This window comes from Lactuca serriola, chromosome 6 (genome assembly GCF_051521515.1).
Source record: "Lactuca serriola cultivar US96UC23 chromosome 6, Lser_US96UC23_V15, whole genome shotgun sequence".
Taxonomy (NCBI): domain Eukaryota; kingdom Viridiplantae; phylum Streptophyta; class Magnoliopsida; order Asterales; family Asteraceae; genus Lactuca; species Lactuca serriola.
This window is the reverse complement of record NC_136413.1, coordinates 46,458,382-46,530,470: the sequence shown is the minus strand read 5'-3', so window position 1 is coordinate 46,530,470 and position 72,089 is coordinate 46,458,382. Positions and strand designations below refer to the sequence as shown.

Genomic DNA, 72,089 nt, shown 5'->3' with positions numbered 1-72,089 from the left:
TTTTAAAAGTTTTAAAATACAACCCTATACTAATATGATATTACTAGAATAATATATATGTATAACTAAATGCTAGTCTTACCGTTAGTAGGCCTCATTCACGAAGCCGATCTATAAGGTGGGTATAAGGTTGCGGCCTATAAAATGGCGCTTAATGGGTGTACACTCACACCCACCGCTTGCTTGATTGGTGGAGGGTTGTTAGCCGAACGGGTAGGATAGGGCAACCTCATCCTCTCATTAAAAGTATAATTAGAAATACAAAGTAACTACACATATTTTTAAAATTTCCCAATCCTAGTTACTTTAGGAAAAATGAATTGATGCAATCCCATGAAATTACACTTTTCACCTTGCTAAGATGTTAGTGGAGCGTGTGTGGTTTACCGGCACACTAATTGGTTCTAAGCGAAGGTGGCAAAGGGTGATTCATTGTTTATAATAGTTCGATGGAGCGTGTGTGGTTTACCGGCACATCGAATAGGTGATCGTTACAATGAAGGCACCATGTGAATTTGCATGGTAATTCACACCCGCTTTGTGATCCTCGGCATCCCAGTCACAAACAAGAGGGGCATATCGAGATTTAAACATGCCATTGAATAGTTTCAATGAATCTCATCCGAACCTAGGAATTCTCAAAAACACTTAGGACTAATAGTTTATGTTTTGTGATGGAGAATTAGTGAATTGTCATTCACTTACCTTCAATTTATTTGCATGTTAGATTACGGCATCCCTTTTCTAGTATGTAAATGTTATTGTTGGATCCTAGCCCTAATTTTTCTTATTGGGTGATAATTAGGGATTCTTATTCTAATCTATCTTTGTCCTTTTCTAATTGTCGATGTCGAACGCAAACAACGTTGCTGCTAGTTCTTTCACGTTGATGAGCCTTTGCCAAAAGGTCACCTTCGATGGAACGAACTTTAGCGAATGGATAAGATACATTCGCACGATTGCTCGCTATGAGGATAAGGAGTATGTCCTCGATGAGAAGCTCGAGAAAATCAACCCCGAAGTTGCTACTCCTGCCGAAATCACCACCTTTGAAACTCATGAGCGAGATGCAACGAAGGTACATTGCATCATGATCGCCACCATGAACTCCGAATTCCAAAAGTCCTACGAGGACATGTACCCGTACGAAATGCACCAAGACTTATTGGAGAGATACCACCAAAACGCGAGACAAGAGCGTTATGAGATTTTCACCAACATGATTTCCGCTAAGATGGGTCATGGAGAATCTCTTACCGTGCACCTGCAAAAGATGCAAAGGTATGTCGACCGCATTCGCAAGTTAAATGTTGACTTCGGTGAAGACTTGGCGATCGATATGGTGCTTCACTCTTTGCCTCTGATGTACAATCAATTTAGGATGACCTACCATATGAACAAAGAAGAGGTCACCCCAAGCAAGCTCCAAGGTCTCTTGAGGGTTGCTGAGAGCAACTTCAAGGACAAGTCTGTTGCACCTACTCCCAATCCGTCCGCTGCTCCTGTCTTGGCTATTGGTCAAGGAAAGGCAAAGAAGAGGAAAGCTTCATCGAAGAACTATCGCAAGGTGAAAGCCCGAAATGGTGCCTCTTCTAGTGGGACCAAAGTTGATCCCGCTAAGCCCTGCCCTAACCCAAAGGAGGCAGAGTGCCACCACTGCCACAAGATAGGACATTGGAAGAGAAGCTGCCCAGATTACCTGCAAGCAATCAAAGAGGGAAAGATCAAGCCATCTTTCGCAGGTATATACGTAATCAAATCTAACGATTCTAATCATGCTATTTCTTGGGTTCTTGATACTGGTTGTGGTTATCACATTTGTTCTAATGTGCAGGGACTAAGAAGAAGTAGGGATGTGGAGCAAGGAAGGATCAATCTAATCATGGGGAACAGAAGATCGTCGCCTGTGACCAAGATTGGAGTGTATTCTTTAGTGCTTAGAAATAGTTTGGCTTTAGATTTGAACAATTGTTGCTATTCGCCAGAAATGGCTAGAAACATCATTTCATTTCATGGTTTATATAGACAAGGATTTAGATTTTCTTTTAATAATGAGAATGGTTCTATTTTGGCTTATCTAAATGGTGTCTTTTACTTTGAAGCTATACCATGTAATGGAATATATGAAACCGTTATGATTGTTGATAACTTAGGAAATGATGTTTTGAATATTGATTCTTCCAGTATGGATAAAGCATCCTTGTGGCATTGTCGTCTTGGACATGTCAACAAGAAACGCATAGCCCAACTCCAAAAGGATGGAGTGTTGGAGTCATTCGACCTTAGGGAAGATGACACATGCGAGTCTTGTTTGCTTGGAAAGATGACTAAGTCACCCTTCACGAGTACATGTGAAAGGGGCGAGGGTCTATTGGACCTAATACGTACCGATGTATGTGGACCGTTTAGATCAACCACGAAGGATGGGAACCGCTTCTATGTGACTTTTACCGATGACTATAGTAGATATGGGTATATCTACTTAATCAAGCAAAACTCAGACACCTTTGAAAAGTTCAAAGAGTTCAAGAATGAAGTGGAGAATCAATTGGGCAGGAAAATCAAGATGCTTCGATCCGATCGAGGAGGAGAGTACCTAAGTCTTGAATTCCACGATTATCTCAAGGAGTGTGGAATAGTTTCACAATTGACGCCTCCTAGGACACCGCAGTTGAATGGTGTGGCAGAAAGGCGTAATCGAACCTTATTAGATATGGTTCGCTCTATGATGAGTCGTGCTTCACTACCAATCTCTTTTTTGGGGGTATGCCTTGGAGACTGCCGCCCATATCCTTAACCGAGTCCCTACTAAGAAGGTTGCCAAAACACCTCATGAGATGTGGACAGGGAAAGCTCCCTCGTTGGCACATATCAAGGTTTGGGGTTGCGAGGCTTTCGTAAGACGAGATACACGAGTCACAAGAGTTTGAGGTACCTTATGGATCAGCCGAGTCTGAACATGAGGCAGAGGAGGTGGTTGGATGTGCTGAAGGATTATGATTGTGAGATCCTTTACCATCCAGGGAAGGCCAACGTGGTGGCCGACGCCCTAAGCCGTAAGGTGTCGGCAGCCCCTATCAGAGATTTGTGTTTGAGGATGACAGTGATTACTCCGTTGTTGGAACGGATCAGGGAGGCTCAGGTTGAGGGCCTCAAGGAGGAGAGGCAAAAGTGTGAGAGGATAGTGGACCGAGTAGCTTCGTTTGATTATGACAGTCAGGGATTGCTGACGCTTCATGGGAGAGTGTGGGTACCGTACTGGGGTGGGGTACGGCAGGTGTTGATGGACGAGGCTCATAAGTCTCGATTTTCTATCCACCCAGGGGCGACGAAGATGTATAGAGATCTTCGACCCGATTATTGGTGGCCCTGCATGAAGCGAGATGTCGCCTAGTATGTTGAGAGGTGCCTGACCTGCAGGAAGGTCAAGGCGGAGCACCAGAGGCCTCATGGCAAGATGCAGCTGTTAGATATTCCCGTGTGGAAATGGGAGGACATCACCATGGATTTTATCACCAAGCTTCCCAGGACCGCACGAGGGGTAGATTCGATTTGGGTGGTAGTGGATCGGTTGACGAAGAGTGCTCATTTTATCCCGATCCAGGAGAGTATATTGGCAGAAAAGTTAGCCGATATCTATGTGCGTGAGATCGTGGCACGTCATGGAGTGCCGGTATCGGTGGTGTCAGACCGAGATGTCCGTTTTACATCCAGATTCTGGAAGCGGTTTCACGACGAGATGGGTACTCGTCTCCATTTCAGCACCGTTTTCCACCCTCAGACGGACGGGCAGAGCGAGAGGACGATTAAGACTCTCGAAGACATGCTCAGGGCATGTGTTCTAGACTTTGGTGGTAGTTGGGATACGTATCTTCCGTTAGCGGAATTTTCGTATAACAACAGTTATCATGCGAGCATTGATCGACCTCCCTTTTGAGATGCTTTATGGGAGGAAGTGTAGGACCCCGATTTGTTGGGGCGAGGTCGGTCAGCGGGTCATTGGGAGCACAGAGGTGGTGCTCAAGACGACCGAGTTGATTCAGCAGGTCCGTAGTAGACTACAGACTGCGCAGAGTCGGCAGAAGAGCTACGCCGACAGGAGGCGTTCAGACTTGGAGTTCCGGGTGGGCGATATGGTCCTTCTGAAGGTCTCACCCTGGAAGGGTGTCATCAGGTTTCGGAAGAGGGGCAAGCTGGGCCCCAGGTTCATTGGTCCTTTCAGGGTTTTGGCCCGAGTGGGTCGGGTTGCTTATCGGATGGATCTTCCAGTAGAGATTAGCCAGATCCACAACACTTTCCATGTGTCTCAGTTGAGGAAGTGTTTGGTGGATGAGTCAGCAGTTGTCCCCTTAGAAGATATTCAGGTTGATAGCAGCCTGAATTATATTGAGAGGCCGGTCGCGATTCTGGACCAGAAGACAAAGACCTTGAGGAACAAGGCAATTCAGTTAGTGAAGGTGCAGTGGCAGCACCGGAAGCGGTCTGAGTGGACGTGGGAGGCTGAGGAAGAAATGAGAGAGCACTACCCGGAGTTATTTGCAGATTCAGCCGTAGCAGACTTCGAGGACGAAGTCTGAGACAAGTGGGAGAGAATTTTAACGCCCCATTTCTGGTATGTTGCTTTCGTGGCATTTATTTAGAAGTTTTCGAGAGGGACTTGGCGAGTCTATGGCTCGACTCGTCGAGTAGGGACGAGATTTCGAGCACGTGATAGTCGGCGACTCGGCGAGTCCATATTCGGGACTCAGCGAGTCTGCCTGCCAGGTAGAAACCCTAAATCCCCAGGTTTGCACCCTATTTAAACCACCTTATGAGCCCCAAACGCGTCCCCTTCACCCTCAGAGCATCATTTAGCAAACCCTAATTGTTTTCTTGAGTAATTGAGTATTTCTTGTGTGAATCTTGAAGTTTTGAAGAGAAGAAGGAGGCTAGATCCAAAGGAGAAGAAGAAGATCCAAGGTCTTGCACCCATTTCAGAGTTTATTGAGGTATCAGCTGATTTCCTTCTGTTTCTATGATTTATCTATCTTTCACAAGCATATTTAGCCTCTTTTAGCCATTCCTTAGCTTGTTCTTAGTAGAGAGATCATATTAGATTGATTAGCCTTCGGATCTAGCCATGTTTCAGTTCCAAAATCGTAGATCTATTACCTTTATAGAGCCATTTTGCATGATAGCCCTAGATCTACTCTCCTAAGTACCTTTTTAGCCTTTATATCCCTTTTCATGCGTATGTGCACGTAAAGTTGGAAACTTTACGTGGTAAATCAGCCTTAGAAACTCAGATCTATAAATTGTATGCGGTGGTTTCGAGCAGAATCGAGTTTTTAGTATCTGCATGCATGTGACTCGGCGAGTCGTTCTTCGGACTCGGCGAGTCAGGCCGCAAGTCCCCGATCTTTACCCTTTGAGTGATTCCGAGTGGAGGCCAGTGAGCAATAGGATGGACTCAGTGAGTCAGAGGTTAGACTCAGTAATGGAGGGACTCGACCAGTTGTTCATACAACTCGGCGAGTCCAAGACAATCTTCTTAGATCGAAGAACAACTCGTCGAGTTGTTCATATGACTCGACGAGTCGGATGCAGATTGCCTGAGCTTTTGAATCAAGAGGGTACTCGTTGAGTCGATGCCATGCTCGACGAGTAGCCACGAGTAGGGTTGAGAAGTGAGACTAGGGACTCGGCGAGTTGGAGGCCCAACTCGGCGAGTCAGGTCAACTGTATGTTGACTTTGACCGGGAGAGTTGACTTTGACCAGGGATAAAAGAGTCATTTTACCCAAGGCAGTGATTAGCATCTGATTGAGTGTGTTTATGGATTTGTAGCCGGAGAGATACCGGAGCTGCAGCAGTTAGCTTCCAGAGCCATACATACAGCACCCTGTTCGCGAGGTGAGTTTCCTTCCAGTAGGAACGGGTCTAAGGCCACAATGCCGGCCCGTTCAGTTAGCAGTAGTTTCTGGACTTCGGTCCAATGCAGTAGTTAGTATGTTTGACGCCTCCGTGGCTCAGACAGGATTTATGTGCTTATGCTAGATGATATGTTATGCTATGCCGTGTTCAGTTAGTCCGGACTTCGGTCCGATGCAGGGGACAGGGTCCCAGTCAGTTTCGGACTTCGGTCCGATGTAGGGGACGGGGTCCCAGTCAGTTTTCGGACTTCGGTCCGATACAGGGGACGGGGTCCCACATAGTTAATCCGGACTTCGGTCCGATGCAGGGGACGGGGTCCCAGTCAGTGGGCAAGGCCTAGTATGTGCTTTTTATGTATTGTATGGTATGTGGTAGTTTGGGGGAGCTCACTAAGCTTCGTGCTTACAGTTTCAGTTTTGGTTTCAGGTACTTCCGCAAGCAAAGGGAAGAACTCGGGATGATGGCATCGCACACACCACAACTTCAGTTTTTGTCCTGGGAGTTGATTCAGTTTCTTGATATGTTTGGATATAGTTGTGTTACAGTTTCTCTCACATTATTTTATTATGGTTTTTGAAACACGCAACGTATGGTTTTAATATGTGATACTCAGTTTCATGGTTTTTGTTATAATAAAAATTGAAATTTTTGGGTCGTATTTTTGGGTTGTTTCACATGAACAATTTAAAAGCTACTTATTAGCACAAGTTGTCGGTATTTTAAAATCTCATGAACACAAGGTCATGGTAAAATGCAAAATTAAGTATATATGTGGGTCCTTTAGCTCTTGTTGCGAAGGGAGAAATTTCAAAAGAAAAGAAGTCCAAGGAAAAAGTAGTTGTTGATGATTCTGATTCAAATGCGACATATGACGAATTTACCAGTGAAGAAAAGGCTCTCGTGATCAGTAATCTAAAGAAATTATTTGAGAAGAATTATTCTAAGTTCAGAGGCAATGGTAACGCGAGGACTGATGGTGGAGGTATTGGCTACAAATGAGGAAATTCGTATGCTGAACAGAACAAATGTGATGGAGTAAAAAATTATCAACAAGAATAAGAGAAGAAAGAAAAGAAATTACTTAGTGATTCAGGCTATGACTGTAATTACTGCAATGGGAAGAACCATTTTGCAAGAGAATGTATGTTGTGAAACATGAATGAGAATAAAGAGAAAGAGAAAGATGAAGCCTATTAAATGCAAAAGATTGAGGATCTGAAAAAGTCAAAAGTTCATGGAAAAGCTTTGGTAGTGGAAGAGGATAATAACGATGATGGAAATATTGAAGTTTAGGTAACTAGACACAAAAGATAAGGAGGTTTGTAGACCAGCTAACGGTTATATAAAGAAGTTTGTAAGCCTTTTCACCACCACGGTTATACACCCATTGAGAGTTTACTTTTTACTCTTATGTGAGACACATTCTCACACCCATTTGTTTTGCCAAATTTTATTCCAACTATTCAATTTTGAGTATCGATATCTCATTCACTCATATTTTTGTTTTGGAGACATCATATATTGTTTTGAAGTTCTTACGGAGAACAGCATAATCTACTACAGAATGTGTCCAAAGTTTAATAAAAATAAATATTTTTATTAAATTTTCCAACAACTTCCAGGTAGCTACAACACAACTTAAGATATTTGTCATCAAATTATTTCAATTTTTTTGGAAACAATAAATCAAAATTATTTTCGTACTCTTCGAATTCTTCAAATATTGTTTCAAGAGAAGTCATCACTTGATCAACAATATATAAAAAATATTTAACTTTAAATTATTCTCAACTAAAAGTACGGTATCTTAATTACTTGAATCATCATCAAATTGTTTTTTTTCTATGAATGGGATGCTTTCAAGGAAATATCAAGCCAATTTTCATTCCAATGGAAAGTTATTTAGCATCATCAATTGTCTTAGAGAACTATGTTTCTCTAAACTCCTCAAAAAAACTCAATTAACATATTCACTCCTTTTATAGCGCGACATCGAAAAATATATCATTCGATTGTAAATTTTTGCTAACCAAATTCATCATGTGTAGTATTTTAGCGTGAGTTTTTGGAATTAGAACAAAACATGTGATTTTGTCATTGGATTACCGGATTGTCACTGAACTGTATGTAAAATTACCTCTCTTTATGACATGTGTCATGTACGATCACCCAACTCCCACACTCTAAAAACACCCATGCTAAAAAGTAAAATATTACTTCATATTTTAATATTTTGCAGAAAATAAAAAAATTCGTCTCCTTTATGACATGTGGTATGTAGGATCACTCACCTTGCACACTCTAAAAAAGACCATACTAGAAAAAGACCATACTAGAAAGTAAAATATTACACTTCATATTTTCGAACATAAATATTTAAATTTAAGAACATGCTCATTTCATACATTTATTTCTTCCCCTCATTCCATACTACCAAGTAACAACTTTTGGTGGAAAAAACAAAAAAATAGAAAATATACGAATATAAAAATAAAATAAATAAATAAAAGGTAGTCATCCGTGTAATTGATACCTACCTTCCTTGAGATGCAAAGTTCTTTGCTTAATTGAAGTAATTTGTAATGATAAAACTTTGAACTTTAAAGTAGATTTTTTTTTTCTTTTTACATAATGTTATGTTATTTTATAAATAATATCAAAACACTTGATAACATTTTTATAATATATATATATATATATATATATATATATATATATATATATATATATATATATATATATATATATATATATATATGATTAAAGCGTAATAAATTTAATAAATGTCGTATATATGAGTTTTTAAAAAGATGTAAAACTGTTTTGCTGTTTTTTTATTACCTTTGATGAGAGTAGAATATAATGTTTTGATAAACGTAAATAGTTTAGCGATTATGCATAAATTATGAACTTAATTTTTTCTTTTTTGGATTGCAAGTTTTATTTTCAAACAAAAGAAATGTGTTAGTATCGACGTTAAATGAGATGGATATCTTTAACAAACACAATTCGTATGTCTTCTTTTGATTTTTGTATTTTTGTAAAGGAAAAACTTTGTTATACAAATTATTGGCCAAAGGAAAAATTGTATATTTCATATTTGGATGTGTATCTTACGTTTTTTATCAGAAAAAAAAAATCTAATATATCTAACTTCATGAATTTTTAATTTTTTTTTGTCTTTTTTAATTAGAAATCTATATTGATTTAAAAAATTACAAAAAAATTTGTTGTATTTTTCTTAATTTTTAATAGTTAGGATTTATTTTTATCAAAATAATAAAAATAAATATATAAACATTCTTAATTTTTAGTACTCTTTAAGACCTTCATATTGATATATAAAAAATATTTTTTTTTAAGTTGTGTTCAAATTTACATGTGAATCTTAACAATATCAATTTTTTATAAAACAAATCAAATATGTATACTTATTGTGTCAGGTTTTTTTTAATAAATTTTGATCTTTTACATGCGAATTTTAGATATTCACCTACAAATACCATTAAATTTATTTGTATATGATCAAAATGTTAAAATCGTTACAAAAATCAAGTAAATTTATATTTAATTTAGTTAGATTCAAATATGAATGTAATTTTTTTTTTTCTGACAAATCTGTTTCAAGCGGGGCCCGATTTCGGGCAAGGTCCGTTATATGTTTGTTATGTATGATATGTGGTGTTTTGGGGAACTCATTAAGCTTCGTACTTACGGTTTTCAGTTTATGTTTCAGGTACTTCCGGATTCAAAAGGAAAAGTTCGGGGTGATCGCATCGCACACACCACATTGTTTTGCATTTTACTTTACTCTGATGTATTTGGATGTTTTGGTCGTACTTGATTCTATTATGGTTTTATGAACATGTTTTGAAAGATGGTTTTATTACTACAATTTTCAGTTTATGTTTCAGGTACTTTCGGATCCAAGGGAAAGAGCTTGGGGTGATCGCATCGCACAGCACATACCACGGTGTTCCGCATTTTACTTTACTCTGATGTATTCGGATGTTTTGGTCATACTTGATTCTATTATGGTTGTATGAACATGTTTTGAAAGATGGTTTTATTATTCTAAATTGAAATTTTTGGTCTTAATTTTTGGGACGTTACACAAACACTAGAGTTGGAAGATGGCCATTTGATGGGGTGCCGATTGATCCATAAAAATATTTGGTGGAGTTAGACATATTATTGGCAGAAGAATCGAATAAAGAACAATAGCAAGCTAAAAACCAGGAAATATGACGCATTCCTCTAATAGTCATGATGCCTATTCCTATGGAATTCCTTTGTAAGAGAATAAGAGATAGTTTTGGAAAAATAACGAGAGTGTTGTGTTACTTTCCTGACACCTCCTATGAAGGATGTATTTATAGAGTTGGAAAAGGGAACAACACATGGTATCTTGGACAATTTTTATACCTCTATTATGTGTGTGTTTTTGTGTTTTTTATAGGAGATCCTCGGCAGCCAATGATACTTTGTTGGAACTCGGCGGGATACTTTGGCGACTCGGTATTGTTTTAGGCTCAAGGATCCCTTGATTCAGTTCGACCTTCGATTTGACTAATGGTATATTGTTATCCATGTCAGTTATGAGTAAGGATCGGTTGTATTGTTGTCAATTCTTGGCCGCATTAAGGTGATACACTACTAGTTATATATTATATATTTATGTGATATATATGCATATGTCATGCTGGAACTGATGTTAAGATGTTAAGATGATGTGGTGTTATACCTAGTTGCCATGCTAGGATTGCTATTATGATGTTATGGTGGTGATGAAATGATATTTTATGATCTTTTATGTAATATTTTATTGTAGGCTTAATGTATGAGATGTTGATTATGGTAACAAGTTAAAATAGTTGCAATCTATAGTTAATAGATATGATGATAGTGATATAGTTTTTACACTATGTTGTATACATGCCATATTGTTTTATTATTAGATACATGTATTGTCATTCCATATTAAGGGGGTGTTTGGATAAATTAACTTATAACTTATTAGTTTATTGCTTATTAACTTATTGCGGTGGGAATAAGCAGTTTTTGCAAAAGTGTTTGTGGTGGGATAAGCAATAAGCAATAAGCAAGAGAGAGGATGCTTATTAAAATCAGTTTATTTAGCTTATTCCTACCACAATAAGTTGATTTTTAAGGATTCATATCCAAACATTTAAACTTAACTTATCGTGGTAGGAATAAGCAATAAACACCATTTTTTTTTCCTATCCAAACACCCTCTAATATAGGGTATGAGTTGACTCGATGTAAATGAGAGACTAAAGTCTGATTAATGATGTGCTGCTACCTACTAGTGATGTTGATGTGATGTGTCACTATTAAGGTGATGAAGACCTTAAACCATTCTAAAGCGATTTGTCGACGTTGGCAAGCTTGCTACCTGGAAGTGTTGTATGGTTTCTTAAAGATGTGATATACATTCCTCTTGTTATACTCTTCCTCTTTATTGGATTATCGTGTGAAAAGAATTTCTGAAGCCGTGTGGTCATTGATGAGTTTTAGATATATAGAAAATAAAATGAGAGGTACCCGAAATAAGTTTTAGATAGATGAATGAAATGAGAGGTACCTTGATGTTGATGTGATTCAATGTCGATGTTATTTTATATAATGATTTTTTATAAGACACATCGACAATAGATGAAATATTGATCGAAAATCTAATAAAAGGAAAATGATAAATTGTATGCCGATCAGTCATTATTTCTTGACTTAATATAGAATCATTTAATTATGAGATATTGACTATATAAGAATGAAAAACTCTCAAATGTATGATGATAACTTATATATGTGATTATAATATTATATCATCATCATCACTGATGGCAGGGCATATAATGATATAAAAACATGAACAACATATTTGTATCCTTAAAAAAGTTACACAAGATATTATATAAATAAACGTAATTGCAAAAATAAAATAAAATAATTAATATATTCAAAAGAAAGAAGTACCCTGGTCACAAACATAGACACATGGATACTTTATCGAACTTCTTTATCTTTTTCCAGTAAATAGAGATATATACGGTGTGTATTCTGCAGCCTTTCGGGAGGTGCATTAACACACACACACTAGAAATACACAGACATGGAGGTGAAGGATTTATAGTGCAGGAATCTTTGAAATAATCCTTTTCTTTTTCAGCTCCCCTGTCATCCCTAACCTCCATTAAAGCTATAAAAGCTTGTAACTTTTTAAGGAACACGTAACTATGTGTGTATCGTTGTGTGTTTAAGAAACTGCTCAAGAACACAGTGATCGGGAATCGTTGGATTTGGAAAAACCAACTAAATTTGAGTTGGGTTTTTGTCATTTTAGATTGAAATTGAAGTCAAACATATGATAATTTGACTTCATTTCAAAGACACTCTGTTTTCACGATTTCTGCTAAGGTGTTCTTGTCTTTCTCTATGCACATGAAATCATGTGTGTTTGATTCGGTTTCTTTCTTTTCCTCTTCCGAAAAGCAAGAATTCATATTTTATTGGTCCCACTAAGCTTCATACAGCTTCAATCCCGAAGAACTTTGCCTCTTCTACACTCAAAATTCAAAAGGTAGTCCTTCAATTCAACCTACTTATTCCCCTTTCATGAGTTTTAGTATCGTTTTTCTTACAAAAACTTCAAATTTCTCATATGGGTGTTTAATTGTTAGTGTGGTTTGTGTTTAACAATCATATTCCTTCATTGCATACGAGTTAATTGGTGTCTGCATAATGTCTGACCTTCAAGTATGAATCTTTGACCTTGAATCCGCATGAACATTATGTTTTATGTAAATTAAGGTTACAAGAATCATAATTAAGGCTTTCCCATTTGGCTAATTACAGTTCTAGATATGGGAAAGAGTTCAAGTCTCCAAATTTCATCAATATTCTGATACAATCTGTTCTCGTTTTCAGGATCTTCATATGTTCTAAACGCAATGGCTAGAACTCATTATTCATGGCAATCAGCAGTTGTACTCCTTGCTATTTTGATTGTACCAATTCGGTGCTCCGATCGCCATAATATCTCTCAAGAACAAACCCTTTTGAGAATCCAACAACTTCTGTATTACCCTGTCATTCTTAGCAGCTGGAACAACACCACAGATTTCTGCAACACAGTTCAAAGTTCATCAGTAACAGTTATTTGCTACGAAGGCGTAATAACACAACTTCACATCATCAATAGCTATAAAACCCATCAATTGCCTGAAGATTTCTCGATAGACACATTTGTTACAACCCTTATTAACCTTCAAAGCTTAAAAGTCCTCAAACTGGTTTCATTAGGTCTATGGGGACGAATGCCTGCAAAAATTTCCCATTTATCATCGCTAGAAATCCTCAACATTACTTCAAATCACTTCAATGGCAAAATCCCATCGGAAATCACATCTTTAACGAATCTCCAATCACTTGTTCTCGATGACAACAACTTTACTGGATGGATTCCATCTCGTATCGGATTCTTATCACGTTTATCAGTTTTGAGCATGAAGAACAATTCGCTAAACGGGTTGTTGCCAGATTCTTTAGGGAAACTAACTGATCTTCGAGTTCTTATGCTTTCTCACAACAACTTTTCGGGCGAATCCCCGGATCTTAGTGATTTGAAAAACCTCCGAGTTCTTGAACTTGGAGGTAATTCACTAGGACCCAAGTTCCCTAGAGTCCCATACAAAATTACCTCCATTGTTCTTCGAGAGAACAAGTTCACCAATGGTTTACCCGAAGAATTGCATTCATTTTATCAACTTCAAAAGCTAGACATAGCTTTAAACCGATTCGTTGGACCCTTTCCAACTTCTATTCTATCTTTACCATCGATAACTTATTTAGACATAAACGGGAACCGGTTTACGGGATTGCTTTCCGAGGATCTCGCATGTAATCCGGGATTCCAGTTCGTTGACTTGTCGGCTAATCTTCTAACCGGGAAGCTTCCGGAATGTCTCGTGTCTTCAAAGGTCCGGAATGTGGTGTACAACGGGAATTGCTTGAGTACGAACGACGGAAACGAAACTAAAAGTCAAAAACCGATTTCATTTTGTAGAACCGCAGCTTTGGCAGTCGGAATCATACCCCGGAATCACAAAACAAGTAACTGGACAAAAGCAGCTCTTGCATTGGGGATCACCGGAGGGATTCTGTTGATCGGTGTGGCGTTCTTGATTTTCCGGCGAGTTCATGGTAAAAAGATGGAGAAAAAGCCTCCGGCGAGGGTGATAGAGGAAAACCTGACGAGTTCTTACTCGTCGAAGTTGCTTTCGGATGCAAGTAAGCCTTCTCTACTTTGACTTTTTAAGGTCAAAGTTCAATATTAACAATGAATTTCAAATTTTGAAGGATATGTTACTCGAGTCATGAAGCTTGGAACAGTAGGAATCCCGGCTTATCATGCTTTTTCATTGGAAGAACTCGAGGAAGCTACTAATGGCTTTGATACATCCACCTTCATGGGCGAAGGGTCCCACGGTCAGGTACATTCTTATTTCCTGATGATATCCGGAAGTATCCGATACTTCAGATACTTCCTGAAGATATAGCATCGGATAACCAGAACATTAAAAAATGTTCTGGTTATCTGTCACTTCCTATGATATCAGTATTGAGCTGATACTGATGTCCAATGTTTTTTTAACAAAATGTATTGATCATTTTGACTAATTTACTGAATATCAGATGTACAGAGGTCGGCTAAAGGATGGATCATATGTAGCTATCCAATGTCTAAAAATGAAAAAAAACCACAGCACACAAACGTTTACGCGTCACATAGAGTTGATCTCAAAACTTAGACACCAACATTTAGTCAGTGCTCTGGGCCACTGCTATGAATTTTACCTCGATGACTCGAGTGTCAGCAGGCTATTTCTCGTGTTTGAGTATATGCCAAATGGGACCCTTCGGGACTGGATTTCAGGTCAAATTTGAAATAATTTAAACTTCATATCATCAAGAAACTAGAAATTTTTTAACTCTGATGTGTATAATAGGGAACAAAGGAAAAAACTTGTCATGGAGTCAAAGAATAGCAGCTGCTATTGGTATAGTGAAGGGAATACAATTTCTTCACACGGGCATCCTGCCCCGTGTGTTCTCGGGCAGTTTAAAGATAACCGATGTTTTGTTGGATCAGAATTTTGGTGCAAAGATTAGCACCTACAACCTGCCATTGTTGGAGAAAGTCGAAAAGGTATTAATACTGTGAAATATTTCATAATAATGTTAATGTGAGCTCATTCTTGATGTAAACAGGAAGGTTATTTCAAAAGTTTCAAAGAGACGAATCGTGTGAAAGTTAGCCATCCAGAGAAACTTGATGTGTATGATTTCGGTGTTATACTGCTTGAGATCATTTCAGGGAGACCGATTTGCACACAGAAGGAAGTAGAGTGTTTAAAAGAACAGTTTCAGAGCAGAATGAGAGCTGATGATGGAGCTATGAAGGAGATGGTTGATGTGACAATACGTGACAAATGTTGTGATCAATCTTTAATTACAATGATGGAAGTTTGCAACGGGTGTTTGCTTGATGATATAGCAGATAGACCTTCTGTGGAAGACATGCTTTGGAATTTGCAATTTGCTGCTCAGGTTCAGGAGGCCTGGCATAGTGGCCATGGATCTCCGGTGTCATCTTCACAACCTGCAATCACAGAGCGATAGCATTATGGGTTCTTGTGGACTCCAACCATTGAAAGGAGTTTCATTTGTAAAGAGTGTAAGAATCGTTCTAGCTCATTGATTTCTATTTGAGGTAGATAGGTTATCGGTTTATGTAAGTTTTGTAATGATTAGATGCAGGAATAATGTGTAATTAATAACACATTGTATGATGATGTCTTATTGTATGCAAGTAATCAAACTCTTGGTTTTCGGTAATTCTGTGAATGTTAATCCTACATTACCCTAGAATTTGTTAAGTAGTTAGAGATGAGAGAAAGGCTCGAGTCCATTAAAGGTGATTATTACAACACTGTAACGAGAAACTGTAACCTGTTTCATCGACAACATTAGTGACTCCTTTGTACTCAGCCTGGAACGAGAAACTGTAACATGTTGCTTGGACGACCATGAGACTAGATTGTCACCGAACAAGTGCCCGATCATGGATCGTTGGAGGCAGGACATCCCCTACAATTGATTTCAAAATAAACAATCAAGCTAGAGGTAGTCGATGGATGGAGTTGAAGACTATAGTCAAATACTGAAGACCACCGTCAGGGTTGTGATGCGATAGAGAGTGGGATCGGAAAATGGAGGATCAATGTGGTCTAGTTTTAACTATACATCCGCTACTGTGCGACAAGGGTTACAATAACATGTGAGCTCGCCGTAAAAGTTCCAACGCATATATGTGTTGGGATAGGAAAAGGTTGGTCATGAGAAAATATGAAAGATGACACATGTGAGTCATCACAAACTCAAATGAGAGCAATCTCACATGTGATCACGTTGTAAAAGTTCCAACTCATATTTGAGTTGGGATACGAAAAGTTCGGTCTTGTCTCAAGATGTTGCAATCCCAAGAAAATATGAAAGATGACCCATGTCAGTCATCACAAACTCAAATAAGAGTGACGAGATGATGTGGTGGAGCAGGTCCGAAGACTAGCAAAATAATATCGTCAAAATACAGAAGCAAGAAAGTCGTGGTATCTCCCTGTTTAAAGATGAACAAGGAAGAGTCAGATTTGCCATGTGTAAAACTAATTCATGTAATAAATGTGGCAAACCGATGGAACCATGTTTTGGGGGCTTGCTTTAAGCCAACTAGGGATTTCTACCGAAGGCATATATGATTTAGGTGAGTTGAATCATGAAATCTCAGAGGCCGATGCATGTAGACTATCTCGTTCAATTGACCGTGCAAGAAAGCATTTTTAACATACAATTGATAGATCATCGAGTGGTGAGAGATTGCTATGCTAAGGACATATCAAATCGTTTCCACTTTGACAAACAAGTTAAATGTCTTACCGCAGTATATACTAGGTCGCTGACATTTCTCGTTTGCAACCATACAGGTTTTATACCTTCCAAGAGAACTATATGTCTTGCATTTCTTCCTAAGCAATCACATAGATTGGACAACATCAGCCCTCATAGGCCTCAGAACAAGTACCCATGTCTTGATAGAAATAAGAGCACCAAATTCATCATTTATGGTAATGGTCCAGTTAGGGATACATAAGGCTTGAAGATGGGATTTATGCATAGGGGACACAATATGGATGATCATGCTCAAACTAGAACACAAGAAGATTTAACATGGTTCACTTGATATGTTTAACTAAGCTACGTCGACATGTAAACTAGAAAGATTCTTTTATTGCTTAATAAATGTTATACAAATTTAAGTATTTACTACACTCATAATGTAGGCTCACAATCACGTTATGTATAGAGTTACAATAATGAGATGTATTTATAGTGTCGTTGACCTAAATTTCTTGATTAGGCCAGCTATGACAGGCTGTCAAACTTTTTCCCTCAGTAGCAGAGTCAATGTAACATCCGGAATCTAGAAGGTCAAATTATGGAAATACATTCGCTTTTTAGGGTCCAACTCGTCGAGTCTATGGTATAAACTCGACGTGTTGGAAGGTGCTGAGGCGCATGTTTTTAAGGACCAACTCATCAAGTTGGTGAGGAGGAACTCGACGAGTTGGACGCTGTTTTAGAAACCCTAATTTCGGGATTTTGCACCCTATTTAAACACCTTAAGTTCCAGGTGTTGGCCTCATTCCTAGCTTCCATATCCCCTAACCCTAATCTCGAAACCCTAGAGCGTCCAAGAGTGTTGTGAGTCCATTTTATGTGTTTTGGTGTGTGTTTGAAGCTCATTCAAGGAGGAGAAGCTTGGTGCAAGGTGGTGGTTCGAGAAGGAGCTCATAGATCTTGATTCTCTGCTCCATTTCTAGCACATCTTGGGTATAAAGTTCTAACCTTGCTTAACATTTGAGTAGATCTATTATTTGGATAGATTTCATGCTTTTAGCCATGGATGGGCGATTGTTGGGGAAGTAGAAGTCCCAAGTGCTTATTCTTTCAGATCTATGATCTTCATGAGTTCTTTTGGCATAAGGGTGCCAACTTTATGGTCTTAAGGGCTTCATGCATCTAGTAAGCTTTTTTTTTAGTCTCTTATGAGCTTTTGAGCCTCTCCCTAGCCATGCATGAGTGTAAAGTTGGAAGCTTTACGTGTCCATGCAACCTTTAAGGACCAAATCTATATTTTGGAGCTTTGTCTTGGTGGTGTAACATCCAAAAAATCAAGACCAAAAATTTCATTTTAATTCATCAATAAACCATAGTTATCAAATCAGAGTATCTTCTCAAAACACTTATTTATTACATCAGAGTAAACATCCCAGGCTAAACATCGTGGTGTGTGCGATGCAGTCATCCCAAGCTCCTCCTTCCGCTATCGGAAGTACCTAAAACCAAAACTGAAAATCGTAAGCACGAAGCTTAGTGAGTTCCCCAATCTATCACATACCAAACATATAACCATATATTGGGGCCCCGCCGGCTACATCGGGATTTGCCCGACATCGGACTCGCTCTGGCATCGGGTCCCACCCGACATCAGGCCCTGCCTGGCATCGAGCCCCGCTCGGTATACAGATCTGTCTCTCGTAGGCCCCACCTGTCTCTAGGCCTCGCCCGCTATATACATACAAACATATAACATACTAACACATAAATAAACATATTCTACTATACTTCTGTTCTAAGCCTCGCCTAAATTGGGCCTTGCCCCTGGTCTACTACTGATGAGCTATGGAACCCCATCCACACTCCTGCTGTTAGTGAGATACGGGCCCCCGCCCACACTCACTACTCTTGGGCCTCGCCCTACTCTACTAATATTGAGATATGGAACCACATCCATACTCAACTAGTGATGAGATACGGGACCTCGCCCACACTCACCTCCCTACCAGGCACATACATGTATCACAAAGACAACAAGTATAATCTAACATGCACATATAAATCTTCCTCGGGCTTACCCCGACATCGGACCCTAGTCCGGAATATACTACCACATAAACATACTTCGGACTTACCCCGGTATCGGACCTTGGTCCGGAACCTATCGTACCGACACATGCAAGAATCACAAAGATCTCTAGCATACTAACATTCCTCGGGCCTCGCCCGACATCGGATCGTGATCCGGAACATATAACACACAGTGCCGAGGGCTACCCCCCCCCCCCCACGGTCTTCCTACTATACACAAACATAATGGGCCGACATTGTGGCCTTAAACCCATGCACACAGTAAGGAGACTCACCTTGCACTGTTGAAGTCCTACTGATATCCCTTTGTCTGCTATCTAACAATCCCCGAACTGCTGATCCTTCAGCTCCCCAAGCTACCAATACCCAAAATATCACTTAGTCCAAAACAATAATCCTTCTTAGGGTAAAATGACCATTTTACCCCTAGTCCAACTTGGTCCATATCTAAGGCCCAAACCATGTTCTAAAAATGGTCCAACACTAGGCAGGCTTCCCAAGCCCACTAGTGCCCCACTAATGGCCCAATTTGCCAAATTGGGCCCAAACCCTCTAATGAGCCTTACCCTAAGCCCAAACATTTTCTTGGCCCACATTATCTGACTTCTGATGGACCACTAAGGCCCAAAGAACCAAAATCCCTTGCATGGCCCAAACCGAGGCCCAAAACAAGCCAAACCCAAATCTGATAAGTACGTTGGGCGTACTCCTATGTACGCTAAGCGTACAAGCTAAATTGTACGTACGCTGGGCGTACCTGCATGTACGTACAGCGTACTCCCCTGTTAAGTCACCTTCCCATTAAGTGCTTAATACTCTACTCTAGAAGCTACAAACACAGATCCAAGTCCTTTTCAACGTCTTAAATCATAAAGTCCTTCACTTGGTGGCTTGCAACCCACCAATAGAGCCCAAACTTGAAATGTGATAACTAACTTTCATGGAAATGGTCTTAACTCATGCATGAACCCATTAGGACATCCAAGATGGAAACTTTCTTCCTTAGAGACTCATTTAGAACTGAGAGTAGCAACTCCAAGTCTTAGAAATCGGATTGAACCACAAAGCTTCAACCTTTGGACCAAAATGGTCCAAAAACTCAATCTAAGAGATCTAAGGAGATAATCACCAAGTTTAGATCTTTATACCTTGAAATGGTTAGAAATGAAGCAACAATCCCAGATTTGCAACCTTTCCTTTGAACCACCACCTTTCCTTGCTCCTTTCTTGTTTGGAAAATGGATCCACAACACCAAGATGCTTCTCTAGTGACCTTCTAAGCTCCAAGAACACTCAAATATGGATTAGGGTTTTGTAGTAGCTCCTTTATGGTGGAAATGGAGGCTGGCCTTCAAGACATAAGGTTCTTTATATAGGTCTCAACCCTAATATTAGGGTTTGGGAACTGTAAGCGTACGCTGGGCGTACACCCCTCCGCACCCGCAATCATTCTCCTTTATACGTTGGGCGTAACCCAGTTTACGCTGGGCATACACTCGCGTCTACCACCTTTCATGCATGGTCCTTTCTTGCCATCTTTCTCCATTAAGGACCAATATTGCCAATAACTTCAAAGTGCTATAACTCCATTCTAAGTCCGATTCTGACGAACTTTATACCCACGAAAAGGTGGCTAGAAGCCCTATGCTCCTAATTACACACCCAAGGCTAAAACCTTATGGATAAAACCCGAGACCCATAAAATACCGAATCGCCCCTAACCTTGGCCTCAGAGACCAAAATCAAATGCTTCCAAAACTAGGTGTTACAGGTGGTTAAATGATTATTGATTAAGCCCTTAACCTTGTAAGCCTATGATTTGGGTTTTGAGCCCACTTGGTTGGTTTCTAAGGGTAAAGTTGGAAACTTTACCCTTCTAGATGTTATTTCAGTGAAGATCTGAGTGGAGAAGCTGTTAGTTTCAATTATGTCGGCTTAATGGATTAAGTTGTTTGGTCTCGGGTGAACTCGATGAGTTAGATGGTCAACTCGGCGAGTTGTTTTGGTTTTCCCTGATTCTGAGTTGGTGTAGGTCAACTCGGCGAGTTGGACTGGTTTCTTCCCGACTTTGCAGTTGTCAAAGGAACTCGGCGAGTTCCTCAGGCCGTTGACTTTGACTTTTGACTTATGTCTTTGACCTATTTTGTCCCAATGGGTGTTTGTGGTAATCTGAATTGTATTTAAGGAAAATATAGGCTTAGGATAAGTCCCATATGGGATTGGGCCCAATTTGGAAAATTGGGCCATTAGTGGACCTTTGTAGATCTTTTGGTGTTGGGTCTTGTGGTTATTGGATTTGGGCCTCAGTTTTGGTTCATTTTGAGGTTATGGGTAAAATGGTCAATTTTACCCCGAGTATAGATGATAGGCCTTAGATTTGAACCCAATTGCTAATTGCGTGTTATTTTGTTGTGTTAGTTCGAAGGTGTCATCCGGGCGGCAGCTATGGATTTCTTTTAGTAAGCTTCAGCATTCGAGGTGAGTCTCCTCACTGTTTCTATAGGTCAAAGGCACAAATGCCGACCTGTTTGGTTTATGTTTTGTAGGAAGACCTAGGGGTTAGCCATTGGCATTATGTATGAAAGACCAGGAGTTAGCTCCTCATATATTGTATGCAAGACCAGGGTCTAAGCCTTGCAGTTACTTCGTTTAGTAGTGTAGATTGTATGCTAGTTGTCTTTATGATGCTTTCATGGAAGACCTAGAGGTGGCTCCTGGAACTTGTCTGTAAGACCCAGGATGGTGGCCCCGGTCCTGGCAAGGAAGACCACGAGGCGGCTCATGGCATAATGGCAAGACTAAGTGCGGCACATAGCACCTTTAATGATTATGATATATGAATGTTATGTATGGTTCGGCATTTTGTATGACATGTGTGGATCAGTTGTTATGTATGGTATGTGCTATTTTGGGAACTCACTAAGCTTTGTGCTTACGGTTTTCAGTTTTGTTTCAGGTACTCCAGTTTTCAAATGATAGAGCTCGGGACGATCGCAACACATACACCCGTGTTTTCCGTAATATGTGATCTTTAGGATTGAACTTTGATAGTTGTATTACTTGAAATGATTTTCAATGTTTTGAAAAAAGTTACAATAGTATTTTGATTATAATAAAAATAAAATTTTTACCCCGTGTTTTTGGGACGTTACAGTCAATGCCTAAGATTTGAATAGAACCTCTTTGTTGTAAAGACTCTCTTAAGACTCCGTAGAAAAGGATTTCTCTAGACGCTTTAAATTCAGCAAGCTACTTCTACGCTTCACCCTAGGCTGAATTTGTTATAGAAACATTGCCTTCACCATTTAGGTTAGACTCCTGTAATGACCCGAATTATGAAGACATGTGCGGAATTGTAAAGATCTTGTAACATCCCAAAATTCAAGCCCAAAAATTTCATTTTTGATTAATTAATTCATAAAACATTCATTAGAAAGTATTGTATAAACACGACATCTCAACACCAAGTATCATATTTGAAACCCAGAACCATGAACAATTGTCATATCAGAGTACAATCCAAGAAAACACCATGCGGAAAAATCATATGTGTGTGTGATGCCATGCTACGCCGCCGACTCCTTCCCCTTAGACGAAGAGGTACCTGAAACCGAAAACTGAAACCGTAAGCACAAAGCTTAGTGAGTTCCCCCATCAAACCACATACCATACAATACCATCGGTATCTTACAACCGGTAATCATCATCGGTATCATTCAACCGGTAACCGTCATCGGTATCTTTCAACTGGTAACTGGGGACTATTCCACCCCTTACCACTAGCATACAATAGCAAGATAAAAACACACATTCAGACATGTCCGGGTACTGACCTGCCCCTTGGTCCTAAGGACCACTATCGGGGATACTATCCCTATCAAGTAACATATCATGTAGATATAACTCATAACCAAATGCATACCAGACCAAGATAAATTATCACAAAGACAATTATCTCCTAAATACTCCTCAATGGTGGGCCGGCATTGTGGCCTTAGACCCACCCCTACTGGAAGGTAACTCACCTCGTATCTGCTGAACTGTGCGGGAATCCTCTGACTGCTGCCACTGCTGCTCCGGAAATCCACCGGCTAAAATTCCCACAAAACACTTAGTCAGAAACTGACATCTACCCTTAGGGTAAAATGACCATTTTTATCCCTTGACCAAATCAAAGTCAAAGTCAAAGTCAACTTCCAGTTTACCTGACTCGCCGAGTTGACTCGTCAACTCACCGAGTCCCTATCCTTCCATCAGACCTCATACGCGTCTCTACTCATCGAGTTAGGCAATGACTCGACGAGTTTTCCTTCTAAATGAACACCGACTGAATCCACATCCGACTCGCCGAGTTGTATGAACAACTCGTCGAGTTCATCATCAACTAATACTCATGTCCTGACTTGACTCGCCGAGTTGTATCAACAACTCGTCGAGTTACTCTTCATCCTATGAACACGTTCTGTCCTCGACTCGCCAAGTTGATGAACAACTCGTCGAGTTCCATGAAGATTGTCTTGGACTCGCCGAGTCCGTTCATGCACTCGCCGAGTACCATGAATTCCCATAACACTTTGCTTAGTCCAGAACGTTGGGTCACTCCCCAGGACTCCTAAAACCCTTCCACACTAAACTGGTCCTTATGACCCTCACTGATATGGGACCAAAACCCTTGGACTCGCCGAGTCCAGGAATCGACTCGCCGTGTCTATCACATTCCTTACTAAGAACTTCGATTTCTGATGTACAACACTTAACCAAATGATAGATCCAGGCCCCCAAACTCGATCTAGCACGTAAAGTTACAAACTTTACGTGCATGCATGGGACATTAGAGCTTAAAAGGCTCTAAAATGGTTCTTTTGTTGCATGGGGCCTCCCTTGGTGCAAAAAGCAACCTAGATCTCACTTGTGGCTCATAAAATGACATGATACAGAAGCCCAAACCCACAACCATGTTTGCAAACATGGTTGGCCACCAAAAATGGTTTATAAAAGCCCTAAATCACCCCAAAGAGGGATCTAACAAAAGAATGAGCAAGGTTCAGACTTTATACCTTCCAAAGACTGCAAATGATGAACCAAACTCGAATCCTTCAGTCCCTTCTTGATCCTTCTATGCTCTTCCTTCTTCCTTGAGATCAAAACTCACAAGAATCACTCAAAAAGCCTTAGATCTTCACAAAAACGGCTAGGGTTTGCTATGAGGAGTGTTTGGGAGAATAAAGGGGGAAAGGAGGCTGCATAAGGTCGTTTAAATAGGGTGCAAACCCCTGGATTAGGGTTTTTGCCCAAACAGCGGCTACTCGCCATGTCCGAGACTTGACTCGCCGAGTCCGCAACTTAATCCCCGCGCCTCATCCCGCTTCTACTCGGCGAGTCGGTCCTTCGACTTGCCGAGTCTAAGGCCAAAAATTCAAAAATACATGAAGATTTAATAACAGAATACATACCAAGAAGCAGGTGCTACAAATCTCCCCCACTTATTTTAGACTTCCTCCTCGAAGTCTGTCGCTCGATCCTGAAACAGTTCGGGGTAGTGCTCCATCATCTCACTAACCGGTTCCCAAGTCCACTCCGACCCCTTCCGGTGCTGCCACTGTACCTTCACGAGTTCTACTCTTTTGTTCCTCAGATCCTTCGACTTCCGGTCAAGGATCGCCACAGGCCGCTCGATGTAATTCAGGCTGCCATCAACCTGAATGTCCTCCAAGGGTACCACCGCCGTATCGTCCACTAGGCAATTCCGCAGCTGAGAGACGTGGAAAGTGCTGTGGATCTGACTGAGCTCGGCTGGCAGATCCAACCGGTACACCACCTTGCCCACCCGGGCTACAACCCTGAATGGTCTGATATACCTTGGGCCCAACTTCCCCGCTTCCTGAGTCGGATGAAGCCCTTCCATGGCGACACCTTCAGGAGAACCATATCCCCGACGTGTTGAATCTTCTTTGTCGTCTTGAGCACTACTTCGGTGCTCCCCATGAATCTCTGGCCAACCTCGCCCCAACATATCGGGGTCCTGCACCTCCTCTCATACAACACCTCGAAGGGAGGCCGGTCAATACTCGCATGATGGCTGTTATTATACGAGAACTCCGCCAACGGGAGGTAGGTATCCCAACTACCTCCAAAATCTAAAACGCATGCCCGCGGCATATCCTCCAGAGTCTGGATGGTCTGCTCGCTCTGGCCATCCGTCTGCGGATGAAAAGCGGTGCTAAAATGTAGACGAGTACCCAGCTCGTCATGAAACCTCTTCCAAAACCTGGAAGTAAACCGCACGTCTCTGTCTGAAATCACCGAAACTGGCACTCCGTGCCGCGCCACCACCTCCCTGATATAGACATTGGCCAATTTCTCGGCCGAGATGCTCTCCTGTATTGGGATAAAGTGGGCGCACTTGGTCAATCGATCCACGATGACCCATATCGAATCCACCCCTCGCGCAGTCCTGGGAAGTTTCGTGATAAAATCCATCGTAATATCCTCCCATTTCCACAGCGGGATATCCAACGGCTGCATCTTTCCGTGTGGTCTCTAATGCTCGGCCTTGACCTTCCTGCAGTTCAAGCACCGCTCCACGTACCATGCCACATCCCGCTTCATGCAGGGCCACCAATAGTCCAGACAAAGATCCATATACATCTTCGTCGCCCCAGGATGAATGGAGAATCGGGATTTGTGTGCCTCCTCCATCAGGAGCTAGCGCACTCCTCCATGATAAGGGACCCACACCCTACGGTGAAGAGTCAATAAACCCCGGCTATCATAGTCGAAAGAGGAAACCTGCCCCACAATCCGCTCACTCTTCCGATGTTCCTCCTTCATGGCCTCCTGCTGAGCCTCCCAGATCCGCTCCAGAAGCGGAGTCATCACTATCATCCTTTGACAGATATCCCTGATTGGCGTTGCCTTGCGGCTAAGCGCATCGGCCACGACATTGGCCTTCCCCAGATGGTAGAGGATCTCACAATCATAATCCTTCACCACATCAAGCCACCGACGTTGCCTCATATTTAGATTTGGTTGGTCCATGAGATACCTCAAACTCTTGTGGTCCGTGTAAATCGTACAACGAACCCCACAGAGGTAATGACGCCAAATCAATCTTGGAGAACCAAGATGCTCCCTGAAGCTGGTCAAAGAGATCATCAATCCTCGGGAGTGGGTAGCGGTTCTTCACCGTTACCTTGTTCAGCTCCCGATAATTTATACACATCCGATGCGACCCGCCCTTCTTCCTCACAAACAGAATCGGGGCTCCCCAGGGTGAACTGCTCGGTCTAATGAGACCCTTGTCTAACTGCTCCTGCAGCTATGTAGACAACTCCTGCATCTCAGGAGGAGCCAACCGATACGGTGCCTTGGCTATCGGAGCCGCACCAGGAACTAGGTCGATCCTGAATTCCACCCGTCGTTCTAGGAGGTATCGCAGGAAACTCCTCGGGGAATACGTCCACAAACTCCCGTACCACAGGTACATCGTCCACCGTCGCCCTACCCGTTTCCCAGGTATCCATAACATACGCGACATAACCTGCGCAACCCTGTTGGAGGTAGCGCCTAGCTCTCGCTGCTGAACATAAAGCTGGTCCTCGTTGTGGCCTCTCACCCTGGATCACCAGCTCTCCCCCACTTGGGGTCCTGACCCGCACCAACTACTGCGCGCAGTCGATCACTGCCCCATTAGGGCTGAGCCAATCCATGCCTATAATCACCTTGTTCCCACGCAATGGAATGGGAACCAAGTCTACCAAGTAGCGCTCCTCAAATAACCTCAGCACACAATCTCGAAATACCGTCGATGCTCGCACCGAACGGTCGTCTACAATCTCTACCTCTAGAGGGCAATCCAACATGCCCGAAGACTCGGAAAATCTCTTGCTAAGAGCAAGAGACACAAATGATCGGGTAGCGCCCGAGTCAAACAACACCAGAACTGGGATGTCGTTCACATGGAACGATCCTAAACAGAGCACATATCAATAACACAATCACAACAAAAGAAGATCAGAGGGAAAGAATCATACCCGTCACCACATCGGGTGCAGCGCGTGCCTCCTCGGCTGTCAGCTGAAATGCTCGGCTCCGCACCACTGGAACCTCTGTCTTGACCTTCCGGCCATCTGTAACCCGCGCCGTCGCTAAGACCGGCGCCGCCGTTGGCACTGCTGCTGACGTTGCTGTCAATCTCGGGCAGTTGGCCCTTGTGTGGCCCCTCGGATTGCAATGGAAGAAAATCAGGTCTGTCATCTGTACCGCAGGGGATGGGGGCAGTACAATCCCTGTCAAAATGCCCCACCTTTCCACACTTATACAGTCCATCCTACTACTGACTAAACAGCCCTAGCATATAGCTAATACAATAGGTATATAAGGCATCCCCTTAGACCCTTAGCCCTAACTAGCATGCGATTATCAGAATCATATATCAGGCACACAAGGCATCTTCCTAGATCCTTAGTCCTATTCTAGCATGCAATTCTGAATCAAGTCATATAGTATAGCATAACATGTATGGGTATCTTGGGGAAAACTTACTTGAGCCCGGTCGGTCGCATGCATCACACACCTTGTCTTTCGTAAAATCCTTTCGCTTAGATTCTTAGAAAACCATTTTATTGTAAAAATCTTTTAGCCCCTTAGTTTGAGTCCAGACACCCCCAAGGGCGTGTCCGAATCCCTCAAACCAGGACTCTGATACCAACTTGTAACATCCCAAAATTCAAGCCCAAAAATTTCATTTTTGATTAATTAATTCATAAAACATTCATTAGAAAGTATTGTATAAACACGACATCTCAACACCAAGTATCATATTTGAAACCCACAACCATGAACAATTGTCATATCAGAGTACAATCCCAGAAAACCCCATGCGGAAAAATCATATGTGTGTGTGATGCCATGCTACACCGCTGGCTCCTTCCCCTTAGACGAAGAGGTACCTGAAACCGAAAATTGAAACCGTAAGCACAAAGCTTAGTGAGTTCCCCCATCATACCACATACCATACAATACCATCGGTATCTTACAACTGGTAATCATCATCGGTATCTTTCAACCGGTAATCGTCATCGGTATATTTCAACCGGTAACCGTCATCGGTATCTTTCAACCGGTAACTGGGGACTATTCCACCCCTTACCACTAGCATACGATAGCGAGATAAAAACACACATTCAGACATGTCCAGGTACTGACTTGCCCCTTGGTCCTAAGGACCACTATCGGGGAAACTATCCCTATCATGTAACATATCTTGCAGATATAACTCATAACCAAACGCATACCAGACCAAGATAAATTATCACAAAGACAATTATCTCCTAAATACTCCTCAATGGTGGGCCGGCTTTGTGGCCTTAGACCCACCCTTACTGGAAGGTAACTCACCTCGTATCTGCTGAACTGTGCGGGAATCCTCTGACTACTGCCACTGCTGCTCCGGAAATCCACCGGCTAAAATTCCCACAAAACACTTAGTCAGAAACTGACATCTACCCTTAGGGTAAAATGACCATTTTTACCCCTTGACCAAATCAAAGTCAAAGTCAAAGTCAACTTCCAGTTGACCTTACTCGCCGAGTTGATTCGTCAACTCGTCGAGTCCCTATCCTTCCATCAAACCTCATACCCGTCTCTACTCGTCGAGTTAGGCGATGACTCGACAAGTTTTCCTTCTAAATGAACATCGACTGAATCCACATCCGACTCGCCGAGTTGTATGAACAAATCGTCAAGTTCATCATCAACTAATACTCATGTCCTGACTTGACTCGCCGAGTTGTATGAACAACTCGTCGAGTTACTCTTCATCCTATGAACACGTTCTGTCCTCGACTCGCCGAGTTGATGAACAACTCACCGAGTTCCATGAAGATTGTCTTGGACTCACTGAGTCCGTTCATGCACTCGCCGAGTACCATGAATTCCCATAACACTTTGCTTAGTCCAGAACATTGGGTCACTCCCCAGGACTCCTAAAACCCTTCCACACTAAACTGGTCCTTATGACCCTCACTGATATGGGACCAAAACTCTTGGACTCGCCGAGTCCAGGAATCGACTCGCCGTGTCTATCACATTCCTTACTAAGAACTTCAATTTCTGATGTACAACACTTAACCAAATGATAGATCCAGGCCCCCAAACTCGATCTAGCACGTAAAGTTACAAACTTTGCGTGCATGCACGGGACATTAGAGCTTAAAAGGCTCTAAAATGGCTCTTTTGTTGCATGGGGCCTCCCTTGGTGCAAAAAGCAACCTAGATCTGTCTTGTGGCTCATAAAATGACCTGATACAAAAGCCCAAACCCCCAACCATGTTTGCAAATATGGTTGGCCACCAAAAATGGCTTATAAAAGCCCTAAATCACCCCAAAGAGGGATTTAACAAAATAATGAGCAAGGTTCAGACTTTATACCTTCCAAAGACTGCAAATGATGACCCAAACTCGAATCCTTCAGTCCCCTCTTGATCCTTCTATGCCCTTCCTTCTTCCTTGAGATCAAAACTCATAAGAATCACTCAAAAAGCCTTAGATCTTCACAAAAACGGATAGGGTTTGCTATGAGGAGTGTTTGGGAGCATAAAGGGGGAAAGGAGGCTACATAAGGTCGTTTAAATAGGGTGCAAACCCTTGGATTAGGGTTTTTGCCCAAACAGCGGCTACTCTCCGAGTCCGGGACTCGACTCACCGAGTCCGCAACTTAATCCCCGCGCCTCATCCCGCTTCTACTCGGCGAGTCAGTCCTTCGACTCGCCGAGTCCAAGGCCAAAAATGCAAAAATACATGAAGATTTAATAACAGAATACATACCAAGAACCAGGTGCTACAGATCTAGTGAATCAATCAATCATCAAGAACACCAAGAGTAAATAAACATATTTAAGCTCCATTAGAATAGTAAGAGTACAAGTGGGCATTGTTATTTCTCTCACTAAACTAAACTCTCCAAAATGGGTCTTACATAAAATGGGAGCCACTCACTTCCTATTTATAGGAAAGGCTAAACTCATTACACATCACAAGAGGGTAATCCACATCCAAGGATAACTTTGCACCCTAACATTCTCCCCTCAAATTTAGGATTGAATGTCCCGACTTCAATTTCCAAACGAGCTCGCGCGATCAAGACTAACTCCTCCTCGAAGTAACACTGGTCTTCAAATCCACAAAATGAATACCCGAAATGCTTTGAATACTCATTTCTACATTCTCCCCCTTTTTATAATCAACAAATGATTATAAAACCCACAAAGGATGAGAAGAGATCGAGGAATAAACTTGACGAAAATCCCCCTCGATGTGTGACAAAAATACAACCGCGAAAATATTGCACGAAAAACAATCACGAAAAGTCGAGAAAATTTTCCAAATTTTGTGAAAAATTTTGACTTTTGAGTGAGAGTTGTAAGAAATTCGAAAATTGGGTATAAACTGTCAATTTCACAAACTCTACAGCCCGGTGTGCCAATTTAGCTTCAAATGTGAAACTTTACCCCCAAATGCAAAACTAGGCATAAAGTGACAATTCGCATAAGCTTCAAGGACCATATTCGAAAAAATTTCCCATGTCATATAATTTTATCCCAATATCGAAACTGGGTAATTTCTACCAACTTGCTTAAACTGCAGGGATTCGAAATGAAAATTTTGCATTCTTCACATAAAAGTATCCTCATATCGAAAGTGGGTAGAATTTGCCAATTCGTTGAAAGTGTGAGGACTCAAATCGAAATACTTGTTCTTCCCCAATTCGCTTGCAGATACGAACGAAGAATGCCATTATGAGTCGAATTCGACGTCTACTCCAAACAACACCCCAATATGTGATTCACATTCTTCCTACAAACAAACCCATCGAACTCCAAGCAATACTAGTTCAACTTAACTTCCTATTCGATTTCGATTTCCAAGCAATACGCGATTTGTATTCTTCTTACAAACAAACACATCGAACTCCAAGCAATACTAGTTCGACTTAATACATCGAAATGGTATCAAAGCCGAATCAAATGCTCATAATTCACTACAATTGGTATCAGAGCGGGTGTTCTTGAAGTTTTCAAGAATTCGATCCATGATGACAACATGATTTGGTGAACCTTAAATGGGTGTAAGTTGTTCATCTTTGAGAGAGTTTTTGTTCTAGAAATTGAACTTATTCCTTGATTTGATTCAAAATTTGATTTTCCCTCTCTAGAATACTTGTTATTTTCACTTTCTCTCTCTAGAAGTTGGTTCATATTCACTTTCTCTCTCTAGAGAATTCTTTCAAAATACTTTCTCTCTAGAAATATCCAAGTTCTTGTGATCATGGTGCATTTAGCTTATGATTCTTGGATCGTGATGATTAAAGATGTCAAATACAAAGTCAATGAGAAACAATTTTATGGGTTATTGTTGAAAGGCAGGTTGATTACATGGGAAAATTTTATTTCTTATGGAGACAAGAAAGATGATCATGGAAAATTGATATTTCAACCTCTTTCGAAGATTGGAAGTTTGATTGAAATTACCATGAATATGTTATCTTGGTGTGAAACTCAAAAGGAAGGAAAAGAAAGAGAATTATTCAAAAAGGAATATGTTTCTCTTTTTGAAGACCCAGATGATCTTCATGTTCTTAAATTTGTTGAAGTTCAAGAAATGGGAATTCAATGTGATTACCATGAAGATGTGAAAGTTTTTTGTTCAATTGGAGTTCAAACCGATGAATGCTTGAGTTCTTGTGATTCGTATCAAGGCATGGAGCCATATAGAAAGCCTTCAATCCAAGAAGTTCAAGTGTATCAAACTCCAAAAGATTTGATTCAAAGTTGCAAAGTTGAAGTTGTCAAGAATGATGTTGTTCTTATATTAAAAACTTCAGGATCCAAAAAGAAGAAAATGAAGAAAAGAAGAAGAAGATCAAAAGCAAGAACAACTGGGTTTCTAAACAAAAATCTTCAAAAGTTATCTTGAAGCCGAAATCAATGAAGCAAATTTGGGTTCCAAAGCAACAATCATCAAGTGTTGCAATGAATTCGAATTCCAAACCCAAGGTTGTTGAAGATTCTCAAAATCATCATGAAGATGAAATTAGATCTTTGAAAAATGAGAAGAACGGATTGTACAACATGCATTAGGTGGTATAATGTGAAGATTGAAGATTTTCTTGTTCCAAAAAAAGAACTAAGATCTTCAATAATTGATTCGAGTATTGCAAATGGAAAAAGAGTTATCAAGAAGGTTTCTCAAATTCTCAAATGGATTCTGAAAAATTCTTATTGAGATCGAAGATGAATGATTAAGATTTTTCTCGAAATTCGAATTCAATCATTTTTTTAATTTGTGCTTTTTGTTTTTGACGATTTGATCGTTTTGACTCATTGAATCAAAATTGTTTCAATCCCTTTGATGATCCAATAAAAAATTTTAAAGATCAGGCTCAAAATTTTATTGTTGATAACTGTTCATCGATACATACATTTTTTTAGCCAAATCTCGATTTCTTACTATTCATTTGATCCAAAATAAAGCCCAATAAAAATCAATTCTCGTTACTGTTCATCTAATTTGGAGCCCAACCCATTTTTTTTTCTTTTACTGGTCGTCTACTCGATACACGTTCACAAGCACATTTAATTTTTTATTGATCGATTCGAATGAGTTCATGATCGAAATTAGTGAAGTGAAATTGATGTCCGTTCGATTTTAACTATTTTTGAATCGAATCAAAATAAAATCGATGGAAATTGTTTGATAATTGATTGTGATACAGAAGTCGTACTTGGTTTGAGTCGATATTGCTGATTTTTTAAGTCGAACTCGATTTTGACTAATGTTCTTGATTCATGTTCGAACTCAATTTCAACCGTTGTTCTTGTTCAAATTCAACTATTGTTGTGATACATCAACTTGTTGTGGGCACTGGCAATCAAGTTGTGCTTGATGAAGAAGGAATCATCATCTCTAACAAGGAAACAAAGGAGATTCTTCTTAAGTCGAAAAAAAATGAGAACTTTGCACCCTAACATTCTCCCCCTCAAAGTTAGGATTGGATGTCCCGACTTCAATTTCCAAACGAGCTTGCACGATCAAGACCAACTCCCCTTCGAAGTAACACTGGTCTTCAAATCCGCAAAATGAATACTCGAGAAGCTTCGAATACCCTTTTCTACAACTCCTTATCTCAACAATGGGATAAGACTAGATCGGGGGTTGGGCTGGAGTGGCCAAGACCATAGGTGGAGTGGGTGAATCGAGGTTTGGGATAAGGCAGCCACTAGGAAAACTTGGGTTCTTCACGTCCCTTCAGGCCTTCAGTATGCATACATCATCATGAAGGGATTACCATCATCATTTTTCATAGATTTTTGATCCAGTTTGAGTGTTCGTCTGAGAGAAGTTATCTCGGTCCGACTGTGGGGGCGTATTAGGCTACTTTTAGCCCATCATATTGCTTATTGTTGTATAACCGGCTTGAATAGGCCCAATATTTTGTGTATTTATGTATGTTGTATTATTGATGAAATGATATAGAAAATATGTTACCCTAATACGGATTAGTTTATATTTGATGATTTCAAAGAGAGAACGTAACTACAATATATATATATATATATATATATATATATATATATATATATATATATATATATATATGAGGAAAAAAGGATATGATTATCTAAAAATATATATGGAGCCTAAGATTATCTCTCCAAAAGAGCCATTGTGGAGAGAATGGGGAGTCCAACATATATAGTCACTTATATTATTGTCATACCGATGTGGGATACACTAACACTCCCCCTCAGAGTTGGAGGCTCGATGAGGGTAGACTAGGATGTGTTGAGTCATGGGGGTACAGGACGTCGGCTCTGACACCATGAAAGTATATGTGGAGACCAAGATTGGCTCTCCAAAAAATGTATAGAGAAAGGGGATTTCAACATATATAGCCACTTATATTACCATGTTGTACCGATGTGAGATACACTAACACTGCCATTAGAGATGTTCTCAGTAAGCTCCTTTTTTGCGTGACACCATGAAAGTATATGTGGAGACCAAGATTGGCTCTCCAAAAAATGTATAGAGAAAGGGGATTTCAACATATATAGCCACTTATATTACCATGTTGTACCGATGTGAGATACACTAACACTGCCATTAGAGATGTTCTCAGTAAGCTCCTTTTTTGCGTGACAATCACAATACGATCCACATTGACGTTTTTCACAATGTATGAAACATATTGACATTAATAGTCACTTCGTTCATCAACATGTGTTTGCTAAGACCTTTGTCCACCATGAATAGAGGCTCATGTCTTCACTAATAGGCATCCACAAAGTTGTGTCAAGTTTTGATTTCCAAACTCAATTTGGTTCGTTTAGTGACTAGTGATTTCAAATTCATAATGGTTCAAAGAAATTAGGATTACTCAATAGTTTTCATTAAGAAGTTGAATCAAACACATTGAATACTTACAAATTCAAAGGTTATCAATAGCCTATAGATAGTATAAATATCTCTTTTGCCATTTTATCATTTTGAGATGGTGTTAGTGTATCCTACATGGATACGACATGGTATTATAAATGGCTACATATATTGGAATCCCCTTTCTCTCAACAATGGCTCTTTTGGAGAGACAATCTTGATGGGGAATGTTAGTGTATCCCACATCGGTATGACACAGGAATATTAGTGGCTATATAAGTTGGAATCCCCCTTTTCTCCAATATCGGTGTGGGATACACTAACATGTAGTTTATTGTTAAGTTTTTTACTATTTTAATAACCTTCAACATAGTTTTTCTACATTGGAGCTGATAACTTTTATTGAAATATATAACTGTAAGTTCATTCTTGGTGTACGATGATGAATACAAATGTTGAAGACTTTGAGATAAATAAGATGTTTGCTTATTGAGATATGTCAAATATTTCAGCGTCTTATATGAAAAAAGAAAGGTTGATGCTATTGTTCTTAAAGGATGGGCGAAAGAAGCTCAAGGTTGTTTAGAGTGGAAAGAATATACGGGAACAATGACACATATATAGCAAAGTTAAGATCCAATTAGAAGAGTTGGTAGATATTATAATAAATCATATGTATAAATTAGATGGCAATGACACATTTTTTTTTTTATTTTGATAAGTTTTACTATTAAAAGTTATGAGAGAGAAAAGGAAAAAAGCCATGCACACGATCTTCATCTTTCCCTCTTCTCGCAAAGATAAGTTGTTTTGCTTCCAATTAAATTTGTATTTATGTAGTATTTATCCTTATCTTGCTTCCAATTTTGTATTTATGACGTATTTGTTTTCTTTCATCTGATCTTATTTAAGGGCATCTCCAAGACTCTCCAACCCAATTTTATTTATTTATTTATTCGTTTTTTTGAAGAACTTTATCTTTCGTGTAAAAAAAGTTAACCATCTTCAACCCATTAACCTATAATCCTATTATATTTTTGGGAAATGGACTTAATAATGTAATTAACTTTTCGGTTTGTTCACGTCTGGGTAACTATCTTTTTTTTTGTATACATCTAGGTAACAAACTTTTTGGAAGTGTTCACATATGACCATTATGACCGGCTGTAGCAAATTATATCTGGTCATAACCTGTCATAATGGTCATATGTGAACACTTCTAAAAAGTTCGTCACCTAGATGTGTACAAAAAAATATAGTTACCCAGATGTGAACACACCGAAAATGTAAGAGTAAATTACACGAATGGTCCCTGTAGTTTGGGTAATTTGTGCGTTTGGTTCCCGACTTATTTTTTTAACTTGGATGATCCCTACCGTTTATTTTTGTTGTGTGTTTGATCCTTGTCTTACCTCAAAAGACTATTGTGCTATTTTTTAATTTATTTTTTAATTAATTTTCTTATTTATGTATTTATTTTTTATATATTTTAAAAAATTAATAGACCCCACGTATTTGTATCTCTTTACGCTAAACCAAAAACTACATTCGAGAAATTTAAGCTTGACCAACCAGTCACCATTCTATTTGCCATCCTCCTCAACTTCTCTTTCCTTTCTATCTTTAATGATATCAACGTTTTCATTATCCCTTCTTTTTTCGGTCCTTCAACTCCGACAAAACAACACCATCACCCTTCTATTGGGTTGTGGTGGTGGAAAATTCAACAAAGAGACAGTGGGTTGTGGGTTCGTTTGTCAAAGTTGAAGGACTGAAAAAATAAGGGATGATGAAGACGTCAATATCACTAAAGATAGAAACGAAATAAAAATTGAGGATGATGAGAGATGAGATGGTGAGTAGTGGGACCCAACTTAAATTTCTCAAATGTGGTTTCAGGTTTAGGATGAGGAGATGTAGATAGGTGAGGTCTATTAATTTTTTTAATATATAAAAAATAAATACATAAATAAGAAAAAAAATTAAAAATTAAAAATTGCAAAATAGTCTTTTGAGGTAGGACAGGGACCAAATGCACAACAAAAATAAATAGTATGGATCATCCAAGTTAAAAAAATAAGTTATGGACCGAACACACAAATTACCCAAACTACAGAGACCATACGTGTATTTTACTCTTACATTTTCGGTGTGTTCACATCTAGGTAACTATCTTTTTTTGTACACATCTAGGTAACGAACTTTTTAGAAGTGTTCACATATGACCATTATGACTGGTTATCACCGGATGTAACATGCTACAGCCGGTCATAATGGTCATATGTGAACACTTCTAAAAAGTTTGTTACCTAGATGTGTACAAAAAAAAGATAGTTACACAGATGTGAACAAACTGAAAAGTTAATTACCTTATTAAGTCCATTTCCCTATATTTTTACATTCCAAAGGTAAGTGATTCGTATATAATATTTTTTTTTCCGTACACAACAAATTATGCTTTACAAGATTGTATTGTATAACATTTTAAAACATAAATTGTTGTGTATGAAAAAATATTATTATGTACGGATTAACTCCCCATTCGAAAACATATTAGGAAAAAGAAGGTGTGGGAAAAAGCACCAATTATATCCATTAACGTTGCACAGTTACTCTAAATATTTGTATTTTAATATTTTATTTATTTAGCTTTTAGTTCGAAGTAATTTTTGAAAAATATGACATTTAAAACAACAAATTGTATGGGAATGTTTCTCAAAACTCATAGGTAATTTTTTATTTGTAAATAACAAACCATTCATTTCATCGTTTCAAAAATCATTAAAGTGTCAAAAGTGGTTCCAAATAACATCAGAGTATCATAAATTAAAAGTACGGAATCTCCAGTGGATGTAATGCAATGGACCCTTCCATTTGCAACAAGATGTACCTGAAACATTTAAACTTAAAACCGTAAGCACGAAACTAAGTGAGTTCCTCAAAATATCACATACCATACAGATAACGACATATTTCAGCCAACAGGCCCTACCCGACAGTTTATTTCAACCAACAACCTATTTCAGCCATATGAATGTTATGATCCAGCCATAGTCTTACAATCACTTCCGTTGCTAAACCCCCCGTTTCAGTCTTTCCTGACATGATCTGTTGCTGAGTTGTCTGATTCAGGAGCGAGTCTTTAGAATCGGGCGAGTGAATCTCACGACATGACTACATATATGGTCACGACGTGAGACGCGATGTTGGATTTTTGGGCCTTGTTGGGCCATTAGTTTTGGACTTTGGGCCATTGATAGGCTTTGGGGCCTTTTTGTATTTGGGCCCCTATGGGACTTTTAAGTATGGATTGATTTTTACTTTGATCATTGACCAAGTTTGACCTAAGGGTACTTTAGGTAATTTGAGTGGTATTTGAAATCGGTCATTGTTTGGTGTTTAGGTAACCAGTTGAGCTGCCATTCGGAACTTTGTTCTGCCAGATATCTTTTCAGACTGAGAGGTGAGTTTCCCTCACTGTACCTGTGGGTCGAAGTCACCAATGTCGGCTCACTAGGTTATGTATACTGGTTATAGGATAGTATTATGCTAGTATATGATTGATTAGTACAGCTGCATGATTATCTGTATTTGTTGGTTCTGTGTTTATGTTTATCTGTTACTTATGTTGACATTTTGTGGTTGGATTGAGGCGGTCATGCTTTGTGTTGAAGTCCAAGACACCTGGGGTAGTGTGGATAGGTTGTAGGCCATGTGAGGTGGTCCAATCATGCCGAAGGCCCGTAGAGTAGTCCAGATAGGTTATAGGCCCTACGAGGCGGTCTAGTCATGCCGAAGGCTCGTAGAGCGGTCTAGATAGGTTGTAGGCCCTACGAGGCGGTCCAGTCATGCTGAAGGCTCATATTTGCATGCTTTGTTTGTTATGTAGTATGTTGGTACTTTAGGGGAACCTACTAAGCTTTGGCTTATAGTTTTAGTTTATTGTTTCAGGTACTTCAGAGGATCGTAGGAAACCGAAGGCCTGATCGTGCACATCCTCCTATTTTTCATGATATTGACTTTTGGGACATTCTGACATGACTTTTACTTTTGAAACAATGGTCTTTTGTAAACAATGATGCTTAATGGTTGTTTTTGAAAAGTTTTAAATTTTTATGATTTTTGGAGTGTTTCACTTGTGGAAAAGTTTTAATGGGGCTAAGGATCTCATCGCCAGCCGCCGTTGGATCGCTGACATGGAGAATGCTCAATGAACGAGCCAAGCCCTTCCTTTGAAACCAGAATTACCTGAAAACATTTTAAACATAAATTTCAAGCATAATGCTTAGTGAGTTTCCCAAAATACCCCATCCATACATACATAACAGTCAAAATATAATTGGGTTATTTCACCTCCCTTCGGTCTCTTGCAACCGTTACCGGGTCTATTTCACCCCCCTTCGGTCTCTTTCAACCGGTATTGGGTCTATTTCACCCCCTTCGGTCTCTTTCAACTGGTAGTGGGTCTATTTTACCCCATTCGGTCTCTTTCAACCGGTATCGGGTCAATTTCACCCCTACAGCTAAGCATATAATCATATTAGCAAGAGTATAAAGACAACAAGCATACACAGTCATAACAATAAGTGTCACAAAGACAATTATCATCCTACAAACATAATCCAGTGGGACGGCATTGGTGCCTTCGACCCACGCATACAGTGAAGGAACTCACCTCGCAGACGAAACACAACTAACATCACCCACAATCGAAGAATGGTTCTAACACCTCTTATCAATCCGTATAAGGTAAACCCTTACTCTACCTTCTAAAACTAACAACTGGTTAAAATTCAACCAAGCCAAAAGTCAACCCTCTAGTTCATCAGTCAAATCCATCATTAGATCATCTCTACGTCGTGGCTAGCCCATGGTCACATCGTTGCTAACAAACAAAGCCCCAATCCAAGTTTCAAACACCCTCCACGTCGTGGATAGACCATCGTCACATCGTGCCTATCTGACAAAGTCACGAAAACCAGACAGATAGATCATGGGGTAATGCAATCGCCACACCATGGCACCATCCTGCCACATCGTGGTCGCTGCCTTTGGGACAGTTTAACCAATAAATCCTTAATCGTTTGAATCACTCATCCAAACCTTCTAGAAGCCATTCATACACCTAAAATATCCTAAAAATCGTTCCTTTTTAGACATGCATGACCTATGAAAGTATTGGGCTTAAGTTAGGTCAAGAATATGAAAAAGAGGTCAAAACCTAAAGCATGGAAACAAGACCTTACCAATTCATAGATCCAGAATATATGTTGACCAAAGGACCAAAGTGAGCTATAAAGTTGCAAACTTTATCTTTTTCAACCATCCAAAACTTAACTATATACCAAAATATAACAAATAACCTTGATCTATATGGCAAAACATCGTCAAGATGATAACTTGAGAGCTCACAAATGATCCGGATGATGCACACAAGGAGCAGAGATGAGTAGCCTGCTTGATCTATGTACAAAAGCTCCTTCTTCTTCCTTCCAAGGCCACAAAAACACACCAAATGATTCAAGAGCTTCAAAAAGGGCTAGGGTTTATGTTTCTGGGTGTTGGAGGTTGTTAAGAGGTGAGACCCTAGCTACTACTTCCTTTAAATATGGTGCAAAATCCAGAATTTAGGGTTTAGACCTCCAAACGACTGTCATGATGTGGTCACAAGAATGTCACGTCATGGTGGCTTAAATGAAGTTTATGATCAATTTGCCTTTCCACATCGTGGTGGTTCCTCCACCACATCATGGCAACCCACAAAACTCACAATTCAGCAAATAAAATATATCTTAAGAATATGGGTGTTACAGTCAAAGTGGTACGTTGTATGGGATACGCATGGCGTACTCCCAGGAAATCCACTTGGGCTATTTTTGGGCCCTAGGTCATTAGGGGTTTTGGGCCTTGTATTTTGGGTCATGCATGACAAGGGAAAATGGTCTTTTGCCCTTGGTATAATGAAGATGATCTGGACCTTTGACATTGGGTTAAATCCCTAATTATTAATTATGGTTGTCTTTGGGTTATGATTAGTGTTAGGAGTCATGATGATAACAACAACTCGAGTGTGCAATTCAGTTATCTTCAATTAGAGGTGAGTCTTCTCATTGTTCTTATGGGTCGAAGGCACCAATGTCAGCCCACCAAATTGTTTATCTGGAATGCTAACTGTTATATGACTCTTACATGTTTGTATGATTGGGTTGAAATATACCCGAGGGTGGGGCTCATTATTGTAAGATTAAGTTGAAATACACCCCAGGGTTGGGCCTACGAGTATTTTATGGGTTGAAAGAAACCCTAGGGCTACCCCCATGATTATATATTGGGTTGGAATATACCCCTGGGCTAGACTCAGTTGTATATTTGGTATGTAGTACTTTGGAAAACTCACTAATCTTTATGCTTATAGTTTATGTTTATGGTTTTAGGTACTTCTGGTACGGAAAGGAAGGGCCCGACATGATAACACAACATCCCCCCCCCCTTCATGATTTTCCACACTATTTGGACATTTGTACTCTGATGCTTTTGATGTTGTATTTTGTGATCGACTTGGAGACATTTGATGAATCAAAACTAACAGTTTAAAACCCAAAATTTATCTGTGATTTTTGGATCGTTATACTCTCTCTCTCTCTCTCTATCTCTCTCTCTCTCTCTCTATATATATATATATATATATATATATATATATATATATATATGTGTGTGTGTGTGTGTGTGTGTGTGGACAAGGTCACATTGATCGTACCACGTTAAATATTGTGTTCAGTTTTGATTTAAGTTTTTCAGAAGTTTTATTTCGTAAGTTTCACCAAAGTTTGTTTGACATTTGTCTGAAGTGCTTAACTTGTTTTGTTGTTATCCCAACAAATTAGTGAAAATGTAGGAGCCGATGAGTTTCTACGACCTCGAAGGAATTCTAAATTGATATAAACTTTTAAAGAAGAATTTGAGACTAGAAGTGAGTAAGTTGTTGAAGTTGAATATGGACTTTGTATCATAGAATTATAGGGAGAAGACGAGAAACCACATATTACATGTTTTAAATTTTGGTATTAAGCCTTGATTCAATTGTTGAAGACTCAAAACATATTCTATTTTGATCTTGTAATCTACTTATTTTGCTACGATACATATTTGATTTTCTAAAAATAAATCGTTTTACAATTTACGCCATCATGGTCTTACTGGTCCATAGGACCGACTGACTGGCGCCAACCGACTTTGTAACATTGTGTAATATTAACAATTATTATACTTTTGGGTGAAATACTCATTGGTTTTATATCTATACGGTTATAAGGTTTAAGTTGGTCACGTTTTCCATAGCTAATTTCTATTTATAGATATATTTGTATTGGAAATTGGTGTGTTTGATAGCATTCCACACGCCAAGGGAAGCATGAATCTTGTGTCATCGTAATCATTTAAAGTAACAAATACCATGGATTCTATTTCTCGACCATAGTATCCATAGCTACTTTATGTATATCAATGATACCCTTAAACCACATTTATTGAGCTACTTACTTATCATTCAAACATTACAATTCTTGTGAGAAGCCTAGCAACCTTCATATAAAACCCCTTACCTCTCTCACTTCACAGCTTGGTATTCCATCATGGCAGAGCCTAACGCTGGCGGCAGTTCATCGGACAGCCGCCAGAAAGCCACCAGAAAGCGGACCGGAAGACCATTCAAATCAGCACCACCACACCAAACTCCCGCCGCCACTCCTTGTGGAGCCTGCAAGTTCTTGAGAAGAAAGTGCATCCCAGGGTGCATCTTTGCACCCCACTTCACCACAGACCAGGGTGCCGCCTTGTTTGCCGCCGTGCACAAGGTGTTTGGAGCCAGCAACGTGTCAAAGCTCCTGATGCACCTCCCGGTGCACCGGCGACCTCACGCGGTTGCAACCATCTCATATGAAGCTCAAGCCAGGTTGTTTGACCCTGTTTATGGTTGTATTTCAACGGTTATTGGTTTGCAATTACAAGTAGCCGCTTTGCAGACCGAGTTAGCCATGGTTCAGAACCAGCTCATAAACAATAGAGTTTCGGTTGCAACTGCGATCCAAGGCTCACTTCAACAGCCAACCCCGGTGCACCACCTTGTGGGGTATACAAATGGTTCATCTGCTTCGAATAATAACGTGCTTAACATGAACAACTTTGATCCTTTTGTGTTTGCCGATGAAATGCTTTAGTTGTTGTTTCGTTATGAGGGAATGGAATCACATATAGTATGTAGTTTGCTATAATCCTTAATTTTATTCATTCTACTATCCGATTATATACAAACGCTACCCAAATTATTACCAATACAATGTTTGAAACCAAATAATGTTGTTTTGCCTTTTGTTGAACAAGTGTAATAAAGCATCGATGAAATAAATAATTAAACATAGTGGATTAAATTTAAATTTTGGATTTGTAATTTGTGTTATTATGATTTGTGATTATATATGTTTTATTGTTCAAAAAGTGGTTACAAGACCAATGCCCAACTCTTCTGCTAACTCATCCCATACGGGCAGAAGTATCAAAACAACTAGAAATATGGCCACTGTCACCACCGTTCTCCTCCATGTCCCCACCTCCGTTACATCATTCAGGCAAGGTTTTTCCGGCGACCTCTGTCAAAATATTCCAAAATTAACCTCATATTAAATATATTTAATATTACCAATATTTAAACGCCTTGAAAATAACATGACCTTATTATTATACCTGGCAAATTAGTACATATAATCCCCATGGAAGCGATAAGGGTCCACCAAGCTACAGATTCAAAAAAAAAAAAAAAAAACTTATTTAATTTTTGTATTAATAAAAAGGGTTAATTACATCAAAGACCCTAAACTTTATTTTATTTTTCCCGATTTGGCCCTTACATTTTTCAATTTTTTCGGATTACACCTCAACTTTATTTATTTATTTTTCTAAAAAAGCCGTTAATTGTTTGTGTAAAACCCGGAAGATTACTAGTAAACCTGCTAAAAGGACCAAAATGGAAAAATGTAAGGGCTCTTTTAGAAAAAAAAAATCAATATATTGGGTGTTTTATGTAATTAAACCTAACAAAAAAAATATGAATTATGAAAGAATTGGATAAATATAATATATACCACTCCAAACCCGAGTAATGAGTAAGTTGTTAAACCGAATCCAACAAGTGCTTCTTTCCCAAAAGCACCCTGTATTAGATGCATTATAGTAGAATATAGTATTAGTAAATTTAAAGGTTATAAATGTAAATAAACAAAAGAAATGGATACCTGAACCATTCTTCCGCCATCAAGGCATCCAACTGGAAGCAAATTCAAAGCCGAAGTAGTCAAACCACACCTGAAAAGAATCCACAATATTTCATATTTTTTATATTAAAAAAAAAATTTAAAATAAATAAACATCAAAGAGTACATTACCAGCCAGCAATTACAAGTGGATGGATTGACACTGTGGCCCCATGCATCGCACTGCATAATAGATATAACAATAAATTATGAAGTAAAATTATAATTCCGTTCCTTTGTGATTCCATTCCGTTGAACTAAACATGACAACGGAATGGAATCATCCAATGATGTTGAAAGAGAAAAAACGTACGCATAACCTAATGTGGCTCTACTTATAAGCCCAAGAAGCAAAGAGCCTTGAAAAAGCATGCTAGGAACTTGAACCATATCAGCTGCAGCATCTGGTTTTAATGAAAGCAAAAGCCCAACACCAAACATTGAAAGTGATAATGCAGCACCTGCAAATGGGCCCGCTAAAGATATGTCCACTTTCGTCTTTTTATCAGGGAGAATCGATTTAAACTAAAAAAAAAAAAAAAATACATTGTTTTATTAATGCTTCAATATAAGAAAATGAATATAGACCTTGAAACCCTTATACCTGAGTGATTGCTCCAAAGCTTCCAAGGGTGATATTTGGAATGAAAAATGGAATGCTTAATTTCACTTTCTTTGGGAATGCTGCAAGAAAATGTCCAACTTCCTGTATGTAAAGGTTAAAGAATCATTGTTAAGGGTATGTTTGGGAATGCAGCAAGAAAAAGGGTAAGATAAAAGAAGTTTGAAAAATGGATTTTTCTTACATGAAATAACTGAACACCCAAAACACCATATGCAAGTGGCAAAGCGGCTTCCACAAAAGGGTAAAGAAGTTGCATATCTGGTGGCTCAATGGCATCTGGATCTGTAAAGTACTTAACCACTTCAGGAGGGAGTCGATTTATCTGTTCAACAACATAATATTATTATGATTATTATTATCAATTAACAATTTGATTTAGTAATTATTACGAAATATTGGTATTTTGATACCTGAGAGGCGATTCCTAGCTCAACAGAAGAACCAATGGTGAGAACAAACAGCAAGAGAGCAATAACATATTGCCAAAGGGTTGTGGGCCCGGGTTCCGAGACTTCTTTTCTTAGCATACCAAAGCTAACGCGGGGCCCACCGCGTGGGTCGGGGTCTTCTGAGTTGGGTTCTTCTACCATGAATAGGTTGTATTTATCTCCCATGATTTCGGATAATTGAGTTTGGAGTTTGGTGAAAACTTCTTCTCTATTGCCCCTAAGATTTCCAAGAAAGAGAATACCTTCACCTAAGTCTCCAAATGGCTCCTCTTTTGTTACCCAAAAGGTTGAATACCCAAAAAGTGTGTCCTTTATGAGCTTTACATCAGAAGGATCGACTTTTTCGGGTCCAAGAAGTTCCATCAGCTTAAAAGAGTCGACTTGAAAGTTGGTATATGATGATGAAATTGGAGAAATTGTTGGTGGCTACAAAAGAAGATGATGATGATGCATCAAAATTCAAAATCTATAGAGCAGATTTTATATTCCCATATTGTTGAAATTCACTCTTTCAGAAAAGAATCACACTCACATCTTTTCAATCAAAGAACAATTAATAAGAAAAGGAGTGATTTTTACAATAGTGTGGGCAAATTGACAAGTGTAAATGCGAAAAATAACTAATTCATCCAGCACCTGCTGTTATTTTTCCATTTTTAGCAGAGGAAGAATGGTCCTTTACAATAGTTTGAAAAAATTAATCACTCAACAAGGAATTAAGCTGAAGCATAAACAAAACTATGTGGTACTGAAATGAATGTCAATCAGAGAAACTCACCCTGGACGAAATAGATGTAGGCGGAGGAGGCACGGGCTTCTTATCGGAATCAGCCTCACCACCGACAGTATTCTCCTCCGGCGAAATCGTTGCCAAATTTGAATCCTTAGACATATCGTCGTCATCTCCTCCATTGCCACTGTTGCCATTATTATTATCACGACCACTAGCTGAGCACTCAAATCCTCCAATAAACCTCTTGTTATCACTATCTAAACCTATAATTCGCCGCCTCTTTTTCGATAATAGCTCTCTACTAGACAAAATATAGCTGTTCTTGATGGTCCCATCATTCCTCCTGTTGTAAAGTCGATATCGCTCCGCTAAATCGATACGATTAGGTCTTAAACGGAACCCTAAATTCAGTGTGCTCGTAAAACTACAGCTCGTGAGTGTACTCATTAGGAACTGAATCAATTCAATACCGCTTCTAAAGCAAAAAAAAATGAAATTAAACACTTTACCCTGATGCAATATGATTTCGTATGACTTATAAGATATGGGTATGAACACTACGAACCAAAATCATATAGAATTGGTGAAATTCTGAGAGAGGGAAGAAGAGGTAATAGTACCATTTTTTGGCAACGGGAAGAAGAAGCAAAAGGATAAATCTTTATTTGGGGAATTTTCGAATAAAGATTCTTTATCTGAAACGATGGGCAGAAATTGGTGATAATTTTTAGATTGAACAAAAAAAGGTCTCGCGCTCCCGGCAAACGAAAGTTTTATGTTTTTCCTCAAAACTTTTTATCTTTAAATTCATTTTGTATTTGATTTTTATCTTTAAATACAATGCTTTAAACCAATATAGTAAAGATCGAGATCTTTTCCTTTTTATACGTAATGCAATCCTATGTTTGGCTGAACGGATTAAGGTAGTACTACAACGATGGTGGTGGCGTTCTCCGAGAGTTTTGATTGCAAAAGAAAGGTCAATCGTACTCCATGAGGATGTATGTTATCGTTGCTAACTGGGCTTGGTTGTATTTATAATGAGAGTGAACATTTATCATTCATTGGATGTATGATGTTAGACTTATATTACAAAAATGATAGAATGAAATATCCAGTTGTTTGTTGTTTGTCTTTTTTTTAGAACAGTTGTTCTTTTGACAAGAGAGATTGTGGGTTATTTTGATGCTTTTTATATTGCACGACCGAGCAAACAGTGTTATTGTTTTTTATGTTTGACACAACTACTTAGGAGTCTAGCCAAGCAAAGATATTTGGGGAGTTGCCTCATTGCCCAAGAGGGCCCGATTGAGTCGTGACGTCATACTACACGGACACATCATCAAGTCCCCTACTCTTACTCTTGAGCATGATGGTGTTCTCAAATGTCAGTATGATTTGGCCTTAGCGAGTGACAATTGTCTATATTAGTCATCATTTGAGATCTCATTGAATTGTTAAGGGTAGTTACTTGCGTGTGTTTAGGGTAACTTGTGTTAAACTCGTTGAGTGATTTAATGATGATTTCGAATTTCCTGTCATGTGGTTCCCCTTTTAATTCAATACGGTTTATCATTTTTGTTGACCCTTTTTATTCTCTTTCTTCCTTAATTTCTCCTTTCTTTCTTCTCATCTTCTTCTGATAATTATTAAATGATTTTGCTCTAGGATTGTCACCTATTCTGACCCTGTTCAAGGTGTTAAATGATAAGTATGGTCTCTGTCCCGAAGATAAAGTTGTTATTCTTGTGTTTGGATTCTTTGATTAGCCTTCATCCAAAAAAGTTGGCGTTTACCTCAAAACTATTTGATGTTGGTTTTCACTTACCAATCTTTTACAAAATTAAGAGGAAGAGACGACTCATACTTCCGAACCACCATCTATCGAAACAATTTCAAAGGTATCTTTTGACATCCTCATTTTCACGGCCATAAAAGACCGAATTGTTTATGCTTTATTTGAAAATCATAGTATATTTTTAAATAAATATGTGCAAAATTTGTTCCTAAAAATATGATAAAAATTTTATCAAAACATTTTCGAACAAATGTATTTTCATTATATTAAAAACCCCGGGTTGTCATTGTCAATACAGATCAAAAACATAAACAGAAACAACATAGGCCTTACAACATGTATTTATTCTAATGACCTATAATCCATTGATCTCTCATCAGATCATCACTCATGTGCTCTCTTGTCACTACCTGTATACAAGAAACTGAGTGGGTCAGGCTTGGGAGTTTGGTGAGCAAATATGGTTTTCAACCTACAATAATTAAGTTTATTATTTTCATCAAATCAAACAACCCGATTACCCATTCCCGTTACCCTCACTTTTTGTTCCTAAAGCATCTAAAGTAAGGGACCTAGCCTAAGGATTTTCATCGGGATGACAACACTGCTTAGGGAATTCATCAGCAATACATGTCAAATAAGGCAAACATTAAGGGGATGGAGTACATCTGGTGAACACATAGTTCAAATAAACACCTACAGGTTGTGAGCCTGTCAGCGTTCCACTAGACTGTCTAGAATAGTCTGTGGTCGTCATCTATACTCCGCTGGATGACTGAATCATAGTGAACATCGAGGTCTTTCATCATTTTATTTCATCACACATCGACTATTTCATCTACCCATGTTTTACTCAACATATTCGTAGACATAAAATACATATACAGTTTAAATCATTTAAAAGATGTATGAATCGTTCATCCAACATAGATATCAAGAACACATATAATATGCACACATAGCCCATAATTTATATTAAATACTTCATATATGTGTGTAAGATTAAAGTAACTATGCACTCACTTGTTAAAGTGACGATTTCCAACTCGGGCAGCGCTTCACTTCTAACAATTTTATTTTCCTTGACGAAACCTAGTATTATTACCACTAGATTTTACTCTAATATTTATTGCGACTATTTATGAGCGATGTTGTTTTATAAGTGTTAAACAATACTTTTCAAGCACTATGTACAGACAGGGGACAAACATGAAACACCGGAGGGCAGGACTATTTTGGCATCATAGCACTTCTAAAATCCAACAACCCTATGCAGCTCTTCAAACCAGATTCCCCATACCACGAGTAGTTAAAATATATTATAATAACACTTATATATATATATATATATATATATATATATATATATATATATATATTATATTTTATAATATATATTGTTTATAGGTTCATAATAACGATAATAAGTTTAAACCTAAGCTATACTTAAAGTAGGGTAAGCATAACTCGCTTACTGGGAGGTTTGGCTAGGAACCGGGCTTTGCGGGGGCAGAACTTCCGAGCCAAAAAGCTCTTCTTTTCGGAGCCTTCTGGCGCTCTGGTCTTTTCCTTTAGCACTTAGAAATTACTATGGTTTGGGAGGGTTTTAGAGAGAGGTTAGAGAGAGAGAGAGATAAAAGGGTTATGTTGTGAAGAAAAGTGTTAAACCTCACATGATCTTTATAGCCCTCAGCCTCGGACTATGTTGGGCATTCTTTCGGAGGTACGATGTGTGTCCCCGATACGATGTGTATACGACGGCTACGCTCCACGTACGAGGGACCAGGTGTCTCCTTCGGATGCGAAGCCCTGAAGAGAAAGCAAAGGTCCAGATTGCGCCATGCCACCCACTTTGCATCAGCTCACTTCCGACTTCTAAATTCTATAACTTTCGCATACAAGCTCTGTTTCGACGTTCGTTATATCCACATGTAGGTGGCGACATACTCTACAACTTTCGTTTAGACTCTGTCGGCTAATTTTGACTTTATTTTTAAAGTTATACTTTAACAGGTCTGGACAGGTGAAGTCAGTTAAAAATTCATAACTTTGTCATCCGACGTCCGTTGCTGTAACGACCCAAAAATCATGACTAAAAATTTCTTTTTAAAACATTACTAAAACCATATTTATAAAAACGTATCATAAGTCATAACATAACTTTCGAGTATTAAATTCAAAACATAATCTCATTATCAGAGTAAAACATTCCCCAGGTTAACTGACTATGGTGTGTGCACTGCAATTTCTCCGAGCTCCTCTTTTGAAAACTGAGTACCTGAAACCAAAACTGAAAACCGTAAGCACGAAGCTTAGTGAGCTCCCCCAAACTACCACATACCATACAATAACATATAAAACACATACTGGGCCTTGCCCACTGCATCGGACCGAGGTCCGGACTAACTGGGGCCTTGCCCCATGCATCGGACCGAAGTCCGGAAACTGACTGGGACCTTGTCCCCTACATCGGACCGAAGTCCGGACTAACTGACTGAGACCTTGTCCCCTGCATCGGACCAAAGTCCGGACTAACTGGGGCCTTGCCCCCTGCATCGAACCGAAGTCTGGAAACTGACTTGGACCTTGTCCCCTGCATCGGACCGAAGTCCGGACTAACTGCGTCGGACCGAAGTCCGGAACTAACTGAACAAAACATAACATAAACATATCAACTAGCATGAACACATATATACTGCATACTGCATCGGGCCGTAGCCCGAAACACATAACACATAAATCCTGTCTGAGCCACGAAGGCATCAAACATACTAACTACTGCATCGGACCGAAGTCCGGAAACTACTGCTAGCTAAACGGGCCGGCATTGTGGCCTTAGACCCGTTCCTACTGGAAGGAAACTCACCTCGTGATGCTGACTGCTGAACTCTTGAATGAGAAATCCCCGACTACTGCTCCGACTACTTCCCAGCTATCATGGGAAAATAAAATACTAATTCAGGATAGGGATTCTCCTATGGGTAAAATGACCATTTTACCCCTACTATGGCATGGGTCACAGCATGGCCCAAAAACCCTCAATTCCTTCTAAACCCATCCATGGCCCCACTAAAGGCCCACTAATGGCCCAATTTGCTCCTTTGGGCCCAAAGCCTTTTATTGGACCTTACTCAAGCCCAATGCTAAATCCTTGGTCCTTAACAACTGAATTCTGATGGCCCAATAAGGCCCAAGGACCCTAAGTCTCAACTCAGCCCACACCGAGGCCCAAAATGCAATAAGCCCAACTGACTGCGCTACGCGGGGTGTACTCTAATGTACGCTTAGCGTACTGGCCTGCTAGAGAGTACGCGGGGCGTACCTGCAATTACGCTCGGCGTACTCATTCTGTTAAGACACTTTTCATTTAAGTGCTTAATACTCCGACTCAATAGCCATAAACTTAGATCTAGGTCTTATTCCATGCCCTAATCCATAAAGTTGCTTACTTTATGGCTTCCATGACTTACATAAGTCCCAACTTCAAAACCCATGTTCTAATTCCATGAAAGAAGGTCTTAACTCATGCATGAACTCATTTGGACCATAAAGATCGGAACTTTACTGCTTATGGGACTCATATGACTCTAAGGGAGGCAACCCTGGTCCTAGAAACGGGCTTAAGTCATCAAGTCCCAATCTTGGGACCAAAAAGGTCCATAAACTTGTACTAAAGAGATCTAAGAGGTTAATCATCAAGCTCAAGACTTTTTACCTTGCCAAGGTCCGAAATAAAGCACTTATCCTAGATCTACAAGCTCTAGCTTCAAAGGTTCCTCCTTGCCAACCTTCTTCTCTTTGCTTCCAAGCTTTAATCCACCAAAATGGGTTCTCCAAGGTCAAGATCTCATAAAATGAAGGTAGGGACGTTCTAGGGTTTCTTCTGAGGTTGAGGAGGCTCATATGGGGGCTAGGGTTGGAACCATAATGTCCTTTATATAGTGCTCAATCCGAAATTAGGGTTTCATAACTTTTAGCGTACGTTGGGCGTACCTCCTGGTACGCTGGGCGTACGCCTTGGACACCCGCGACCAAGCTGCCTCATTACGTTGGGCGTAACCCAGCTTACGCTGGGCGTACCCACGCGTGTTCCAAACATGCATCCAGGGCCTTCCATGCAAACTTTTCTTTTATAAGGGCCATTCTTGCCAAATCTTCAAAGTTTCATAACTCCTTCATTCTAGATCCGATTCTGATGAACTTTATATCCATGGAAAGGTGACAAGACACCCTACGTTTCTAACAACACAACCCGGCCTGAAAACTTCTCGAATAATAACTCCAAATTTAATAAAGGACTAAAACGCCCCTGGCCTTGGCCTCTGTAATTCCATAAACGAATATTTTAGAATAGGGTGTTACAGTTGTCATCTATCTTTTTATCGTTGAGCTCCTATTAACGAGATCTTCAATTCTCGTTTAGGTTGTGTCGGCTAAAAATCGATCGATCTAATATTTGTATTCCGAGCTGCATACTGTTATGCCAAATCTTAGAAAAATCATAACTTCCTCATTCGAAGTCAGATTTGGGTGTTCTTTTTATGCACGATCTTGGTTTAATGTATACTACGGCTTTCGTTTAGATCGCTAAGGCTAAAAAGTACTTTATCGTAAACTAACTTTCTATGTCACACAACGTCATGCCGGTTTTGTCATGAAACTTCGACATGTAATAACTTATTTGTTATAACTCAGATTTCGGCGTTATTTATATCTCCAGAATCCTTGTCACGACCACTACAACTTTCTTCATAAATATTGGATCTATCTATTATTTTATTTTTGACGCTTATTTTAATTCTTAACTTATTATATCTTATAAATGAGTATAATGCACATGAAATCACATAATTCACATAATATTCAAGTAATTCCTCTTTATTACTTCAAAGTAGGTTATAATTGTTGACTCTAACTATTACATCATCATACTAATGCTTAACCTAGAAACACGGGCGTTACATATCATATCTTCCATTTCGGAACCTGATATTTTTGAAACTATCATGCATAATCCATTTCCGAAACTCACTACTCCTCCACCCCTACGTCCATTCAATCCACCAACATCACAAATGACAACCTCACCAATCACCTCACCAATCACCTCATCAATTCAAATATCATCCATTCCTCTTCTACCACAAATGAGTTCTGTTGAAACATCTCTTCCTCTAGTCTCAATCCCAATTTCTTCACCAATCTTTACAGACTCAACCATACCTACAACATCAATTGTCTCTACTTCACCAGAAGATCCTATTATTAAATCTATTTCGGAGGAGATTAGGACTTCAGGCATCCCTGGTAACACATCTGATGTGGAGCCAAATGCCACTATTAGTGTATCATCAAAACATCTTCCTCTGTTCATCCTTTCCATGACGATTCTGATATCATGTTCAGAGATGATCAGTAACCAATTGCTGACTTCGTCTTCCAACCATTCATTGTAAATATCAATAGTGATAACGACGAAGCTCTGATGACAAAAGGCCAGTTCAAGCAGCTGAATGAAAAGCTTGATTCCATTATGGAGTATTCAAATGCCTTTTCTTCATCCAAATGGGAATATATGTTGACAAAGCATAAAGCTACTATGGAAATGCTTACCTCCACCAATGCAAAAGTGCTTGAAGAAACAACCAAGGCTAATCAAGCTTCCGAACAGAAAATCTCTGAAGCTACAGAGAAAGTCTAGAAATTGCAGCAGGAAGTCAAGGAGTTCATGACCGACTTTCAGACTTCTTTTGAAAAGAATGTAGCTCATATGAACAAAGTCATAGAAGGATTTCAGATTTCTTTACTAGCAGAAAAAGAAGCTCTCTCATCCTTACGATCAAACATTTAAAATGACAATGCTGAACTCAATTCGCCCATTTCTAAAAAGCTCACCAAATTACAAAAAGACTTGGCCATTGAGAATAAGATCATGGATGCTTTGGCCGATTAAACTCAAAAAACGAAGGTTCTTCAAGAAAAATTGAAAAACGCATTGCTTGATATTTCCAAGCTTGAAGAAGAGAAACTTTTAGTTCAAGGTCACAATTTTGAAATAAACCAATGATTGATGTGAATCATTGAGTCTCAAGATGCTCCATTTATGGACTATGCGGGTCAGATTCTTTCTGAAAAGTTCCATCCTGTCTTCGCAATGCTTTATGAAATTAAGGGTTGAGAAGCGGAGCCTCTTCAAAACAAGGGGGAGATACGGAGGTGAACTTAAAAAATATATATATCAGATGGGCCACATGAAGAAAACAAGCAAAGCTGATGCCATCTCGTTGGAAAAGAAGACTATGGTAGAAAAACTTAAAAACATCAAGAAATTAAGGATCTTCGGAAGGGTCATGTATCTTCCGGCTTTGGAAAATGCAAAGTCAATATAATTTTGGAAGAGGATAATGAGGAAGATTATGTGATGACTGAGTCGGAAAAGAATGCAAGAGAGAAAAGAGACAAAGAGCTTGATGAACTCAATGCTATCAGGAAAAAACTTGATGCTGAATATTGAAAATCAGAAAACCTTATTTCCAGCTTGGACTCTTGAGCGGATACAAAAGGAAGCAATCGGCGATCCAAATCTCTATTGGTTAAAACCAACAACCTCCTTTGACATAAAAACGATGTAGAATGCCAGTTGGATTTCCCCATCACTCCGAGGGTGTTTCTCTTCAAATGCTTTGAAAAGATAGATAAATCCTTGATCTCCAACACTGTTGTAAACCGAAATCTTTTCTTGTTTTTTTTGAAATATGCGAAACCGCAATACAAATCATGGAGTTTAAAAAGAATACTGGGACTGAAGGTTGGCTTGCCGGTTCAAACCGAAGACTTTCTGAATGTACAATTCAAAGGATTCTGAGGTTCCAATCATGTTCTTCACGAGTTCACTTTGGATGGTCTGCCATTTATGAACCCCTTTGATTGGATCTCGTTATTTAACATTGTTGCGAAGGATGTGAAGAACTATGAGCCCACCTATGATCACTTGAAGATGATAATTAAGTGTTATATCCTGGATATTACAACGATGGATGTTGAAATGGCTTTTGTTTTGAAAAATAGATCAATTTTGAAGCCGTTTGATTAACCATAAGACATCCAACATCTAAAGGGATGAATCATTGGCAAAAAGCACTGGAGCATCGTCTAAAAAATGAAGGATGGTGAAGTAATTAAGAATTGCATGTTCTTTTTGAGGGATAAGCATTTGTACTCTACAAGTGCTCTGAACTCCATGCTTACAAGGGCCGAAGCGAACAAGACCAACTCAAATGCGGATGTCAAATGTGTTTCAGACATGATTCGTTGGTATGTATCTATCCGACCAACCCTTCTGAAGATTATGCCGAAGATTTTTGACGCTTAAAGACAATAAAGAAGGCTTCATTCCGATTTGACACAAAGAGGGAGATTGTTGAGTCATATTTTATGTTATATCAAATGGTAGTTTTCAGAATTTTATGCTGTTCCAATTCTGAAATTGGCATGTCTGTTTTCGGAATTGCTGTCTTGCTTATATAGCGTCTGTATTTGACTTTTATGGAACAACTTTTATAATGTTTTCTTCCAGCATAGAAAGAATAGTTCCGATCACATGAACTGTTCTATTGCTGAGATTAATGGAGTTCAATTTCTTTTCAATCATCATTGTTCCATATCTATATACACACACACACAGACACCTGAGAATCGTATACATGTTTCTGTGAATTAAAAACAGGGCAGGTGATTGTGTATAATTATGAGTAGAGTATACTCAAGAGAACTGACAGTAGTGTCAATTTACTTGATATACATGTGACATAGGTTTGATAAATGTGTTATATTTTATTGTAGTTATTATTCACTAAGCCGTAAAGCTAACAATGTTTTGTTTGTGGATGTGTTGCAAGTAGATTATTGTGACTCCCGATTCGATCTTGTACTTGAGGGCAATACGATCCTTGTGATAAATCTTTGTATGTCAGAGTGTCAATGTACACCAAGATTATTTTTATAAATTTTTAAATGATAAGCGATAAATTTTGTGGTCCACCTGGTGTGAAAAATTGGACGTCACACTTAGAGCTATGTTTTTTCTATGGGGAGTTGACTTGGGTGAGAGGAAGCTTCATTAGGCCCGTGCGGATAAGTTCATGGCTAGCTACAATGAAGTTGGGTTAGGAGTTTGTAGCCTTTTTCCTTTAATATGACTATGTTGTTCAAACGGTGGTGACTTTTTTACTCCCCCCAAAAAGTTGTTTTTAGCAAAAATAACTATTTGGTTTGAAGATATTTTGGTTCAAGAAAAAAAAATTTCTGACAAAAAAATACATTTCGGCCTAAATTCGGGAACGGTATTTCGCTATTCCGGATTTTAGACTGAAATTTCGGATTTCAGAGAAAATAAAATTCAGAATTTTAAGAACAAGTCCAAATTCGATGACCAATTCCCGGATTTCAAAAAAAAAATAGTTATTTACTTAAATTTAACAAAAAATCAAGCAAACATAGTAAATATGAACTACATATGATATTAGTATATAAAATCAAACATTGTATAGAAAAATAATGACATTAAGCACTTTGAAATTGACATTTTAAATATAAGTGGTGAAATTTTTTTCCGAAAAGAAAACAAACAAAAAATAATTTCGAAATTTGAATATCAAACTCGGAATGAAACATTCTTTAAAAGATAAATTAAAAAAAACTTCTGAATATGAACAATAGTCCGGAATAAAGCATCCGAAAAAAATGATTATTTTTTAAAAACTAAAAAAATAGTTATAAAAAGCTAATTTATATAGATCACTTCATTTCACTTGATAACATCATGTGATTTAGGTAGATTAGTGGAAAAGGTTAGAGGTGTTCGTTTGGATGAATCGGTTTGATCCGATCCAATCAAGTAAATCCAAATTGATTTCGGTTTTCAAAACATGGATCCAAATTGTCCAAACTAAATTCAAATCCGATCCGATTCGATCCATTTACAATTCGGTTGGATCGGTTTTTATAATTCGGTTTTCAAAAACCGAAACATTTTAAAACGACATATAATTATAATATTAACCAACTTTACACAAGAAGCAAAAACTAATAATTTAGTTGTGAATTTAAATTTATAAACAACTAATAAGAAGATATATTATAGTTAAATATTTTATAGATACAAAACTTTCGAGAGAAAATGCATATTAATGTTTTTTTTATTGGGAGGAATGTTTTGAACCTATTTGAAAAAATAAATTACAAAATTAATAAATAATTATAGATATATATTTTAAATAGATAAATAATAAATGTTTATTCGGTTTTTTTGGACTATTCGGTTCTTATTTTATAAACCAAAACCAATCCGAAATCCAAAATAATAATTCGGTTTTGTTCAAAAACCAATCCAAAAATCCGAATATCCGAACCAAATAGTTTAATCCAAATTGTCCAATTGAATAATTCGGTTTTATCCGAATAGTAAACAGCCCTAGAAAAGGTTAACATGTGAGTGTGAAAAAATGAAAAAAAAAAAAAAAACTTGTAACGTACAAGGAGTTTATGCAGCAAGGGAGGATAAGATTTGCTTCAATCGATCAAGATGCCATAGCCCATACGTATTATATAATTACAGTATTGTTAGACTACGACAGTGCACGATCTTGAGTGCCCCATAGCAGCAGCTAACATCTTTCACCACCGAAACCCCGCATTCTGTGCCATTTGGGGGTTTAATCAGTTATTTATCCCCAAATTTCTTCCATAAACACTTCGATTTGTGGAACTAAATCGACTTTGATATGCAAAAACTTGGTGGATGCGCTGGAGAATGTTGGGGTGGATTCGTGGGATGTTTAGTGAGGAGAAAACAGGTTGATGCAAGTGTCGCTAGAGCTGAGGGCTTTCAGTTGGCCAAACGTCTCTCTGTTTTTGATCTCATCGCCATTGGTAAACTTTCAATCAACTTACGTATCATCACCTTTCACCTTTCATCGTCTATCTGTTACTAATTACTTCTCGGATTTACGTTAAGTAAAATCGATACATATATATGTTTTGTTGATTTACGCTGTTTCTCCTAGTGTCGTTATGCAATGAATTTGTTATATATCTATGTATGTATGCATGATGTTGGGATGCATGGATTTCAATTAACCTAAAACTTAAATCCAATTTTATCAGGAGTTGGAGCAACAATTGGAGCTGGAGTTTACATTCTTGTTGGAACAGTTGCTAAAGAGCAAACAGGGCCTGCAATCACAATATCATTCCTCATAGCCGGAATAGCAGCTGGACTTTCAGCATTATGTTATGCAGAGCTCGCATGTCGTTGCCCATCTGCAGGGAGTGCATATCACTATTCCTACTTATGTGTTGGAGAAGGGTAATCTCGTAATTTCTCCTAACAATTCTCTTATTCATATAATCATATTTTCTTTCTGCAAATCAACATTCTATCCCCTTCAACTTCCAGTGTTGCTTGGTTGATTGGTTGGTCCCTAATTCTTGAATACACTCTTGGTGGAGCAGCAGTCGCCCGTGGCATATCCCCAAATATGGTGCACTTCATCTTCTTCTTCTTTCAACCTGATTTGTAATTTCAATTTTCTTTTTCTTTTTCGAATTATAATTTCAATTTTAAACAGGCTGTGTTTTTTGGAGGTCCAGATAAGCTTCCTGCTTTCTTAACCCGACCCACCATTCTTGGAATTGTAGTTGATCCTTGTGCTGCTGTTTTAGTCTTCATTATAACTGGACTACTCTGCACTGGAATCAAAGAGGTATTTTAGTCCTTTCAATTAATGACTTATTCTTATAGCACATATTCTTAAATTTTATTATACTAATAATAAAATGAATACTTTTAGAGTTCATTGGCTCAAGGCATAATTACAACCATAAACGTTATAGCCTTGCTTTTCATCATAGTAGTTGGTGGATACGTAGGTTTCAAGACTCAATGGGTGGGATATAAAGTTCCAGGCGGGTAATATGTTCATTTTTTTTTTCAAGTCTTAAAATTACCATTTTACCCTTAGCAACATGAAACATGGTTCTGATTTTCAGGTATTTTCCATATGGAGCTAATGGAGTACTTGCTGGATCTGCAACCGTTTTTTTCTCATATGTTGGTTTTGATGCAGTAACCAGCACAGCAGAAGAGGTAACACTAGTGATTGTGATTGTTCTTTATGAAGGGTATAATTGTAATTTTCATATTGTTTATATTACAGGTGAAGAATCCTCAGAGAGATTTACCTATTGGGATTGGGGTATCACTGTTTACATGCTGTGTTTTGTATATGCTTGTTTCTGCTGTTGTGATTGGTTTGGTGCCATGTTCCCAATTAGACCCTGATACCCCTATCGCCTCTGCTTTTGCTAGTTATGGAATGAATGGAGCAGTGTAAGCATACGCCATTTCTTTCCGAAGGGTATAATTGTAATTTCATCTTTATTTTATTTACATCTAAAACCATCATCATGATTTCAGATACGTTATAACAATCGGATCTGTTACTGCTCTCTGTGCTGCTTTAATCGGTGGAATCCTTCCTCAAGTATATATATGCTTATCACTTTTCAACAAATCTTCTCGACTTTTTTTATTTTTTTATTTTTTAAAAATATATAATCATACTTTTGTTGCTATTTTCAGCCACGAATCCTAATGGCAATGGCAAGAGATGGTTTACTTCCATCTTTCTTTGCAGATATAAATAAACGAACTCATGTTCCAGTGAAAAGTACAATTGCAACTGGAATCTTTATTGCTTCCCTTGCATTTTCCATGAATGTTGACCAATTAGCAGGCATGGTAAGTCGTTGACTTTTTTACTTTCTTGACTATAAAAGTACAAGATTACCCAATAAGTAATAACCACACTTCTCTTTCAGGTTAGTGTAGGGACATTATTGGCATTTACTGCTGTTGCAATTTCAGTCTTGATTCTCCGATATATTCCTCCCGAAACTACCCTCCTCCAATCACCATCCCCAGAATCAGAATTCAATAATGATAATAAAGATCTAACTCAAAAAGGTGCATCCAAAGTATGCGTCAATTCTTGTTATTAAAATGATTCATTATATTTTTCTGTTTATTACATGTATTTTTCAATTATATAATAATAATTTTATTACAGATAAAGGAGACGAAGCAAGAAGAAGGAAGATGGCTGCTTGGAGTATATCCATTGTTTGTGCAGGAGTGATTGTGTTTGCATCTGCAGCTTCAGCCAAAGCCATTCCGATGTAAGTCGGAATCATGAATTCCATTCCGTTGTTGTCATTTCATCTCATATTCTCATGTGTTAATAACTTGTATCTTAATCAGTGTTCCTCGGGTCACATTATGTGGGCTGGGATCTGCTGCGCTATTGTCCGGTCTAGCTGTGTTGACCAGCATTGACCAGGATGATGCCAGACTCACCTTTGGAGAAACTGGAGGTATCTTTTTATATTATTAATTTTTTTTTTTTAATTTCCAGGATATTTAAAAATGTAATGTGCTTCAGGTTTCCTATGCCCATTTGTGCCATTTCTGCCTGTTGCTTGTATTCTTGTGAACACTTACCTTCTTATAAACCTTGGGTGAGTTTGTTGGTTTTATTTATATGGTTAGACATTTTATTTAGAAAAAAAGTATCTTCTTTTTTTTTTTTTTTGTGTGTGAAATTATTCGATTTTTAATTGGGAGATTTGTTAAATATACAGAATTGGGACATGGATACGGGTTTCAGTGTGGCTGGTGATTGGTGTGTTGGTTTATGTGTTGTATGGAAGGAAACATAGCTTGCTAGTGGATGCTGTATACATGCCAATTATGGATGAAAATGAACATGAAATCGATTACATTTCATAGCATTTTTGATTTTTTTGTACAACTCACATCATATTTATTTGATAGTGGTTATGTTGTAAGCTATGTGAATGTATATATTTGGAAAGAAGTTAAAAAAATCGATGAGACTATTGCCATTGTCCTGTTTTAGTCCATCAATTTTTTTGTGTGTAAAGTTTTTTTTAAAGTATTTTCAGCACTTAGACCCTTTCTTGAATGAAGTGTTAATAGACATAGACTTTGAGGACATAGTAGACAAAGTTCTTACCATTGAAGAAAATACATACAAATGGTAAATTATGGAGTTTTGAATGGTTTCTTGACCTCTATCAGTAGTGGATCCCACAGTCATCCATCTAACCCTGATATTGAGGATGAAATTAGTGATATCATTTGATTTGAGTATAAACTGAAGTGTTATATATCCAATTCATTGATGACACTCCATTCAAATAGTTGATTGTTGAGTTTTGAAGTTTCTGATGTTAAGGTGATGATCATCCATTTAAATAATGGACTAATAAAAAGTAGATAGCACGAAAATATTGACATTGTGAGATCCAAATCATAATTCAATTACATAAATATAAAATGCAGCGGGTTTCCTACACATTAGTCTATCAGGGGGTTTAACGACAATCAATTTTGTTGGATGTTTCACATTCAGAAAGGAGATAGAAGAGGATGCATCATTTCCACATGTGTCATGTTTGATACATCATGACATGAAAAAGATATTAATGAAATAGTGAACATGTGTAAACCCTAGTAATATCACCGTCACTATCAAATAACCATAGAAAATACTAAAGCATTGCCATTTCCAACATGTACAACTCATATCATTTAGATTAATAACACATTTTTTTCTCCATATAATCATATACTTCTAAGATGGTGTTCTTGATAGGGTATACCTTCCAAGGTCCAAACTTGAGCATCGTTCTTCAAAGCACCATTCGTTCATAATTAGTGATTTCCTCATAAAGCCTCAATATAAAATAATACTAGAATTATCGTCGTGTATGCTAAAAAGTAATTATATATCAATGTTCATATATTTTGTTTATCTATCGACTACATTTAGATGACACCGTCATCATAACAAATCATTATATTATGACACATGAATAAAGTCGCTGCCTATATATCTTGACCGATATTGTCCAACCATTCTTGTTGCCTCAAAATTGCATGTTGTAGCCTAGCCAAAATCCATTCTAAAGAAGACGTCCTATACAGTTTGTACGTCTCCCAAATAAAACTTTCCACATTTCAATTATTTTCAGTCCCCCCTCGCAAATTCGTTATAAATATTTGACAAAAAATTTCCATAATATGCATTTGCGAAGATATGTCTAATGACCAAGTGAAATTGGCCATACCAGATACGATTGTTAATTTCCCAACATCCATAATTCATTCATTCACCATTTTTTAAAAATGCACATGATTCCACACTCTACGTATTTCTCACTCCATAGGCTCGGAGTAATATTTGGTGGTTTTCATCCATGATAAATGCTAAGAACATGGTTCCTAAGTAGTTACCTTTAGGGGAAACTATCTATCATGATTAATAACCTCAATTAGTGTAACACCCTATTCTAAATCATTTCCTAATGCAGGGTGGTGACTGAAGATCAGATATCATCATGCTTAGGGCCTTTGTAGAATTGAGATTTAGACCCATTTGGGTGTGGGTAATGTACCTTAGATGATTTGGGATTTCGGTTTGTGTTTCGGAGCCAAGGGGTATATCGGGAAAGTGTCAGTTTGGGCTTTTATGGAAATTAGATTTTAGTTCTAGAAGTTTTAAGGAAAGTATGAGTTAACAGAAGTGTAGAGATTCTCGTTACCTTTTCGTGGATATAAGGATCGTCGGAAACGGACTTATAACGAAGAAGTTATGCCATTCAGAAGTTTGGTGGTTTTAGGGTTAAATCGAGTATGCGAGGCGTACACAAGTGTACGCATGGTGTTCTAGTGATAAGGCCAATACGCAGGGTGTACATTGGGGGCACTAAGCAAATTGATTGTGCATGCCCTATGGAGTACGCCGGGCTTACCAAAAGTACGCAGGGCGTACTCTAATCAGATCCAAACCCTAATTTAGGGTCTTGGACCCTATTTAAGCTCCTTAACTCACCACCAAACCCTATTATCTTCAGCCTCCATCCCTTTAAACCCTAGAATTGAAAACCTAGCCCCCATTTGAGTGGTTTTTGAGCTTTTGCTGGTATTTCATGCTTTTTGGTGTTCATAGAGGAGGAAGGAGCTTCTTGGAGAAGTGTGAGATTACTTGAAGCTTTTGGATCCAGGCTTGTTGCATCTTGATCTACATTTTAAAGGTATAAAGTTTCTATCTTGATGACTCTAGGTGTTAGATCTAATTTAAGGAGTATTTTGGGTTCATTTTGGTCCTTAGAGTCATCCTTGTGAGTATGAGCTACTCCAAGAGCATATAATGTTGGATCTTGGCCTTTGGGAGGTCCCTTGTTCATAAAAATGTCATCTTGATGAATTATCTTGGATCATGCATGAGTTTGGATGTTATTAAGGTTTTTGTCCTATTAATCCATGCAAAAGGAGTAAAGTTGCCAACTTTACGTGTTAAGACATCTCATTAGGGTCATATCTAAGTTTGGAAGTCATTGTCTTAACCATTAAGAGCTTAATATGGATTTTTGGTCCTTGATGAGTACGCTGGGCGTACTAAGGAAGTACGCTCAGCATAATGGAGGTTTTATGCATTAGCCGTTTGTATTCTGTGCTTCGAGGGTGAGTACGCTAGGCGTACTCCCCAATTTGCCATTTTGGGATTTTTTTTTTAAGATTTGGGCCTTGTTGGGCCATTGGACTTCTGAATTTGGGCCATGGATGGACTTAGAGTTTTCTTGGAAGTAGGTCCATGATGGTTTTGGGGCCCAATCGGGTTATTGGGCCATAATGGGCTTTTGTTGCTTTTGATTTGGGCTTTGGTTGCCATTTTGGGCTTTGTGGCTGGACCTTGGTTATGGAACAAGTAAGAAAAGGGTAAAATTGTCTTTTACCCTTTAGGAAGTTAGTTCATGGAGTGGACCTCAGATTTTGGGTTATTGGGTTAATTATTGATTAAGATTGTATTTATTGTTAGTTGGCACGAGGTTATCCGGTTCGGCGGTCCGAGCAATTATTTGTTTATCAATAGATTGAGATGAGTCTCCTCACTAAGTTCAGCGGGTCGAAGGCACCAATTCCGACTCATGGTTTATATGTTAGGATGCTAGATGTTTACGTGTCTCTTTCATGTGTTAGGTGATGGTATGCTTATCGGGTAAGGCCCGATGCCAGGCGGGGCCTAATGAGTATATTGTATGCTAATTATCCGTATGTGTTTTTATGCTTACCGGGCAAGGCTTTATGCCGGGTGGGCGCGATGACTATATGATATGCTATTGTCTTTGTGATTATCGCATGTGCTAGTATGATTATATGTTTATATGATTATCTATGTATCGGGCAGGGCCTGGTGATTGACAGATCTGTAAACCGAGAGGGGTTCGATGTCAGGTGGGACTCGATATCGGGTTGGGCCCGATGCAGGGCGGGGGCCCAATATGTGTTTATTATGTATGATATGTAGTATTTTGGGGGAATTCACTATGCTTTGTGCTTACGGTTTTTATGGTTATGGTTTTAGGAACTTCCGGTTCGAAAGGGAAGAGCTCGACTTGATCGCAGTGCATCCACCCATATTTCCGCATGATGATGATTTTGATATTGTACTCTGATAAGTGTTTTTTCTTATAAAGTACTTTTGAATATTTAGAAAAAAGATATTGCATGTTGACTTAAAGATGATTAATGTTTTGGTTGAATACAAAATGAAGTTTTTATCTCATAATTTTCCGGTTGTTACAATCGATTTAGACACAATTGAATCTGTAACATATTAGATCAGTCGCAACACTTAATCAAACTGAAAGTGAAAACAAATATCATACTATTAACCATGAATCTCACCATGCAACCAAGGGAAACAAATAAAAACTAAACCGGTCGGTGTTATCTTTTTTTAAGATGAGTAATTGTTCTGAGATTTTCTTTTTCGATGTTGCAACAATATATAGGGATACTGAAAAAAAAACACTTCATAGATTTGGTTGGATGAACTCATTTCTAACAACATAAGTGTGTTTAAGGTTGACTATCAAAACCTTAACCCACATAAGTCAGAAAAAATTATGTCCTATGGAATAAACCATGTCATACAAAGTAAGCCTGAAATGTAATTTATGGAAAAATTCTTTGGGATGTTAGACTCCAAAACACTTTAAGTCTCATCTCATAAGAAGGCTTGATACTATGAAATTCAGTTTCTTTAGTCCAAAATAAAGACATTTTGAACAAAATCATTAAATCTATAAATGCCATGGTTCTAAAAAGCGCGCCTGAAGACGTGCCATGGCGCAAGGTGTGGTGTAGCTGTTACGAAAATGTTCAAGGCGAGTTTGTTAAGCGTGACATCCAAATAACGGGTCAAAACGTGCCTTATCGCATTATGGCATGAGATTTTAAAGGCACATTTTTTTAAATGATTAGGCCTAAATTAATTGAGTTTTTGTTAATTTTTTTATATTAAATATTAATATAACACTTCTAAAAACTTGATATATTTGATAAAATTCAATAAATATATGATTTATCTTTTTTAATGTATATAAAATAGTCACGCTTTAAGAAACGTCAAAGCTCGTCATGACTTAACTTTGACCTTGCTGTCAAAACCCACGTCTCACGATGTTTAGAACTTTATATATATATATATATATATATATATATATATATATATATATATATATATATATATATATATATATATATATATATATATATGATGCAATATCTGATGCATATAGTCTACAACTACAAAAATTATGCCTTGTTTATAGTCTCTTATTGGTTCTATTCAGAAGGAGGCAGAGGCATATGCAAATTCTCAATGATTCAACCATTAAGAGCTTTTGTTAGTCAAGTTTGAGCCTCTAAATCGGTTAGAGATAGTATAGGTATCTAAACCATTCAACAAAAAAGACGTCTCAACTGTAACATCCTCAATTTGAGCTTAGGAGTTTTGCCCATTTTTAGTGAATATTAAAAAAAAATAGAAATAAATTAAAATAAATATATTTAAGTGATGATGAAAAATATAAATAAACAAACAAATAAATTATAAAGTGAAAGTTAATTATTTATAATATAATCATTATGAGAATAAGGTGAAGTTTTTTTTTTTGTAAAAAAACCTCCTCAGACCTCTTATTGTTGCGCGACACAACAAACACGCAACACTTTTCATCTCGCAACTGTTTGTTTTTTAGAATTCTTCGGAGTTAAAAACTTTTGCGCGTGTTCTGTTTGGGGCAACACTTGTATTGCCTCTTCCAATCTCTTCTTTTTTTTTCTTACTGAAATGTTGATGCAAATTGATTATATATTGCTGAAATCTTGCTAACTTTTTGTTTTACCTTCTTCTTTTTTTGTTTATTTTTGCTGAATTATTTTATCGTTTTTTTTTTATTTTTTTTTTATATATATATATTGAGTAATGATAATTTCTTACTGAAATATCATTATTTTTGTTGAAATATCATAAAATATTGCTGAAATGTCATAAATTATTAAATTTTTAGTAGTAAAAAACTATTTTCGATATATACATAATCAGTTTATTTTAATTTTTTAATACATGCAGCAACATGCATTTATTAAAAGACAAACACGTTTCTTATTACAGTCTGCAACCGTTTGATCCACCTATTCTGCTAAAGAGGGTTACAGAGATGGTCCGCAGAGTTAATGAATTTTTGCTTTAAAAAAAAACAAACAGCACCTAAATGATTTAGACCTTAAATATGAAGAACGTGGGGACTAAAATTGTCAATTTCCCAAACTTATTTTACCCATTTCTATAAAGATATAAACTTGGGGCTGAAGTGTGAATTTGAGAAGTTACATTAAATAACTAATGGGAATGATGTTACTTTCGAAAAAAAAAATAAGAAACTAAAGAGCCATATGTGCTAAGTGACCGAAGATTACATCAAAGAAATAAAAGAATCTGATCATGGATTAAACGAGCTCATTTTAATGGACGATTCTTAAACCTATTGTAACTCCAAATAAATGGCTAAGACACAATCCTATCAAATAAATCTATCTTTCTTGGTTTGCTAGTTCTAAATAAAGAATTTTCCCGAAACCACCAAATGGACCTCCAAAGAGAAAAAAGGCCACTTCTAGAAACGTCTTCACCAACAAAGTTGCACGCAAACCAGAAAACCAATCCTTCGATTAATCAAAGGAATGAAAAACTGGAAAATTCCAATCGCCACCATAAACTGAAGTGGTTCTAAACGAGGTAGCCTCATCACTAACAAGCGATTCACATTTCTGTGAGAAATTCGGGGTATAGATATACTTGGATCAATGAGAGTTGTGAAACACTTTTAGATTAAAACATTTCGAGGGTACACTCAAAATCTCTAATAGGATGAAACTCACTATTTTCTAGAATGGAGAATGAAGAAGATGTTATGAAATTTGTACCCAAAAATGATTTCGAAATTGATCATGTAACAAGAACTTACTTCCTGTCTTAAAACTGTCATATGTTAGTTGCAGGAAAACAACAACCTGTCCAAAAACTGTCACATTACCTGTCACAGACTAACATAAAACCGGACCCCCGTCAGTTCATTCACACCCCAAAACCGGAACGGCGGAAACGTTCTGGGGTGGATGACGTCATGTCAAGTATCACAACATATGCAATATAGTAATCAAAGTACAACAACCATTGCATTCATAGTGATAATTTTACATAGTTTACATTTCATAACAACATCAAAGTAATACAAGGAATAATATATATGCAGCTCGGTACTAGGCTGTCTTCACAAAAGCTTCCGGGATGTACCTGTCTATCGCTGACCTGAGAATACAAGTTATTTTGAAAGCGAGTATCAACATTTTATAATGCTGGTGAGTCCATAAGTATTTAGTGTCATTTGTATAAATACACATTTTTATTCAAAATAACTTTATGAAAGATAGTAGTTTAGAATCTACGGTGTATTAGTGTCTTTTCCAGAAAATCCTATATTTTCTAAATAAAAGCAGTCTTCTACCAAGACCCGACCGATTTATGTTGTAAGGAGTAATTTCCCCAAAATACTATCATTACCAAAATACAGTATTGGCTTTAAAAGAGTAATGAGAAAATCATAAGTGAAAATACTAGGAGAAAATAATATATATACCTCAGCAGTAACACTGCTGACTAAAACCAAAGAAAACATAGACTCCAGGAGAGTATCGAATGAATGATACGCCTGGCTCAGTCTAACAAAAGGAAGTACAGACTCCAGACAGTATCAAATGAACGATACAACTAGCAAAGTCTAAAACAAAAAGGGTGAACGTGAACCCATATGTAACCATGCTGATCGACGATAGAGCATCCGATGACCCTCTAGGTCACGCGTAAAGGTAGTGGCATTATGTCACCCATGGGCCTTACTGGCGCGGACTGTAGCTAGTAGTCTGGGTGTGGGAGTGTTAGTCCCATATAGATCTATACACATGATGTTCGCTCTCCTTCCTGGAGACTCTGGTTACACGGTGTTGGCGCAATGAAGCGTCGTAGAAGGAAATAGTGTGTCACATTCTGAAGTAAACGAGATAGAGATAGAGAGAGATAGAAAGAGAGATAGAGAAAGAGATAGAGAGATAGAAAGAGAGATAGAGAGATAGAGATAGAGATAGAGAGAGATAGAGAGAGAGAGAGATAGGGTCTCCTAACTATTCCTATAATAGTTACTAGGGTTCCAGAAACATGAATAATAGAAGGATGCCTGTACTACTCAAGGCGATGAATTAGCTGAGAGAGAGAGAGAGAGCTTTTATGTCCATACATGTATACATGATATATAACTAATATTTAAATGACCTTCAGACGGATAACCGATACCCACCAGACCACATCCCAACGAGGAAAATGAAATAGAGCGAACTAGTCTTCCTAAGTCCTTTAAATATTATTTATATAACTATACAAATATGGGCATGCATTTAACGAAATAAAAGCATAACAGAAACTTGGGTAAAACTTTTGGAAAACTTTAAAAACAAGAATTTATGACTCGATATCAGTTTATAAAACAAGCTTTTGAAAACGATTTGATAAAACAGTTTAAGTGAAGAAAACCTTTGGAAAAACCTTTAACAAGAAATTGCGACTTGATGTCATTCTATAAATCAAACTTTGAGAAACCTTTGGAAAACCTTTCGAATACTTATGATAATCTTAAAAGAGAAATTCATACTTTAACAACAGTTGAAAGCGAGATTTGGAAAACTTTTTGTTAGATGAAGCAGTTTAACATATAAAAATCCATTTACTATACAGTTATTAATCACATGTGATTCATCTAATAATTGTATAGTTCAACTTGTATTCCCCCCCCCCCCCTATAAAAGCAGTTAAAATCAGTTAAAAGGTTATTTCAGGGGTATGAACTCACCTGACGCGGGTGAATCGGATGAACGAATGATATAGGATGTTATGTGTCAATAGGGGACTTGAACACACACTCGGATCCTATTTAACAAGTAATGCTACATTTAAGTATCTAATTAGTCATTTAATAACTAATTAAGCAAGTAAGGATGTCCTACTACATGAAAACACTTTGCTACAAGTGTTAGGAGTACCAAGGGTTGCATATAAGGAGAGTATGGACGCACATTGGAGTTTACTCTTCAAATGATGGCCCTTAGGGGTGTTTACGGTTTTCATACCACTTCCCCCATGAGTTTATGGCCGTAAACTCATGGTTGTGGTGCCATTGGGTGTTTGAAGGTCTTATATCACTCAAAGAACTATGCTAGACTCGAATCAAGGGCTAAGGAAGTGATTAGGGCTCAAAATGAGCACAATTAGGGAGTTTACGGCCTTAGACCACCTCCTTGGGCGTTTACGGTCGTAAACACATGGGTTTACGGCCGTAAACCCATGTTTGTCCATTTCTTTTGTGTTTTGGGTGGTTCTAACTCATGCATGCAAGTTTCTAGACACTTAAACAAGCATAGGAAGGTGTTAAGGGCACTTAAACACCTTGAAAAGGTGTTTACGGTTTTGGGAGACGCTCTAAAACCATAAACTCATGTTTATCCCTTCCTTTCATGATTTTGGGGTTCCTAGTTCATGCATGTAGGGTTCTACTTCTTTATACAAACATTAGAAGGCATTAGGGGCATCTAAACACCTTTTGGAGGTGTTTACGGTTTTGGGATGAACTCCCCAAACCGTAAACTCATATGAACATAGGGAAATGATGATTTTCGAGTGCTAAACTCATATAGGAAGGGATCTATGCTAGTTGTCAAGGCTTAGGATGAACCAAGGCACACTTTGGCACCCATTTAAGGGTTTACGGTCCAAGAATGTTCTTAGACCGTAAACACCTTGTTCTTGGTGTTCTTGAATGATTTCAAGTGTAAACACGTTTCTATTAAGCACATAAGGAGCTAGGGTAAGAGCACTTACGTTCTAGGAGCTTGGATGATCGTTTTTGGCGGATTTGACGGGATGGATTTATGATAGTTGAGAGAATCCTTGGGTGTTCTTGAGGTTGGAAGTTGGAAAATGAGAGAAAATGACTAAGTGTCATATTTATACTCCCAGGGGTTCGCGGTCAAAAACTCCGATTTTTCGTCCGTAAATTCCAAAATTTTGGGGTTCCGCGACTTACGCTAAACACGACAACTCTAAATTTATACTTCCTTATTTTTGGTTCGCTTGACGAATATTATATAAAATATTCCAACGAGATTAAATCTGGCCAAAAATATTTTGGGATAAATTTGGCTAATTTTTGACGTGCTTAATTACAGAGTTAAAACAAACGAAATTTTCGGGTTGTCACAGTTCAGGGGCTTCACCCCTAAATAGTTGTATACTTTCAACAAAGACAAAATTAAACAAATGTGCACTCCGCACCATACCGATTTGTTCAATAATTGTCAAAGTGACATTGATCAACAAATTAACCCCATTACACTTAAATAATATTAGTGATATAAAATCACCAACAATTTCCAATCTGAGGAGAACAAATAGGACAACAAGAGGGAATATGCAATCATCTTTTAACCAAATTATCTTTACAAAGAAGTTACTTCATCGCTAATCTCCATATAAATATATTAACCTTTATAAGAGTCCAATTTTTCCGATTAACATCATTAAAAACAAGAATACTTTTATTAATAACCACTCTAGAAATTACCCTTAAGCTAAAAAATCCCCACATTTTTCATAAAAGCCACCATGTGAACTTTCTCTCTAAACTCATCGACAACCAATCTAGTAAAGCAACATCCACCATCTTCATCCCCATCGCCGCCTCCGTTCGATTTCCCAACACCAGTTGCTTCTTCCACCATCGACGGTGCCGCTTGCTTCTTCCATCATCAACGACTCTATCACATGCTTCTTTTGACGTTTCCATCCTCCTACTTCCTTGAAGCCGTTGCCATCTTTCTCCTTTTGAAATTGATTTTGATTGGTTTTGCTGAAATTGAATTTATTGGGTTTTTTCCGAAATTTTTTGTTTTTACATTTTGATTTGCTATTTATTTTAGGGTTATTATATGATGAAATCGTAAAATTTAAGAATTGAAGAAATAATCTTATGAAATCGCTTTTGTATTTACATTTTGGTTTGTTTTGTGTTAGTGTAGGATTATTAGTTTGCTTTGAGTTGATGTAGGATTATTAGTTTTTGAAGTTGAATTGGAGAAAAAAACAATACGATCCAAATTTCCGATATAAATATCCATCTAAAATTAATATTTTGGCCGTTACCCACTTTTTTTAGAAGAACATTTTTTTTCTCTTCTCGTGGGTGAGTTAATACATCTTAGTTATCCTCGTACAACGAATGAGAAGACAAACGGCAACAAGTTATGCCGCTAAGCCTTTTTGTAAGGTAAAACCAATTCTTTTGAAGACTACATCCATAGATCTAAGGGATATAACATTGCTATGCATGATCCGTTATACTCTACTAAGAAGCTCCACCGCATCTGGCGCAAGGATACCCTTTTAAGGTCCACACATATGTGTTTCCCTCCAACCCATCCAAAAATCAAAATGTCAGCCAGTCTAAGGGTTGACCTTGCTTCTCTCTGGTCAGTCAGGAAATTCACAAGAGCCTCTTTCTTGACGGAAACCCTGACACGCTTAAATATGTTGACCAAAACATCCCTAACCATTTCATGCCTGTATTTGAATCCTGAGAGTTCTTTGTAATGGACTACATGCTCTCCAAAAGAGTCCAAACATGTCTTGCGACACACTAGACATATCTCGTAGGCTAGGAATATTGGAATCATGAGTCAATATTTAAGGATGGTACGGTACTCTACAGCAGACACATATTGGCCAAGCCTGTCTATAGGGATAGCTAGAAGAAAATCTTGAGCATGTGGTGCACGTAAACACCGGAAAATTGCTTTCTGTCGAGCCGTCATGTTGAAATGCACTTCCATATCTTGGACAATTTTACTAAAAAGGGCACTCGCCAGTGTATTTTGGGATTTAGGGGGGGGTGTCCTTAGTAGTAAAACTGCTAAGGTCAATGTCCGGAAGCTTGTTAGAAGAGAAGCTAAGACACAAGCATAATCAGAATTCATACAATAAAGGACGCTATCTTGTAAGATGTGGTCTTGCAATACCCAAGATTGGGCCCTTGAGACAACAAAAGCATATGAGGTAGCCTCTAATACCGAGTATAAACTCAAACCACCAAACCGAATGGGTAGGGAAGCAAGTCGCCAATGTATGTGTGACAACCCGAAACTTCTAACCTATGTAATTGATCCGCGT

At 38.3% G+C, this 72,089-nt stretch overlaps 3 protein-coding genes and 1 pseudogene across 5 annotated transcripts; 3 read left to right on the top strand and 1 right to left on the bottom strand.

Moving 5' to 3' along the window:
* The first annotated feature begins 11,966 nt into the window (after window positions 1-11,966).
* Window positions 11,967-15,830, top strand: LOC145058161 (Leucine-rich repeat protein kinase family protein). Of its 2 annotated transcripts, none has more exons than XM_079006074.1 (6): window positions 11,967-12,513; window positions 12,861-14,222; window positions 14,292-14,425; window positions 14,628-14,868; window positions 14,942-15,141; window positions 15,204-15,830. In XM_079006074.1, the coding sequence occupies exons 2-6, from the start codon at window positions 12,884-12,886 to the stop codon at window positions 15,612-15,614; spliced, it is 2,325 nt and encodes a 774-aa protein (XP_078862200.1). In that variant the 5' UTR covers window positions 11,967-12,513; window positions 12,861-12,883; the 3' UTR covers window positions 15,615-15,830. The 2 variants fall into 2 exon arrangements, with proteins under 2 accessions (XP_078862200.1, XP_078862201.1); XM_079006075.1 differs by lacking the exon at window positions 11,967-12,513 and adding an exon at window positions 12,590-12,689.
* A 26,105-nt stretch (window positions 15,831-41,935) lies between these two features.
* LOC145058160 (LOB domain-containing protein 20 pseudogene) lies at window positions 41,936-42,708 on the top strand (annotated as a pseudogene).
* A 131-nt stretch (window positions 42,709-42,839) lies between these two features.
* EGY1 (Peptidase M50 family protein) lies at window positions 42,840-46,291 on the bottom strand. Of its 2 annotated transcripts, XM_079006073.1 has the most exons (11): window positions 46,151-46,291; window positions 45,576-46,005; window positions 44,759-45,223; window positions 44,530-44,670; window positions 44,328-44,429; window positions 44,037-44,248; window positions 43,856-43,906; window positions 43,706-43,775; window positions 43,556-43,624; window positions 43,158-43,208; window positions 42,840-43,063 (listed from the first exon to the last, which is right to left on the bottom strand). In XM_079006073.1, exons 2-11 carry the CDS (start codon window positions 45,975-45,977, stop codon window positions 42,905-42,907), a joined length of 1,722 nt encoding a protein of 573 aa, XP_078862199.1. In that variant the 5' UTR covers window positions 45,978-46,005; window positions 46,151-46,291; the 3' UTR covers window positions 42,840-42,904. The 2 variants fall into 2 exon arrangements, with proteins under 2 accessions (XP_078862199.1, XP_078862198.1); XM_079006072.1 differs by having other exon boundaries at window positions 45,576-46,283.
* A 10,656-nt stretch (window positions 46,292-56,947) lies between these two features.
* Window positions 56,948-60,297, top strand: LOC145058157 (cationic amino acid transporter 2, vacuolar-like). Its single transcript, XM_079006068.1, has 14 exons — window positions 56,948-57,258; window positions 57,493-57,694; window positions 57,785-57,869; window positions 57,957-58,091; window positions 58,179-58,297; window positions 58,378-58,474; window positions 58,545-58,717; window positions 58,805-58,871; window positions 58,970-59,128; window positions 59,209-59,353; window positions 59,457-59,565; window positions 59,648-59,760; window positions 59,829-59,904; window positions 60,028-60,297. The coding sequence occupies exons 1-14, from the start codon at window positions 57,111-57,113 to the stop codon at window positions 60,173-60,175; spliced, it is 1,776 nt and encodes a 591-aa protein (XP_078862194.1). The 5' UTR covers window positions 56,948-57,110; the 3' UTR covers window positions 60,176-60,297.
* Window positions 60,298-72,089: the final 11,792 nt, after the last annotated feature.

Bases quoted from the DNA above. Each gene is read 5' to 3' on its own strand.
- EGY1 (XM_079006073.1), bottom strand. From the start codon at position 45,977: ATGAGTACACTCACGAGCTGTAGTTTTACGAGCACACTGAATTTAGGG. The intron at 44,249-44,327 runs GTATAAGGGTTT...TTTTTTTTTTAG, and splicing joins GCTTTGGAGCAATCACTCAG to TTTAAATCGATTCTCCCTGA. The intron at 43,776-43,855 runs GTAATGTACTCT...GATTCTTTTCAG, and splicing joins CCACTTGTAATTGCTGGCTG to GTGTGGTTTGACTACTTCGG.
- LOC145058161 (XM_079006074.1), top strand. From the start codon at position 12,884: ATGGCTAGAACTCATTATTCATGGCAATCAGCAGTTGTACTCCTTGCT. The intron at 14,426-14,627 runs GTACATTCTTAT...ACTGAATATCAG, and splicing joins GCGAAGGGTCCCACGGTCAG to ATGTACAGAGGTCGGCTAAA. The intron at 14,869-14,941 runs GTCAAATTTGAA...TGTGTATAATAG, and splicing joins CCTTCGGGACTGGATTTCAG to GGAACAAAGGAAAAAACTTG.
- LOC145058157 (XM_079006068.1), top strand. From the start codon at position 57,111: ATGCAAAAACTTGGTGGATGCGCTGGAGAATGTTGGGGTGGATTCGTG. The intron at 58,718-58,804 runs GTAAGCATACGC...TCATGATTTCAG, and splicing joins TATGGAATGAATGGAGCAGT to ATACGTTATAACAATCGGAT. The intron at 59,354-59,456 runs GTGCATCCAAAG...ATTTTATTACAG, and splicing joins TAAAGATCTAACTCAAAAAG to ATAAAGGAGACGAAGCAAGA.